This window comes from Columba livia, chromosome 6, assembly GCF_036013475.1.
Source record: "Columba livia isolate bColLiv1 breed racing homer chromosome 6, bColLiv1.pat.W.v2, whole genome shotgun sequence".
In the NCBI taxonomy this organism is placed as follows: Eukaryota; Metazoa; Chordata; class Aves; order Columbiformes; family Columbidae; genus Columba; species Columba livia.
In genome coordinates this window covers 7,359,302-7,430,456 of record NC_088607.1, presented here as the reverse complement: position 1 = coordinate 7,430,456, position 71,155 = coordinate 7,359,302, and the positions used below count along the sequence as shown (strand labels likewise).

General features: G+C 46.7%; 1 protein-coding gene and 1 long non-coding RNA gene across 4 annotated transcripts; one reads left to right on the top strand and one right to left on the bottom strand.

Annotated features, from left to right (window-relative positions):
* Positions 1-29,777: 29,777 nt before the first annotated feature.
* Positions 29,778-39,308, bottom strand: LOC110363104 (uncharacterized). The gene is made up of 2 exons (XR_010473418.1): positions 39,169-39,308; positions 29,778-30,128 (listed from the first exon to the last, which is right to left on the bottom strand). It is a non-coding gene; the product is annotated as an uncharacterized LOC110363104 (long non-coding RNA).
* Positions 37,544-46,383, top strand: EMX2 (empty spiracles homeobox 2). 3 transcript variants are annotated; one of them, XM_021295469.2, is made up of 4 exons: positions 37,544-39,009; positions 39,748-40,228; positions 42,216-42,400; positions 44,959-46,383. In XM_021295469.2, the coding sequence occupies exons 2-4, from the start codon at positions 39,838-39,840 to the stop codon at positions 45,124-45,126; spliced, it is 744 nt and encodes a 247-aa protein (XP_021151144.1). In that variant the 5' UTR covers positions 37,544-39,009; positions 39,748-39,837; the 3' UTR covers positions 45,127-46,383. The 3 variants fall into 3 exon arrangements, with proteins under 3 accessions (XP_021151144.1, XP_005508218.1, XP_064922970.1); XM_005508161.3 differs by lacking the exon at positions 37,544-39,009 and having other exon boundaries at positions 39,306-40,228; XM_065066898.1 differs by lacking the exons at positions 37,544-39,009; positions 44,959-46,383 and adding an exon at positions 42,779-44,942 and having other exon boundaries at positions 39,306-40,228.
* Positions 46,384-71,155: the final 24,772 nt, after the last annotated feature.

Here is a 71,155-nt window from a genome sequence, read left to right as displayed (position 1 = left end):
GAACGAAGTGTTGCTAGCACGTCTGGGTGGCACTGGGTTTTGAAGGGTTGTTGGATGAATAAACAACAATACACTGAGTAGGGCTTTATATCTCCCTCTTTTTTTTTTTTTTTATTTTTTTGAGAATGGACTCCAATGGCTTTTGCAATATTTACACCGAGATTGTTTTTTTGGAACCCACAGAAATACAAGTCATAATAACCAGCAAATTTTATTTTCTGTGCTGTTGTGTAATTCCATTGTAATTCTCTGGAATTCTATTGAAATTCTTCTTGGAGATGCCTCTGTCTTCTCCTGGATCTGCCCAAAGAACTGACTGTAGGCTAGTGAGGAGCCTTAATACGATGGTGGAACATGTCCTTCCGCACTATTGTGATTCCAGGCAGCCAGATTTATTTCTGTGCCCTTCTTAAAGGCTGTGACACTGAATGAACCAGCACTAGAGTGAAGCAGGGCATTAGAAGCCAATGCATTTTCTATTATCTGACTTGCAAAAAAAATTTTCTCATGTTTCCTCCTTCAATTTTTTTTTTAAAGAAAGTAGAGGTCTAGGCAATCAGTGATCCTACTACTATGGATCAGTTAGGGTTTAAACTTACACAATCAGTTCTACAAACTGTCTTCATTTCCCAGGCAGATCCACCTGAAAACTACATAATGTTTTAACACACACTTGGAATCAAAGTTGTCTCCTTCCTGCTTTGCACCTTCTCCAGCACTCTGAGGGTAGCAGGCGGTTAGAAATCTCCACCATCCATGGCCTTCCCTGATTCTCTTCACTTTTGCTTTTGTTCTTTCTCTCCTTCCAGGCTCTCACAGCCTATATTGTCACCTGTAACTTCTTGCTTGACTCCCCCTTCAAGCTTCTTCCAGTGGACATCTTCTCTTTGAGAGTATAATTAATGATCTGTAATAAAGTTTAATCTCCTTCCCTGGACAAGCCTGGATGGCATCGCTGTGCCACTGCTGCTCATTTAACACCTGTGCAACTCCACCTGCCTCCACAATGTCTCCCCTGGTCCCTGGTTGTGAGGAGGAGGTTGAGCCTCACCTGGCAGTGGAGGTGTTCACACTGTTCCAACCACCCCACTTTGATCTAGCTGCTCCAGGCAGGGGATGCTTAGCTTAGAATCTCACTGCTGCTCCTTGAGCAAGGCTGGGAACCCCATCACCAGGACTGGGAATCCTCCCACCACCTCTGTCCTCTCAGTGTGGCTCAGGCAGTCAGTACACTGCTTTAAAAATGTGACTCAGGAACATCTTAACCAATTACCTGAAAAACTGAGGCACAGAAGAGCACTCTTACTAACTCTAACCTGAACTAGTTCTTGCATTTATTCCTGACTGTGAATTGGGTTGCAGATAGAATCACAGAATTACAAGGTGATTGGGGTTGGAAGTGACCTCTGGAGATCATCCAGTCCAACCCACCTGCTAACGCAGGGTCACCAGAGCAGATCGCACAGGATCAAGTCCAGGCAGGTTTGAATGTCTCAGAGAAGGAGACTCCACAACCTCTCTGGGCAGCCTGTTCCAGGGCTGTGGCACCCTCAAAGTGGAGAAGCTTTTCCTCATATTCAGATGGAACCTCCTGTGGTTCAGTCTGTGCCCGCTGCCCCTCATCCTATCGTTGCGCACCACTGAAAAGAGTCTGGTCCATCCTCTTCACACCCACCCTTGAGATATTTACAAACACTGATGAGATTCTGTCTCAGCCAATGATGACATGAGGCCCCTTGGATCACCTCTTGCATGAAGCTCCAGCCCCATGTCCAGCGCTCTCTCCTGCCTGATCCTTGTGGTAAACTTCAGCTCAAGTAGCAGTGCCCCGATTTTTGCTGCCTGGTTCTGCCCTTACCCACTTTGTCTTTTACTAAATCTGCCTGTGAGTCGTTCAAACCCACAACAATCTGCTTCGTTTCTTCACCCAACCCTGTCATGATCAATTGTTTCAGCCACTTGGAAATTTCTGCAGAACGTGTGCCAGTTTTATTTCCAAGAATGCAACATCACCAACATTTTTCAATTATTCAGATAGGTTTTAGCCTGTCATCGTCTCCATCTCACTGGAAGGCATTACACACACTCGTCCTACCTCTGAACTCACTGACACTAATGTGATGACATTGAGTCTGCAGAGGTTACTTCCAATTTCAGCAGGAAGGAGAGAGCAGGATCCGTCCTTAGCATGCTGCTTCTCCTGCCATGTGGAGCAACACTTGAGCTTCTCAGTGCAGCTGGTTTCAAAACAAACCCCCTACAACAGACAAATATGTTAAACCTTTGAAAGCCTCATTTCCAGGTTTCAACAACATTCTCTTCAGAAACGAGCACTTAATGGAGTTCATTTAAGGTTGTCTAAGCCACAACTTGCTGTCAGCACTATTTACCACTTCAGTGGCTCGGCTAGAGCCTCAGCTGTTGTAAGCCAGTTCAGTGCTAATAACGGAGTCCTCCTGATTTACATCAGCTGAAAATCTGACCCAGCTTCTGCCAGGCTGACAGCCTTCCTCTGCTGGGTTCCAGTAGCTGTTTATACACTCACTTGGTGCAGAGAGTAGTAAAAGCGTTTTTTCTTCTGACACTCCTGTCTGTGCCCTATTTGTGATGCAAAAGACCAGACAAATGTGGCAGATGTTCCAGTGTGGTGTCCTCTATCTACTGGGCACTTCAGCCTGGCAGATGCCAGGATTTGCTTTCACAGCTGCAGAACACAGCTGGATCGGTTTATCAGTGGTCCCTTGTACTCCCTCTTTTGGGGATGGCATTCAGGGTATTTTCTCCCCAGTCCTGATTTCTCTTTTGGGAACTGATAGAAGCAAATCTCTTCATCTCACTGCAGTCTTCCACTCCTTCTGCACTCCTTGGCTTTGCTCATCTTTCTTAACTGGGCTGAGAGGAGGGACCTTCCTTTTTCCAACCATTACTTTTTAGTTCTCTCTGCCTTTTTTTTTTCCAGGCAGAACAGCTCAGCTCCTTTACAGCTACTGGGTTTCTTATTTCTTGCTGCTTTATTTTCTACTTTTCCTCCTTTTTTACTCCTCTAAACTCAACTTCCACACACCCAAATTAAAGAAATACAAATCTTCCCAGAGCCACAGCACTGACCCTGTTCCCAGTTACGCAAGTTAAAATTATCAACATTTTTTACTTCAAGCCATTTATCATCTTCCAGGGTTCTGCACCAGTTAGTGCTGTATCTGGAGCCTGTAGGAACCATACTGTCATCTCACACAGCCAAAGCCCTGCAAAATGGCAGCCATCTGCTTCATGGTAAACTGGCAACACAACAGTAACTTTCAGTAAACTGAGAAGTGGATTATTTTAGTGAATAAAACCACTACGCCTTCTGTCTTTTATTTCTATAGTAAATTTAATTTTATTATCTTTCCCTCAATTTGCCACAGAATTTTGGTGAGACACATCATGACTGAATTGCTACATAGGACGTTTTGACCCTCCAAGTTATTAGGTTGATAAAATTACAGTTTTTGCCTCCTGCAGAAGCTCAGCTTTTTATAACAGCAAGAAACAACCACTCGCAGTCAGATCCGGACATTCTATTTTGAAAGCTGCCAAGGGAATGCTAACATCCATAGCCCATCCCTGTTATTTACTAGGTGGAGAATATTGGCATCACCCAACGGGTCACACTGAGGGACTGGGCTGGAGCTCGGGGACACCGTGCCAGTGGCCCTGGGGACATGTGGGGAGCTGTTGTTTGGAAGAGAGAGTTAATACTAATAATTTGCCTGGGGGCTAACCCAGCTCTTGGGGTGGAGAAACCAGGATGCAAAGGGATGCAGGGACTTGTCAATCCACCACATCACCCCAAAACAAAATGTTGAGAGGCAATTTTCAAGATTGCCAGCACTGAAATGCTTTAAAGAGAGAAGAATCAAGTCCCCAAACACATGGGATTAGCTTCATAATAAAAGCACCCTTTCTGGGGCTCTGTCTTAATTTCCCTTCCTAACTTGAAAGCTTAGAGTTATTTTTACCGTATTTTAAAGATACATTTCTCAAAAAAAAAATAAAAAGTTTTAAAACCAAAAATCTGATATTTTTCTCCTTATTGCTTGCTTTCAGGGGCAGAACCATTAAAGGAAAATGTTATATTTGGCATGAAAAAATTGTGAGAGCTGACAATAAGAAATCTTACTTAAGAGAGTGCTGTTCCTATCAGAACATTTGTGATTTCTCAATTTAATACTAATGTACAGATCTCACATTTTTGTGTCTTTATGGGCTAATTTTAAAGGGCATATCAGGATATTGTGCTCCAGCACTGTATGTTAATGGTTTCCTGCCTCCCTCCAGGAAAAATAGAATATTTCTTCTGTGAGCTTTTCACACACTCTTCTGCCAAGTCAAAGTAGAAAGGAAAAACTGTGTACAATATTTTATTAGGCCAAGTGTCAATTTGTTTTTGTGAAATCTTTACCAATCTTTCTGACATTTAATATTCAAACAGAGGAAAGAAAAAAGAGGAAAGCTGAAAAACAATAAGGCTTTCATTTCATGCAGCAGTGCCTGAGACATCCAACAGGCCATGATGCACAGAGCCACATTTCTTTCATACGTGGGAAAGGGGGTGCTTAAACACATTGGAGAAGGTGGATAGCATCTGGGTAAAAAGGAAAGGGATGGAATAACTTTCTGTTTGTGAACCTTTTAAATCAGTTTTCATTAATCTCCGCTGAGCCTGGCTAAAGGCAGCATACCTCCCATTTCGTCAGACCTTGGTGGTGCCCACAAAATATGGGTTTTTTCCACGTGTGAGAAAGATTTCATTTTCCACTCCACTCAGAAAACTTCCTACATTTCCAGCTCAGCTCACTGTTGCTTCGTTAGACAACACTGCATTGATGTAAGCTGGACCTTTTTGCATATCAACATTGTTTGGTACTTAATATATGGAACACATTAGCTCAGACACCCTGGTCAGCCAGGAAGGCCCAGCTGGGTCGGGTATAATGTCTGACGTAAGAGGTTTGCAAACTCTATTTCCATCCTGTGCAGTGGCCAGTGCTTGTTCATCCCACTGAGAGATGCTCCCAAATGCCAAGCTCCGGCAGCAGCCAATGTCCAAACTGTACCCTGCCCATACTCTTGTATTATAACCTATTTTAATCCAGTTTTGTTTTTGATATGGACAGCTCCGTACCCACAATTGCCTGCTGGCAAGATTTTTGTGACTTTAAGATTGGGTGCAGCAAGGCTCAGAGGTATCAAGTGCACATTTAAATGACCTTTATGAGTTGGAAATCGTTTGTATTTCCAGTCTTACCATTTTTAAGCCCAAAATGGAGTCTGTATTTTACTTAAAAGGTCTTTACTCCAATGGCTCAGTGTGCTAGCAACCTCTGGAATCACTTTTGTCCCTTGGGTATTACAAAGGGGTTCCGTTTGAGAGTTTAGCCCATGTCAGGAATGTGTCTGGGAAACAGAATTCATCCTTGAGCATGACACAGGTTTTTTTGCATAAGTGCCATACCCAAAAGAGTGGATTCTCCTCAAAGCCCCATTAGCAATGAACAATTGGCATCAGCTGATCTGAAAATGTGCTCCCGTTACCTACCAAACCTCAGTGCCATCTTCCCGCTGGGCTGTGAATTGCTGCTGCTGTAGCAGAAGTTGTTTCCTCTACCCTGGGAAATGGGGCCTCACTGCTTTGCCTCTTAGTATTGATTTCCCCTGCTGTTGAGAGGACACTGAGATATGTCAGGGGCAGCACAACAGAACAGGACAGCAGACAGCATATCTGTTCATGTGCCCACATGTTATTCCTCCTGGTGCTTAGGAACATTTTCTCCACTGAGCTACAGTTAAATGTCTGCAGGACTCTAGCTCTGACATTCCAAAGAAACCTGCCCTCATGGATCATCTTCTTAATTTTTTTTCCAGGACTGCACAAGCAATAACTCATTAGAGGGAAGTAAGAGGTACTTGAAAGCAAGAGATTCACCCAGGAGTACCGAGTAAGTCAGTAGCAGAGCCTGCATGCTGGCTTGAAAGCTCCTGCAATATATTTATTGTTTTCATAAAGTCATATGTTAACAATTACTTAGGAAGAAGTTGTCAGTGTTAATACTCATCCATTCAGTACAAAATAATAATCATTCCATCAGGTAATGCAGTTGTCTTGATAATGTTAAGGGATTCATAAGATTGACTGTCAGCATCTGTAAATCTATAAAACTCCTAAGTTTACCAAGGCTCACATAACAGGTCTGCTAAGTGGTGTTGTCATGTCACTGTAGCAGTCGTCAATCTGCCATAATATCTATTTCTTCATCATTGCTGCCTCCTCTTCCTCCTGCCCATCTAGAAGTGACAACCAGTGCTAGATCCCTGAAGACCTTGTCTAAAATCAGCCCACCACCTGGAGGGGAGGCAGACACCTCTGTGCAAGGGCTGACCCAAAGGCATTTCCCTCAATAACAGAGAGGACATTTCACTGGCTTGCCAGGAGGATCTACTGGCCCGTAGGACCAAACCTTAATGGAGAAGGAAGTTTCTCAGAGCACTTGAAGGAATTTACATCAAAGACACTGCAAGTAAAAATTCACAACTTTTCCTTTGAAGTATCACAAAAGTTGTGTCCAAAGGGTGAGATGCTCCTCTGCCTGTTGCTCTACCCTTCTGAAAAGATTTCACTTAAAAGTGCAACTTTCAACAAAGAGATTTTTTCCCGTCTCAGATCTTTTCCATCTGGTGTGGTCTGTGCAGGATCCATTAATATCTTAACCTTCTTGGCTATTAGCCTACTGAAGCAATTTGGCTAGGATAAAAGAAACGGTGAGATTACATTTTCTACTTCTAGAATCCTCACACTCTTCTATTTTTTAGTACTAATTGTGTTTACAGCAGAGAGGTTCCTAAGGAGCTTCTGTTAGACATAGTGAAAAAGTTAGCCATAGGGGAAAAATTGCCTTGAAATATATTTCAGCAGAATGTTATTTTTAATTGAACTCAAAAGCTTCCCCCAAATAGCTGCTTTCTTCTACTTTGTTGGTGGTGGAAAAGGGGGAGGCAGAGTTCACTTTGAGGAAAAAATTATCTGGATTTGGCTAAAAGAAAAATATGTTTTCAACAGAATCTCAAAGAGCTCTCCTGTACATGGATAAGTAGTAAAAGGATGGCACATGGCCCGAACAGTGTGCAATGTAAGTGATCTTTAGCCATTTTTAAAGCCTTAGCTACCACAGAAGTCAGTGTTGATCCAAGCTCCCTTTTATCTTTTCTTTTTTTCCATGCCTTTAGCTCCCAGCTAAAGGATTATCATGGATGATTCAGGATAGGGGAAGGAAAGGTACAGCTCACTGCATTTTGGCAGTGGCCTCCATCATTGCAGGAGATGAAGAACAATGAGGCAAGAGGTGGGGCTGAGCCTCTGCCTTCTCCTTGAGTCTTCACGACTGACATGAAGGCTTGTGGTCTTCATTCTGCCTTCTGGGTCTGAGTTCAGCATGCAGACCTCTCCAAGACGTGGAAACATGAGGATCTTGTATTGCGGTTGAGTCTCCCCAGTGGTTCTATACGGATATCAATTTTATGTGGATAAAACCTACTGTCATTGCCTTTGGTAAATTGTGGTCAATGTATATTTTATAAACCACAGGGGACCATGCAGCTGTCCAGTACCTTTCACCAGAGGCTCCCAAAGTGCTTCACAAATAAATAGCCAAGTTTTACAATAACTTCACATTCCAGTTTTTCTGGAGAGTAGGAAAACTGACATCCGAGTGGCTTTCCTGCAGTCACACAACAAAACTGCACCAATTTATGAACAGAACTTAAAAGCCTTGATTCCAGCTCTTGTTGCATCTCTCAAACAAGGTTAGTTATATCTGCACTTCTTATTCATTGAAGGTTCCCATCAAAGCAGATGTAATTTGGAGTGAGTGAAGCAAAGCTGAGCCCTTTCACAACAAAGTGATTTTGTTGCTGTTGTTCGGTTGGGGTTCTGAATTCCTGCCCTGCCATGGCAGAACGAGGTCCAAGGACAAATACTCATTAATAATACTTATTAATTAATAATAACAACAGCACTAGTGAAAAGTCTCAGGTCCCACACTCACCATTCGCTGCCAAGATAGTCACTTCCCAAACTTACTTCTAAAATTAGAATCAAACAGGCCCCTTCTAAAGGCAATAAACAGCATTTTAATTGGACTAAAACCTATAAATCTGTCAGCAACTAGTTGCTCTGGCTCCCTTGTGTGATCAGCAGCTCTGAATGCCCTTCTGGGTCTTTCCCAGAGGGTAATGATGCGATCTGATGTCATCACAACAAAGGTGTGATAGAACAAGGCAGCATGGTGTAACAGCTCATGCTGGTTTGCTGGGACCAATGTGCCCAACTGGGCATACTGGAGAGTGGTCCTCCAACCTGAAGTGGTCATCATTGACAGGGCAGGAGGGAGAGACTTGTGCTGCAGGCCTGATTGTGTGCGGTCCATGAATACATGAGCAAGAACTAACACCATGGGTACGTCTCAAAACAGGGCCACATGAGATGCATATTGCAATGCATTTCCCTTTGCTAAACCAGCATATTTTCATCTCCATTTTACTTCAAAGTGAATTCCATGTGGCTCAAAAAGATGCCAAGTATTAGCATCTTGATGCAGGAGATCCCATCCAGAGAGCAAGTACTGATGCCCCGGTAGCAGCACCCCTGGAAAAAACATGTTTATAGGAAAAAAGAGTAAATAGAGTAGCTGGTCTTTCAGAGACCCAAATCATTTTGGAGGGGAGAGGGAGGTGACAGCCTTGTGGCAAAGGAAAGGGCCTGGACCTTCAGGATTTTCTCCACTTCAAGAGGAATTCATGCCCCGATCCCTAACGGGGAGTGTGTGATGGATAGAGCTGTGTCCCAGGAGAGACAGGGCTGCCTCTCAGACCAGGTCCCTTCTGGGACGGTGGGTGTGTATAGATGAATTGTTCAGCTTTTAAAACACAAACCTGAAGGGAGGAGGAAAAATCATCGCACAATGTCCAGAACAACAGAAATAATCAGCAGTAGCTACAAACCCATGCTACTGTTTACACTTCACTCACTTTTTATTGCTTTAATTTTCACTCTTGAAAGAAAAAAAAATCACTACATGAAACTGAGTATTTCACTCTATCTTGCTTTGAGGCTTTTGCACAGGGCAGGATGATACAGCACTTTTTGTGCTTCCCCACAGGTATGCAGCATCACCTGCCATGACCCAGGATGGGCTGGGGGGGGTGACCAGGTAACCCCCACCAAGCTGTGGCAGTTCACACCACTGCAAAGCTGATCCCTAACTGCAGATGTGCTCAATGCCTGGCTTGAAAGAAAAATAATAATAAACTTTAGCAGTGTGCCTGTGGAAACAGCTGATTCTCTGGACTGTTAAAATACCCTGTATTTATAAACAAAAGAGGGGTTTAGTTTTTTTTGTCCTAGAAAAACACACTGGAACATTTCACCACCGTTTTCTTTCACTTTAATTAGCAAGGAAAGGGAGAATGTCAAAGAGCAATTATACAAAATATATACTGTGCTGATTAGGGATTCCTTTTCTGTAGCATGGAGAAGGCAGCTTGAAGTTCACATTAAATCTCTCTCCGCCTCTAATGAGATATGCCTTATCCAACCCAGAAAGATACAATTAACTTAGAAAAGAATGCAGCTGCTTTCTCAAGGGAAAACAAGAAAAAAGAGGAGGAAGAAGAATTCGTGTTAAAAGGTGAACTATCAAGGGCTGATCCTGTAGACTCTGAGTATGAACCTGACTGGAAAGAAACATCCTGGTCAGCTCCAGAGATTCAAAACAAGCCAAGAGCCTAGCAAAGCCCAGTTTTGGCCCCGAACACAGATCTCTTTCCCCCCTTGGAAGGGCTGAGCCCATTTGCCTCCCCTCGTCCAGGTGATGGTCAATGGTTGTTTTGGGACTGGGAAATCAAAGAATAAGGAGGCTGGGAGTCAGGCCAGGGGGTCTTAAAAGCACCCCTGAAGACCATCACCACTGCGGGCTGTGCCCTGTGAGGACTGCAGATCCAGATTCAGTCCTGGCTGACCAGCCAGCCCTGGATGAACTTTGAGCACCCCATGGGGATGTGTGTGCTCAGGGTCCACCTGCCTTGCACCACAGCCTGGCCTTACTACTCCTTTATACTACAGTGGGGTGTTTGCGGGCTTTCACGGGCTTTTTTTTCCTTTTACATTTGTTATTATTTTCGTTTGAAGAGGCAGGGCATGCCCCTCCTTCCCCTCGCTGCCCTCCTCTTTGCGCAGCCCAGGGGTGGGCAGAGGGTCGTGCAGACAGGAGGAAGCGTTCCTCCAAATCCCTCCTCAACGTATATCGGGGTCAAAAGAAAAAAAAAAAAAAAAAAAAAAAAGACCTAACCCAGGAACATAAATTGGACACAGAAGGGCAGATGCAGACTGAACAGGAAGCGCTGGCCCGGGGCGAAATGAAACAGCTGTTGCTATTGTTCTGCCTTTGCGAGCTCCGCACGGCTCGGGCTCCGGCAGCAGATGTTTGCAATTACCGCACATGAAAAGAAGGGCACAGGATTAGGCAAGTGACGAAAAAGCAAGGGGACCGCGAGATTTATCACTGGCGGAGTGAAGCAGCCCCTCTTCGGAGGGCGTCGGCAGCCACAGCCGGGCTGTCCCTGTCCAGGCTCCGGGCTGGGGCCGCAGCGCCAGGACCCGCCGGCAAAGCGCTGCCCGGCCCCGCACCGGCAGCTCTGCCACCCCCTGGCCCCCCTGGGCAGCGCCGGGGCAGCCTGGGGATGCTTTTGCCAGGAAGTGTTTGGCAAAGCTGGCGGAGGGGAGCGGATTCGGTGTCAGGGATCTGCCCGCGGGATCCCGCCCGGCCGGGCTCTGCGCGGAGCTTCGCCGCTTCGTGGCGGGGGCGGCTCGGTCCTCTCCCCAGGGATCTCACCGGGAGGGCGGGCGAGCCGGGCTAAGCCTGCGGACAAATTTCATCTCCTCCTCTCGTTGTACGAGCAAGAAAAAAAAAATAAGCAGACGTGAGGCGAGTTTTACATTCCTTGTGAAATTTCTTTGGCTCTTCCGTATAATCAGAGTTGTAAAATTAAAAAAAAAAATCCCTCATAGCTTTTTTTTTTGCAAGGAGTGATGAGTATAAGAAAGGTTAGTCAGAAGGTAAAGCATGTGTTTGCCATCTTAACTCCTGATATGGAAACCATATGCTTAAATACATCACCAAACATACTCAATATAACACTCTTTTTTATTAAAGGTGCTTTTATAAAAGCTATCCACCTTCCATCCACTGGTGACTCCCAAAGAGGTCACATATTCCTCATTGCAACTATCAATACATATTTGGGGTAAATTAAACTCCAGATAGACTGTTTCTGATTACTGTTGCAAAGGGAGCAAGAGGCCATCTTAGTTTCCCTCACTGATAAATTAAAAGAACTGTAATGGGTGATTTCTGCAACCTGTAAAAGGGCAAAACCATCTGTGACTCATTTAGTGTCGCTTTAAAGAAAATTTATTTTATTAATTTGGGCAGAGTATAGAAAGAATATAGATTTATTTTTTTCAACTCTACTACTCAAGAGAAGGAAGCAGCAGCAGGAGAAAACCCTGACCCAGAATAAGCATTTGGGGAATGAAAAATACCTCTAGTATTATTAGAAGTGCAAAGCCTTGCTCTAAAGATAGCTGATTTTTGCCTTGCCAACTAGAAGACCTCAACATGAGATGGCCCTAACATGACCCATGTCACAGAAGGAGGACTAGGTCAGAAGCAAAACATGAAAAGCAGAATTGAAGGTTAGGCTGCTCCATCGCTCCTCTCTTTTGGAGTGAAAAGGAGCCAACCAGTCATCCCACTGGAGTCACACTTGCATAGATGTAGATAAGATTATCCCCTTTGGGCTACGCAGCCAGGAGCAGCACACTTTTGTCAAACTGGCTGTTAGATAATGTGGCACCTGAAAACACAATGAAGAAGAGCAGGGAGAAAGAAGAGAGAGAAAGGATGACAATTTCTCATCCTTCAAACCTGGGGTAATAGCGGCAACCACAATGTTACCACCTTTGCCTGGCCAGACAAGCAGGAAGTGGAGATAAGATCAAAAGCAAGTGGAAATTGAAAGGATTAAGATATTGAAATTCTTCTGTTTTGCCACAGGCTGTCACCCTAGCTCCACGTATCGCTCAGGCAGACAGGAATACTTTGTGCAAAGCAGAGAGAAATAGCTCTGGAAGTCCAGAAGTTTGCTTTTCCTGAAATTTAGTTGGCCTGTAGGTTACCCAGAACCTCAACTCCCCTGCTTGTAATTCAGAGAATATTATTATGTAGTAGCAATAATGAATACTAATAGATTAATCTTTATAAGTAATGCCAAATTCTATGGGGCCTGGGCTTGGCACGAATGGTCTGTCTCATATGTAGAGTATCTAATGACATCTTTATTGTCGCAGGATTTGCACGTGGCAGACCAAGTTGTCATTTGCACTTTGACACAGACTGAGTCACTTACAACTGTTGTTATAGGCAGGGGCTCACTTTGGGCAAGCCTGGGCCCTGGCCAACCCTTTTTTAAATCAAAGGATGAATTCACTTTAGCATCTCTGGACTGCTTTTCTCTCACCCTGTCTCTCACCCTGAGAAGAGGCAGGAGACAGGCAGCGTTCCAGCCTGCTCAGCTGAAGAGTAAAGCACCAGGGCTCATCTACTGAAATCATGAAGGATCTTTTAATTGACTTCAGTGAGCTGTACAGCAGGACTTTGGCAAGCCTGGTGCTGTTTGTTCTTGATGGCCCCATACCATTCCTTGTTTCTCTCTTCTGGGCTACCCAGAAGTCACCCATTTTGTTTTATAGAGGTTGGAGTCCGACATCTCTTCTCATTTCCCAAATCCACAGAGAAGGGTGTTAAAGTGTTTAACCCCTTTGCAATCAATGGGCGTTATATACCTGTACAGCTCCAAGGATTTGGGCCCGATAGAATTAGGTACCTTCTAGCAGGTGGATCTTCCTTACAAGTTGTGACTCGTCCAGTTGCATTTACTCACTGCTAACAGCAACCCTGGGACAATCCCCTGGGCAGTTCTCCATCACCCACACCTGGTATCCACCACCTCTCCTTCTGCTGAACTCTTCATGACTCAGTCAGACTGGATCTCTAAAGATATTCAAGTGGTTCACTGCCTTTTGAAGATCTTGGACAAAACCACCCTTTCCAGATGGAAAGAGGATATGGCAAGTGCCAGTTTCATAACTTACTGTGGAAAACATAGACGGATGTTCACACCGTAATTGAGAGGAAAATGTGTGAATTTCTTTTCAGGGCATTTTGGGAACAAAGCAGTAAGGATTTCTAAAATGCAATGGTGCAATGTTTGCTCTTCTGAGAAAACAGCAGAAACCTGAGAATACTCATCAGGATATTGTATTGTTGAAGAGCTATTTTGTTAAAATTCTGCTTGTCAAATATGTTGGGGTTTTTTTCTGGTTATTACTAGCTTAATTTATGCCTAGTTTACTAACAACTATAGCCATTAACTTATGCAAATATCCTTATTTGACTTAACAGTCAAATCTTCACAAATCTCTGTCCTTGCTGTAATTTATGCAATGAAAGATACGATGATCCCATCATGCCCTTCAGTTCCTTTTGCCACAGAGGAACTTCCATGTCAGGTCTGAAACTGCTCAAACCATTCACCTGTGTTTTGCATACACAGACTGTACGATTTTGTTTTCTTTTGTTTTTTCTTACTGGCTTTTTATTCTGAACTGATCTGGTTTTGTCAAGTGGAAGCTGGGGGTTTAGGGAGCTGGGATTATTACTGGATGTGTTTCTCTAAACCTGATACTAAAATAGAGGGTCCATTGGTGCAAGAGAAAACAATACTTTTCATAGTGCTCAGCTAATTAGGCTTTTCCAAAGTATCCCTGGAGCTACAAAAATAACCCCCAAAACAACAGCAACAACAACATTAAATTTGACGTTATGGTAACTTACTTTCATTTGGGAACTACCTATTGCTAAGTATGTACATGGTACCAGCACAGGCTCCTGACCTGTAAGACAACTATGATGTGTATTTCTTTGTGCTGTTGCATCACACCACTCAGCGGGAAACCTCCTGTCTAATTTTTGCCCAGCGCAACTGCCTTTCCCACGGAAGACTGTTAATGTCTGAATTTGCGGGTGACGTAGTGGCTTGGGGAATTAAGTCTTAGCTTTTCCTTCCTCTTCACCTCTCTATCCCTTCTTCTATTTGCTTTATTTCGTTTTCTGCTATGTGAGCCTTTAGTCAAATATCCCACATACACACTCATCACTTGGGCAGCTTTAAGCACAATACATGGGCATGTCTGGGCACTGCATTAATATATCCTGTTGTTGTCTCTCTGTAGATTATCCTCTGTTACTGTAATTCATAACTCCAGCCCTTTGTGTACATGCTTCCATTCTGAAAATGTAATATCATTTCTAATTAAACAGTGTTTTAAGAAGTCGGCTGATAGCTCCTTGCAGCATCTAGGAATTAAGCTCACCTGGGAGCAAGCTGCTGGTTGAGGCTAAAGTGGAGCTTAGATAAAGGCGGGGAGAGGAAAAGACATCAAAGCACTAGTCACCACCAAAACCTCATCCTCCACAAATTCTAGGTGTGGAAATGTTTTTCAGCCATAGGGATCCTCCCTGTGATGGATTTCCAAATAACTATAATCATCAGAATTCCCTCTTTCACCTCCCCCTGGCCTGATTATCTCATCTTTCTCATTTGAACTTGCTTGTTATGAGCAATACATTCACATCTTCCACACTTTACTACCTTGATCCCCAAAAAAGGCTTAATTTGGTTCAGATTATACTAACTTAGCAATGCAGGGCTTAGGGACAGCATTGTCCTGGTGGTCTGCTTTCACCTGGGAACAAAGTTTTGTTCCTAATCTAAAAGGTCTCCTTGGGATTTGCTTCATGTGTCCTTTCCTCGAGCTCCCTCAGAGGCCACAGATCAATGCTGAGAACAGAATTGTCTTGGTACCTGACCAGTGCTTGAAATTCATGTGAGTTTGGGGAATCTAATGTTCCGCAGCCTCCGATTTCCCCCACACACACAATTAAATACACCTCTTAGATGAAGGCATGGAATAAACAAAGAAATCCCAACCCAAATTAGGTGCTCTCTGAGGAGCCTCATGTCAAAATCCAGATACCAAAATCACTAATCATTCTGGATATAACTTTCAGGATCTTGACGGAGCATATATTTTATGATAAAGAGTACAGTGTGGATACACAGCTGAGATAAGGAGATGATTTATCTCTGAAACAGATAAGAAGGGTAAATTTCAAGGACTACACAGGAAATTCATCCAGCTCTGAGGGTGGAACAATATCACTTCTGAGTATTATTAATGCACCTCGATTCTTTCTTCTCTCTCCTTTACCCACCCCCCCTTTTTTTTTTTGTCCACAAATCTTAATAATGTTTGGAAAGTTATTAAACTTACAAATCAAGACTTAGGGTTAAAGGCAACCCTGGCTAAATATCTTGTTATTTATAAAAAGATTATCATTAAACATCTTGCAGAGAAATTCCAAACCAGTGCAGAATCTGAAAAAAAGTGCAGAAAAAAATAGCTAATGTGTCTACTTTTTAATTAAATGTAAATATAATTTGCAAGGCTTATGGGTTTTAAACAGAGAAAATTTACTCTGCATAATTTCCTTTCTGGTTGGCCTTCTACACAGAAGTGTAGTAGGGTTATTCAAAAGAATTTTGCAGCTATTAAGCCAGTTACCGCTTCTGGATCCATTGCCACAGATGACTTCGAGGCATCCCAAGTTTCACCTGGAGTTCCTAATTTACAATGACAACATAGGGATTTTAAGCATTAAAACAAACTTTGTTAAACGACATAGTTTACAGCTTGTTTAGGATGTCAGCAGATTTTTCATCTTTATTACTGCAGACAGATAGCAAGGCTTTTATCTGTACATACCTCATCAGAATGGCTCAGACATACAAAAGTGAATTCTTGGTTATTTTAATGTGACAAGTAAATATAAACCAGTTACAAATACAAAGGCAGGATAAAGATGCCTAACAATACAGCAATGCCTAAATTACTGCCAGCTTAGCATTAAAAGTTCTGTCGTGGTTTCTGGTTCAAAGACTCCCATAAAAATCAGAGTTAATTTAAAACTTAGGCATCCATGGGAATATTTCTCATTCACACAATACAGGCTTCTCTTGTACAGGTCTGTTCATATGTTTTAGCTATGAAGAAATTTTCAGTTTTAGTTCAAGAAAGTACACATATTCAGTCCAGAAAAGTAATTCAGCACGTGCTTAGCTATGTGCTTTAGTTAGACATGCAACCATGACTTGTCATCATTTCACCTGTCACAGATTTTTGAGCCAATTACTTCATTATTTGCATTTTTTTAAAGGCAACTAATTCCTAACAAGATTTTGATACCAGGTTAGGGTAGATCAAATGTTGTAAAACACTGTTGATTTTCGTACCAGACTGTGGCCCAGACAGTATGAAGAGTCCACTAAGCATCACTGCCCAGAGAGAATTGACAGCCCTGATCCATCTGTGGAAATCCATGGAAATCCTTCCTTAATTTCATCAGGAGAGTGGCTGGTCATTGACAGGCAAGAGGAAGGAAGATACGCTACCAGCAGGCTGATGGTCCCCAGCCATACTGAAGCACTGTAGGAGATCAAATGCAAAGGGTTACCAAGCTGATGTACAGGGCTGCAGGCTGGCTGGCTGGTGAGTATGTCCCAAGGACCACTGGCACCCCAGGGACAACACTCTAAAGCAACAGCAGGTTTCTCTGAACATTTTGCAGTTCAAGTAATGGAAGAGATTATTTGATCAACGTTGTCAGAAATAAAAAATGTTTTCACCGAATGGAATGAGCAAAAGAGCCGTTCCCAACCCACATTCAGTCATACAGTTACTGTCAAAAGAGATCTCTGGAGGTCTCCAGTCTAAGCTCCTGCTCAAAGTAGGATCAACATTGAATTCAGATGAGGTCGCTCAGGGCTTTGTTCATCTGAGTCTTGAGTACCTCCAAGGATGGGGATCTCACAGTCTTTCTGGGGCCATCCTCCACTGCCCAGTTAGATCATCAACTTCATGCCATGGGACCACTATTCTCCTCTAGGAGCAGCAGGGCCTGTTGCAACAGAATAGAGGGTAATGGTTTTAAACTAAAGGAGGGGAGATTCAGACTAGACATGAAGGAGAATTTTTTTACAATGAGTGTGATAAAACACTGGAATGGGTTTGCCACAGATAGATGTGATAGATGCCCCATCCCTGGAGACATCCCAGGGCAGGCTGGACGGGGCTCTGAGCAACCTGAGCTGGGTGAAGATGTCCCTGCTCATGGCAGAGGGGTTGGACTAGATGACCTTTGAAGTCCCTTCCAACCTAAACTATTCTATGATTCGATTAAAGATCTTGTCCCAGCTTTCAGGCTGTTTGGTCCCAGTTTTCAGTTGCCTGTTATTCTACAGCTGCCTGCTGTTCCCATCAACTTCCCCAGCTTTTCCCAAAACCCTGCTGCTGCTGCTTACACATAGCTCGTAGCTCACCCTCCAGAGCCCTGCAAAAGCCAAATAGTTCCTAAGTAGGAACTTCTGGCCCTTCTCTTTCCCACACCAGAGAGACCTTTCCTGGCGCGCCGTCATACGGTTAACACATGCTGTGTCTACCCTGCCAGGAAGCTGTGATCCAGAACTCTGCTCCCAGCTTGATCCTGGTGGTGGGGAAGTGGCTGGAGTACATCTCAGGTCCCTGCAGCCCACCTGCCAGGTTTCCTTCCCAGCCGTGGTGGGGTGGGAAGGGGTGGAAGGTGTAGACCTGTGCCTGGTCCCAGCTCAGAGCAGGGTTCGACTGAGGTGCACACCCAGACCAAAGACCAGGAAAGCTTTCCTATGTTGCACACTTTGCTGTAGCCTCTATGCCCAGAAACAGGACAGAGTTGGCATCAGATTAGCTGGAGAAGGAGGAAGGGGGGTCTGGCAGAGGTGAATGCTTCTGGTCTTCTCTCTTCTTACCAAATCTCGTGCTGCTTCTTACCTTAACCTAACGAGCTGGGGCTCCAGGCAATGATTTTGTATGCCTTTCCCTGAAACCAGTGTCTTTCACAACAGAATGTTTCCTCCTCAGCTCACACCCCATTATGTGTTGAGTCCTCTGGGCCTGGTACATCCTCGCCCAACTGGAACTTAACTGATGGGGAGAAACCAGGACTCACCAGCGTGGTTGAGCTCTCCAAGGGCTGTTCTCCGGCCCTCCCTGTGGCAAGAGGTACCCCACAGTGGGTACCTTTTTTCTGGGCCTCCTTCCACCAGGGGAAGCAAAGAAAATCTCCATCCCTAGTTGTACCAAAGTCTTGAAAAAGTCCTTTTCCATCTCCTCCCCTCTGAAGGAGGCAAGCAGAAGCCTGCTGTGAGGAGTCACTGATAGCCTCTGTCAGGTTTGTGGAGGCTCTGCTGCAAAATAAAACACCTTTTCTCTGCAGGAAGTGAGGAGCCAGGACACAGAAAGGCATGTTCCCAGCTGCTCGCCTAGAGAGGCTGGCAGGGCTGCTAGGAGGAGGAGGAGGAGGGTGTGGGAGAGACAGAGGCTAGCCTGTGATCTGGGTGTGAAAGAATCTGCAGTTGAGCAGGATCAATAAAACAGTGCCAAGGCTTGCGACGGAGGGAGCAGAGAATAGGATGGCGGAGACTAAAAGAGAAGGAGCCCCCCTACAGCTCCTGAGAAGAGAGGGGTAGGTAAAAAGGGAACTCTGATACCACCAGGCCCACAGGAGACTCAATGGGTTGTCTCATTATTATGGTGAACAGAGAGAGCTCATGAGCTGGGAAAGATAGGAAGCTTTTATTTATTATTTTTTTTTAAGAGCGCAGCCTCTAGGAGGGTTTTTGCAGCTCAAATGCTTTTATTTTGTGCCAATTACTTATACAGGGTCTGCATTATTCCCGTAATCAGTCTAAATGAAAGTCAAACATGAAAGATTCCTAACAATGAGCTAATTGGAATGCCATTACCATTTAGATTTAATAAGGTATTTGTAATAATAAACTTGCCTCAGTCTATAGAGTTGTCTTATTCCTGCTCAGATCTTGCAAGAGTGTAAGAGCTGACATTTGTCATTCGTTCCACAGGACATTGGATATAACCTTCAAAATGTTTTAGTCTTGCAGCACTTAGTAAATGTCAGGGATGGAAACAAAATCTGTAGCTTGCTATTGTTCTGGCTGTGTCGAGCTCAGAGTTAACAGGAATTGTGTTAAAACTCAACAGCAGATTGTATCCCACATATCTTTCTTTTTTTGCAGTCCAAACATCTTGTGGTTTAGAATGAGTCACTCAATGTCCTCTTATGTAGCTGCATTCATTATTTGCATTGAGGTTTTGCTGAGGAACTTCAGTCTGGTTCCAGCACTGCAAGGTACTACACAAGCACACAGAGGGTCTTTGCCTTGCATAGCTTAAGATCTAAGCAATTAAGTCAACACAAGCCCTATCTTGAAGCCAAGATGTCCCATCCACAGAGGTAAAAGCTAATTAGAGCTCCATGTGTACTTTCTTTTGAGAACAGTTCACCAAAAAAAACTAAAAAAAATCTTGCTTTACCTTCATGGGCGAGCTGTTTTCACATAAAGCATATGTGGGCTCAAAGACCTGGTCTCACTGTGCAGCCAGGGAAGTTTTATTCAACTGTAGTTCATACCACAAATGCAAGATGTAATCTTAGTGGGTATTTCTTCTATTATGAAGGAAAAGAGCTTGGTATGAGCACTTTGTGCAGTCTGAGGGAATTCCCCCAGGAACAGACTGAAAAGGCATCAGTCGAGCAGGTGTATATGTAGGAAGCAGAAAGGTTAAGCCAAATCACCCAAAAAAGATTCAAGGCAGCAGGGATGATACAGAAAACAGAGGACATTCATTAAAATAAATATATTGCTTCTCCCTCCCTCTTCTCACCCCAGAAAGATGCTACAGTAATTTCCCCTCCTAAAGAGTAGCCAAAGGGGCAGCAGAATGCTTAGTTCATCTTTTAATAGGCAAAAAATCCCAACTTTCCTAGTGGATGAAGAAGCATTACCTATCTGATAAACCGTGCTGCCGTTAGCCACAGATGAATTATGTTCTGCTGATGCTCTGTGGTCCCAGCAGCTAGTCTTGAATGATGTGACTCAACAGAAAACTTTGCACAATAGCTCAAATAAACGTCAAATCATTGGAAACTGGCAGAGATCATGGAAATTCGGAATGTTCCTTTTTGAGGACAGTCTTTTAATACAATCTGACACTGGGGATTCAGCTGAATGTTCACGATGTCCAGGAAATTCTATGCACAGTTGGTGAAATGACCAGTGTGCTTATAAACCTATTTTTTTGCTCAAAACCGGATGTGCTTCACACCAAAAGGTTTCTCAGAAGCACAGGCCAACAATCAATGGCCTTAAGTTAACCATATGCCTGAGCACTGTGCTGGATTGCTGCAGAAGGGCAAAGAAGCATGAAAATCAATAGCTTCCCTAGATGTTTTCATAGAAGACAACCTGTCTAAGAGTTAAAATGTGAGCCTAAAATTCAGAAATTATTTATCTTGATGGTCTGGTTGAAGTACCTCATCTTTTTCAGATTCACTTTGCACATGCAAATAAAACGATGCTTGTGTTACTTAGATCACAGCAATGTTGTGAAGCTTAATTTTTTGAGAGGTGTTTCAGGATCCTTGTATGAAAAGTGCTATAAATATATACATTCTTAGTAGTATTTAATTTACTTCCTTTACAATGCCTTTGAGCCAACACATGTTGCCAAAAATGCAATATTCTCTAAGATGTCTTTTATTCTTATATCTGTCTGGAGTCCAGGACATATCCCAGCCTTATAAAGCATCCGATATTGATGTATCTGCATGCAGTGTATATATATATAGCTAATACAATCAGACGCTTCTCCCCCGCCCCGCAGGAACCCAGGCTTGCTCAATGTACAAGATGGACGTGCTTAGCAAATGAGGCAGCTGTTCAGTTTTTATTTTTATGCTCATTGTTTGCTGCGTGGCCACATGTCTCATAGAGCGCATACCATCCAACCTTTGTAGTGAATCAGACAAGGCTCCACCATAACTCACTCAGTTGGAGCATCCAACTCCGCCTCGCTCCCTGTTCAACATACATATGCGATCACGTAATCAGGGACTGGATCATAAGAAAGCTTTAACTTCGCCATTTCCAAACTTCATTTTCCAGCCCCAGATTTCCTTTCCGTGGAAGTTTTTGTTGAGAATACCTTTTGAGAACAGCTTTTTAATAACAAAGTAATCCCCTGAAGAGTTGCATCATGTTGTGCAATTAAGCAGCACCGCTGTCCTGCAGAAACGTCTGTACCTGAGCGCCAGCCAGTCCCTTTTCTTGCATTACTGGAAGAACCAACATACCTCCAGGGCTGCTCCTGTTTTTCTCTTCTGCGTTGTGTCATGGAACACATGCCAAATATACTTTCATTAATTCTTCTAATGAAGTTTGCAGCAGATCTGCCTGTGCAATAGGAGATTGACTTTTCCGTGTTTGATTATAGCAAGATAAGCCTATTGTCACCTGTGCTTCCCTTTCTTTGGGGAGCTGAGCAAAGGTGTATAATAGAAAGCATCACCATTTTTTATGTTCCCCAGTTTTTGAAGTAATGGATTTTCACCCATTTTATCAAAGGATTCTGTTCCTTGTTTCTATCACTTGGGCTAGTATAGAAACCTTTTAAATTTGTTTAGTTAGAGTGGCTCACAACTCATTAGTTGAATCTGCCCTGTAGTCTCTAGATAGAATAATTCCACTAGCTTTTACTGGTTAACTCAGCAACTTGGGAGCAGACTAGAAGAACAGATAGATAAATTTTAGTTTAGGAGCAGTCTGGAGAAGAACAGATATTACAGTACTGGATGCAGAGCTCCCTACCTTTTGCATCTTCAGATGCAAACACATAGGAAGAGGTGGCAAGAAAGCAGCAACTTACGTATAGGCAGAACAAAGGCCAAGCACTTAATCTTGCAAAGGCTTATACACAATTATCTTTACACTTATGATTAGGCCCAGTAATTTTAGTAATACCTTGGCTTTGGGAGGCTTCTGAGCATGCAATATTAGACTATTGCATTAGCATGCGCTGTGTTAAACTGCTGCAGAGAGCAAGCACCAGGAGTGAGCAAAGCATGCTGCAGAGGGTCGCAGGCTCAGCCGTTACTGCAGGCAGTGCCTAGGCAGACAAGATAGACTGTTGTCCCCTGTTTGGCAGAAATTATGGTAAAATATGATGTAATGAACATTTACACAAGCACTGGTGGTATTTTCACATCTGAGTCCCAAGTTTAAATCATGTAGATGATGGGGAGGCAGTGCTGGAGAAGAGAGGGGAGAAGGGGGTAAGTTCCTCACAAGTCAAGGCAGGAGAACACCTGAAGAAGTACATCTATGTGAGCTGACTGGGCAAGAAGAGCCTGATGAGTTGGGATCTGCTGAAGTTTGGCAGTGCTTGTCACAGTTCCCCATCTTGCCCAAGCGTGAGGTTGTCACAGAGCAAAGGACCAGGAGATGCATAGAAGCAGATGATATTTTTGCAGATATTGCAGCTGCAGGTCCCTTCTCTATAGTTCTGTCACTTGGTGTTTCCCCTGTCATTGTCCCATTGCCATCCCCCGGGGTATCATCTGCCTTTTGATACTCCATTCCTGACAGGACTGCACATCTCCTTTCACACCCCATGTGGTGCCTCACCACACTGTACATATTGCATTAAACAAATGCAGTGCTCAGATCTAAAGGATCTGGGTCCTTGACCGCAGTCCCTGTGTCATTAGGGTGCCCCTAATCATCTGTCCTTACCATAGGAAGCACAATGGGGCCCACTAGTCTGACTGCGGCCTCTAGCATCTCTTCTAATATAAATAGTAATGACTATAATTATTAATCATTACTGTGATTATGTGGTTATAATTAATAATCATAATAATGAATCATTATAATTACTCTACTAAATGACAAGTCCTGCTTCCTCCAACAAGTTTTGGAAGCACAAAGAATGATCTGTTGTGTATATTTAGTGAATCTCAAACACTTCTTTACTTAGAAGTCCAAACGTCTCTGTTTTAAGCACTTCCATATTGTATTTCATTCAGAAACCTGCAGCTGCCTAGAATGGAGTGCTGCTACCATATGCAAGGTCCTTCACTTAAAATCCGGCAGAATCATGAGCAAACAGAGATTGGCAAGGGGAAGGAATGTGCATATGGATATTACTTGGGGGATGGAGAGCCAGATATGCCTAATACTGCATTTTTCCATCTTAGATTTACAACTGAAAGTAATTCAGTTCATTGAAGTGCATTTTCAGAAAGCCCAAATAAAACAGCAAATGTAGAGGCTGCAGACACTTGAAAGAGAGACGGTTCATCATGCCCCTCCACTTGGCTCTTGGAGTCCTTGGGCATGACTGCTTTGGTGCTGTCAGACCACAACAAGGGAGAGGAGTGTTTAAAAAACATTAATCCAATTTTTATATTGCACTGAAGGTGTAGGGCTTTTCTCCCTTAGTTATGTGCGTGCCCTGAGCCCAGGAGGCTAAGACATGCTAACTGTGAGGCTCAGTATTTTATATTAAATATCTGAAATCTGGTGAGCAGCACATGGCTGCTGTGAGACTCGTGGCAGAGGGTGTGGAACAAGTGCCCTTGGGGAACCTGCTGGAGTCACTGTATGTATTGCATAGTTAGCTCTAGTTACTGGGCTGCTGTGAGCCACCAAACTTCTTCCCAGGCATAAAGAAACTGATCTTGCAGAATGTAAAATCCACCCAGGAGATGTCATTGTTTACGATTAACATTTCATTCTGGCAAGCTCAGAAGGGGGACCACACAGGCATAATGATGAAGCAGACAAATTCTGTCAGGTTTTTAAGACAAAATATTTTCTGAGAGTTAGATGATACAATTAGATTCATCAGTGGTGACTTTAAAATCTTATTACCTATTGGTATAGCGGGTTGTGTGTATTTGAGATGGTGTATTTCTGAGTTATTGTAGGAATTACTGTAACAAGAAGGGTGCAGTTAGCAAAAGAACTGCTGTTCCACTTTACTGAGTACAATGATAGTATGGGAAAAGTTTTGCATTGCCTTCTAAGTTGTTGACCTCTTCAGATTTTTGATATGTCTTGGAAGGAAAGAAGTAGGAAAAGGGCCTATATCTGTTTCTGTATCAGGAATGAACCTGCACACAGGTCTCCAAATTTAGTTACGCTAGCAGAAGGTGAGAACGTCCATGCAGCAGCTCCTCTGTAAGTGAAGAAAGAAAATGAAGCTCATAGTTAAGAGCATTAAAGCATGATCATTTGGGCCACTCATAATTATCTAAGTCTACTTTATGTGTGTGCTGGTTTAAGATCAATGTGTGGGTCTAGAATTAGGCAAGAAGAAAGATGAAGGATTGATTTTATTTATATTATCTTTGCTATGTAAATATTGACAGGTTAGACTTTCCCGTGAGCATATGCGCAGGATATCACTGTGATCCAGAGCAGTCTGGTGCTGTCTGTAATCTCCTTCCAGTGATAACCTGCCCAGGGGCAGGGGGATGCTTGAGAGGCAGTTTGTACAGTGGTACCAGCCACTACACCTTGTGAAGCAGGGCCATTCCTGCTGTTATTTATGCCTCTTTTCAGAGAAAAAGAAACTAAGAAGATAAGCAACTAATATGGCTTAATTATAACAACTGCTCTCAGGTCTGAACTTAGAGCAGAATCTAGCCATTACTTGCCATATTCCTATTTCAATGGTTGATAGACACTAGGTATTGTATGTGAGGAATAAAAAGATAAAGGCATAAACCCTGAAGGATTTTTAATATCTAATTCCATCAACTGCTGGCTAGAGCCAAGCACCAAAATAACTGCCTGGGTCTGGGCTCAGGAGTCTCCATTGGAAAAGCAGTGTTCCTTCAGGGAGAGGTCCTGAGAAATCCCAGATGAACAGCCAATAGCGGGACCGACACCCAAAGTGTTCAGACAGGCTGTCTTTTTTATACCATATTCTCTGAGGCAGTAGGAGTACAGAGGAGATGGGGCCTAGGGCAGTCAGAGCTTCTTCAACCAAATATGTGGATGTATAGATGATTTAATTACCAGACTGTTTAGGAGAATTTCTAATCTCTCTTCAACCACTCATGCTGACATCTCTGATGTGTGATACCACTTAGATTGAAAAGAGAAGCCATTTAAAGCCTAAATACTCTAATTACTTTTTTGGATGCCTGGAAGCAGCTCGGAGTTCAAGCACACGATGCTCTTAAAACCCTGCTAAATTAGAGGCCATGGGGCAGGGGGAAGCAAAAGAATGTTGAAGTACATTATGTTTTAAAGGATGTGTTTTTCAAACTGATATGAATGGCTTTTAAACTAGAAGTGTAACCTAATATGGGTCAAGGTTTCCAAACTGAAATGCATATTGTGCCAGATATATGCAAAGAAAAAAAAAAAAAGGGGGGGGGGGGGGTGCAGTTCAGCTCCTACCTTGACTGTGTGACAACCTCCTGTGAACATCTGGCAGTTCCTTGCAGGAACCAGGCGCTCCTAAATGCTGCTCCCAGCCTCCCTTCAAAAATCAGGCTCATCAAGCACTGTGTGGGCTGCAATTCCAGGCAAAGTGACTGCGCCTGCAATTGCAGCTTGAATAGGTTTGGGGGGTGGGGGAAGACTTTCAAACTCATTCTTCCAAATCACTTAAGGCTGCCAGTTAGGTTTTGTGATTCACAAATTTGCTCTCTTGTTATAAATAAACATTACTTTTCATGATAATGTCACAAGGACTGGGCTTGAGAGCCTTGCTTTTTTTTTTCTTTATTCTTGGCATATCAGTACAGTTGAAAGACACACACTCTTGCCTCCTTATACTTTCTGCCAAGCCACAACCACAAACCATCCTTACAACCCCAAAGCGCTTTTGGCAGTTGTGACACAGAACGTATGGCTCGTGGTAAAATGTGCTGGCAAGTTCCTTATAGGCCCCATCCAGCCATCGCTTACGTGAAGAATCTGATGCCAGATAGCAGCTGCTGTGTTGAGGCCGCTCAGTATCACACTAATCAGTCCTGTCTCATCCTTTCTTTTCCCTTCCCTGTCTCCACCTGCTGTTTTCTTTTCCTTTTTATTTTTTTTTTCCCTCTCTTTTTTTTGCATCTTGGATTAAGAACGGAAATGCTCTGGGGCAGGGACCATCCTTTTGTTCCGTGTTTCTGTCTCTTGCCGTGGAGTCTGCTTGCCTGGCACAAAAGTAATGCAAACAGTAAAGCCAAATAATACAGCCGGCGCCCGACGATCTCTGACAGGTTGTATGGTGAGTGACCTGAAAACTGACTGCTATGGGTAAAAAACACAGCTCCAGGGAACCTTTTAATGAACTTTTTGAAGGTAATGTAGTGCTGCTTTACCTAACTGAAAGTATTTGCATAGCAGAGGCCTGACCAGTTATTTATTCTATTTTGGCTGCCTGCGTGTGTTGTATGTTTTTGTTTGGTAGCTGCTAATGTTTCTGATCTAAATTGCAGAACATGTTGATGGCTCAGGAAAGTTGCCTGACAGACAGCCTTAGGGGAATAATTTGCTCAGGAAAAATGACATTTTGCATCTTCTCCAGAACATGTCTGACGGCAAGAAACTTGTTTGGAGCTGAAGGTGGAGTTCATCATTGGTTGAGGTTCAGTCTCCAGTCTGACACAGCTGAAGAGGAAAACCAGGTTTCAATGGATATGTATCTGCAAACACTTTACCTTTCCCATTTATTTCAGTGAGCTTCCCTGTCTGCTGGCAGGTTTTGAGATAAGGTGAAGTAGGAAGCCATGGCTGGAGCTATAGTTCCTTACCCATTGTCTGAGAGTCTCCAATCTAAAGATAACAGTTAAGGAATCAGTGTCTATTGAAAAAGTTGGAAAAATACAAAGCTAAATGAATCGGATGTGATTTATTCCCTCTGAGGCCTCAGTTTTCTTCGTTTTGACCACAGACATGGGTTATATAGCATCACAGTCAGAAAGGAAATTTGGTGGTAAGCTCCCTCCTCCAAGCTCACATGGCTGGTTTTTTATGACTTGCTACTTAGTTGTTCTAAATAAGAAAGGAGGTTCTCTGTAGGAAGTATTAATGAAGCATTGTTCATAATGACACACTAGGTCAGAGTAAGTGTTGCAATGTAATTCCTAAATCATGTATGCAAGACACCTTCACTGTGACTGCACATCCTAGTCCTACGGTGTGTCCTGTGATTTGCTTTTTGACATTCTGTCAAGAATGGTGCTGTCTCTATACCAAATAATGTATAGTTTGCATGACAACGGACTTGTTTAAGATGGTAGGGGAAAAAAAGAAGAAAATAAATACTATTTGAGAACTAAATGTGACCGCTAAATCATCCTGTGATAAGTTTAATATTGCACTCTGAGTATCATGAGACATTTTAACACTGAGTTCAGCCAGAGAAAAAAACAGTTCATAATCAGTACACTGGAGTTAGGAGTGTCCTTTTGTCCTCAGCTTTACCATTTCTCACCTATGGCTTCATGTAGTTTTGACACTCTCTTCTTGCTTTGTTCAAAGCACAGATACTTTGCCCTTTTACTTAGATCCCTGTGCCAGGGATTGTCATCTGGTGCTATATACGTAGAGGAGCCTGGTATTAATATAATTGAGACCTAATGCTTGACAGGGTCTGCTAAACGTTATTGCAAGGCAAACAATCCATAAACAAATGCTCCTTCAGGAAGGCTTTTAGACGCCAGAGTATCAGAGCTCCATTGACCTGTACATGACTTCATTGAACAATGCAGTAATGGTGTTCATGAGATCCGGGGTTCCTCAGGGGTCCTGGGTGTTCACACAGAGTGGATATACAGGCACTTGTAATTCCCTTCTTCCTCCCTCCCTGTTCATTTTGGGGTGTCCAAAGCAAGTAAGAATCAGCCCTGGACTGAATTAAGTTTTCTGGCTGCCCCCCCTCCAAGGACTTTTCGCATCTTCTGCTTCAAACAAGGTCAACCACAAGTGGGCACTGTCCAACTGCAGCATCCCGTCAGACCTCGGGATGAGCATGGGCAGGAGCAGGACGGGGAGCTCAGGGGTTGCTCCCAGTGCCAGGAGCAGAGCTCTCCACGAGAACCAAACCAAGGCTCTGTGGGCAATTCACGGGTGGCCAGCTCCGCTCACGCTTTACGAAGCATATTTTCACACTAAATGTTCTGCCCATGGCAGCAGCGACAGTGAAAAGGTATTTAAACATAAATGATGCTCATTTCTTTGTCAGCATCAATTTGAAAAGCAGTTGTTTCTGGACGTGCTTCCTTCAAGCACACACCCTATGTGTTACACTGGACGGCTCTGCATTTATCCTGACTTCCTTCCAAGTGCTTGTTCCTCTGCGCTTCCAAATGCGCCACTTGAAGCTAATGCTTCTGTTGGTTCCTGTCCATATAGGCTATACCATTTATCATTCGTGGGAAGTCTCCTGTTTACCAAAACTGTAACATTTTAACCATCGCTAACATTTCTAGCAATTAAAGCTGCCACATAGTTTAGTCAAAGACATGATTGTGCTGTTTGCTGCTGTCTCCCATTAGGAATTTAGTTGCCTAAAACTTTCCGTGCTGTCCAGCAGAGCGGAATGGGTTGTTGACGGCTATGTGCTATTTTTTCAACTGCACTGGGATAGAAATGGGTTTGGTAGAATATTTTCACACTGAATTGCAAATGATCCCATGCAGCCATTCTTTTCTTCTCGGCAAATATTTTCCATCTCTGGTCTCCAAATAGTTAAATGAAAGACAGCCAGCAGAATGGAGATCTCTTTAATCCTAGGATAGGCAATTGCAAACAGAATAGAGGACACTAACCTCTTTTTATTTCCCATTTAGGACCTGGAGGTGAAAAGCCAATATTCATCTGTGAGATGCATCTAGCTAAACAAATGCTGAACCGCATGTGTTCATTGCAGTCCACTCTGCCAGTTTATGGAGAGCAGAAATATTTACATGTCAAAATAAGCCTCCCACCCCCTCCAAATCCACAAACTTGACTTCCAAACCAGGCAGCTCCAGCGCAAAGTGCCTGTAGCACTGTTTTTAGAGAGTGTTTACCTGTCCAGCCAGAGGTCCCTGAGTCGGTGGAGCAGAGTGTGATCTGCGGCCCAAGGGCCCAAGCCCACGGCTGCAAGGGACCCTGGCTCCTGCTGTGTGGTTCTGAGGTCCTGCATGGGGCCCCGGGGGGATGCTGAGGCCAGAGGGGATGTAAATGGCGCTGCCGGGGAAAAGATTCGCGGAGAGCCGGGGAGGTGCGGAGCAATTTTGCAAAATGGCCTCCTCGGCTTGGGGTGACTGCTGGAGGTGGGGAGGGGGCAAAGCCCGAAAATAAAGTGGCGGTGGTGTTTCTATATAAGGACCAGAGCTGAGCGTGCTGGGGAGCCGAGAGGGACTGCGCTGCGGAGGGGCAGGATCAGGCCCTCGCTCGGGGTGCCCCGGGAATCGAGCCGAGGGGAACCCCCTCCGTGGGTGCAGTAAATCAGTAAATCACGGCTGGGCACGTACCCTCCGAGCCTGGCCGCCACGGCGCCCACGAAGCCTGCAGCGACCGTGCCACCAGAGCCCTGTCGTGGGGGGACGGGAGATGCGGTCGGCCTGGGGGACCCTGTGGGACAGCTCGTAAATCACCGTGGGGTTCTCATCTACATTTAATAGCGAAGGTTTTATTCATTATTACACGTTCTTGTTCTTTAGTTTCTGGCTTCGCTTGTCTGCGCCAGAGAGCGTCTCCTGCTCCCTCTCGTACTTCGCAGCGAAGTTTTGTCACCGCGAAGTTTTGTCGCAGCGATCACCCTCGCGCAGCTCCACCGCGGAGCGACGCGGTTAAGAGCCGAGGTCCCCGCCAGTGCCGGCTCCGCGCCCGCGGAACGTGTGAAGCCCTGGGCCCGGCGCTGCCCGGCGGCCTCGGTGAGGGGCACGGGGAACAATGGTGAACGTTTCTAGAGCTGTCTGCTGAAGCCGAGCGCTCGCACAATGGGCTATTTTCCATCAGTCCTGTAAAGAACGGTTTGAAAATTCAATTGAATACCTGCCCGAACCTAAGTATAAATATTATTTTTAAAAGAACAATATGTAATTAAAAACTAATATTTAACAACTTAAACGCCTATCCTGTAGGAAATAATAGCCTTTCTTCGCAAAACCTCCGAGATTGACTTCGCTTCCTCCTGTAAAACGAGGCCAGATTTAACTCTCCAAAGATCAGTGAGATCAAGTATTTCAGCGCTCAGTTTACAGCTCCAGGGTATGTGGGACACTTTCCCAGCTATCTGGGTAGGTTAGGAAACAACTCCGGGAAGGAGGAGGGGGGAAAGGAAGAAGGCTTAATTCCCAAACACCGCAGTAACACCTGTAGTATTTCCTTAACTCCACGTCACTGCGGCGATCTCCAGGAGCGGACTTCTCTGCAGCGGCGCGCAGTTAAATTGCAAGCAGGAAAACGGCACTATTCTTACAAATAAACAAATAAACACATCAGGTTTGCTCGTTTATAAGGAACAGTCCTGCTCTGGGAAGATCGTTTCGTGAAGCAATACGGTCCCATTGTGATACAGCGGAGAACTCAGCAAGGTACCATCTGCCACCTCCGTAAACATCCTCGCCTGTTGATGAGTAGATTTGGTCGCTGGGCTACAAGGAGCGAACTACAGATAAATCTGTTAGTTTCACTGATGTTTTTTAAGAAAATAACAAAATACATTATACCGACAGTGATGGTCTCCGCTGCCCGCGGGGGAGTCGCGTACTGCGCCCCGCTCCCCTGCCCCCCGCAGCGGCTCCTCTCTGCAGTGTCTGTCACACCGTGGCATGACTGCGACCTTCCCCAAATCGTCCATAAGCTTCTCCCATTCTTCCCCCGCTCCTTTCTCCTGAAGTAACAGCGAAAGGGGAGACGAGCCCTCCCGTGCTGACCTCCCATGGAGGTGGGAAGCGGAGACCGAGCAGCCCTTCTCTCTGCCGCCGGGCCCTCCTCGGCGGCAAGGGGAGCGCTGCCTCCTCGCCGCCCTGCCTGCCACGGTTCCTCTGTTCGCATTTTTGCTCTACCTACGCGGGGAACTGCGGGCAGCGTCACCCGGGGCTCGGCTACACTGTGCTGGGGAACGGGGAAGCTGCAGAGCAGATTTTTCAGCAGCAAGACTCTGCTGCGGCACTGCGGGTGGAGCAGACCCCTCGCAGCCTCACGCACGCCTTCCTGCTAAGAGGTCCAGGCTCCCGCTCTGCCTTCGCCATCCCTTGCCTTTGGCTGTGGGGAGTTGTCTCTCCCGCTCCGGGACCCCGCGGGCCCTGACCGGAGCCCTCGCCGGGGCGCGGAGAGCGGCGCAGCTCTCCTGCTCCGACCGGAGCTCCGTCTGCTTTCTCCGACCTGCCATCAAAAAACACTTTCTTTGTCAAATGATCTTTCCTCTTCTTCACCAAATGATATTCTTTCTTCTCCTTCTATTTTTCCTTCTCCTGTAACTGTGGAGAGTGAAAAACAGTTGAAGGTAGGCGATTTCTGGAGCGAACCGCCGAGTGCGCGCTCGCTCGCCCATATGGAGAAAATTATCCCCCGAGTTCAGACTTTCCTGGGACTGCAGCATCAAACAGCCCAGACCTAGCAGGAGTCGGGAGAGGAGGTCACTTTCGATTCCCGTCTGCTACTCCTGTCGCCTGAATGGCCGGAGAGGGAAGAGGAGAGGCCGGCTTCCCGGAGCCGCTGCAGCCTCCGGGGTGCCCTGCCTGACGCCGGCAGCCCCGGGCCGTGCCCGGCAGAGCGCACCGACTCGGGGCAAAGCCCTGCTCGCTGCTCGTACCCCTGCTCCCCGGCACAGGCTATTCCCGCACGGCCCGGACACCGGATCGGGGTGTCTGGGTGCTTACAGAGAGGTCTGACGGCTGCGAAGGGATGGACCGAGCACCACGGTCAATGTCCCCTCGCAGCCCGGTGCGCGGAGGCGGGTGCCGCATTTCTGCGGTGACTCCCCGCACAGGCCTGACCTTCCTCGTTGTCCCTGCGGCGAAAAAAGCCGAACGAGCGGTGAGCGAGCTGCGTCCACCCGAGGGGAATAGCCAGAGAAGAGATCCGGGGAAAGGCAGGCACCTCTGCCCGGGGTATTCCCTCATTCGTGCACTGCATCGCGGTGAAGTTTTCTACAACTCCGAAGCAAGCTTTTTCCTTACTTTTTTGGGGGTTTTTTCCCACTCCAGGAAAGAAAAAAAAAAAAATAGACAGTAAAAGCGCCTTTAATTCGGAACTACTCTGGGGCTGAAGGCAGTTGTTGGATGCTCCCATCCAACACAACCTAATGGAGCGATAACTAGATGCAATCACACACACAGTTTAAGCAAAAGTCCTTGCATATATGTTTGACACACATTATGCACGTAGAAAAAGCCACCTCGGGTCTGAAACATCCACGGACTCCGCTGATTTTGCTTTAAAAGCTCTGTCTTATTACACTCTGTATGGCTTCCACAGCGTGCACATCTCTGCGAGCTTGAATATTTGGGAACACGCAACAGCTAGAGAGGGAATTCAGCGGGATTATGCGTGTCAAAGCGGGATACTTTAAGTTTCTGTTCCAAGATGCCACTGCAAGCAATTACGTACTTCGAGTCCTCGGAAAAATACATTTTTTAGAATGAAATACTAATTAATTAGTATCCTAAATGACACTTCATTGTGTTAATATCGAATCGCTATACTTTGGAAGTTTTGAGAATTATTTGAGAGCTTTTCCATCTCTTTCATTGCAAACTGCTTCCGCCTCATGCGTGTCAGCGGGAGACAGATATCTCGGGTGGATGGAGGCGCTGGTGGGGGGATGCAGGATGAATCCTCCCCAAAAAGCTCTCTGATCTTTGCAAGTTCGAATTTCTCCGAATGATAAGCAAGAATGGACACATACAGAAAAAAATATCGATCCGACCCCTGAGCAGAGGGAGGAGAGGGGGTTGACTCCCAGCAGAACTAGCTTTCCTCCGGGTTCGACCCAAGCGGCCGGGTCCGCAGCTGCCAGGTGAGGCGGCACCGGCCGCCCGGGGGTGTTTGCCGTTTCCCGAGGATTCCCTCCGGCAGGGCCAGGCAGGGGCTTCCCGCTGCGGTGCTCCGCACGGGAATTCAGCACATGACGTCGTCTGTTACATGAAAAGTCCTCGATCCTACAGAAAATAGCGATGACCCTCCCTGTTGCCCAAGAAAAGGCTTCGTGAAATGAAAAGCGAACGTGCTCTGGCTGGACGGCAGGATCGGGCCCTCTAGAAGCACGTTAGGAAGGAATAATTAACAAAACCGAAAGTCTGAATGAGAAGCTAAAAGTCCTCCAGTAGTAACAAAAGGTGCCGAATAGAGCTAGTGGTAAATCGTAGTGTAGTTTTCTATTTTCCCATAGAAACATAGCTTTTGAATAATTATTTTGGTTTGGTTGGGGTTCTTTTCTGTTTAACTGGTTATTTGGGGCTTATTGTCGGTTTTTTTGGTGTTGATTTTGTTTTTCTTTTTCTTTTCTCTCTCCCGTACCGACCGTGGCGCGCTCAGCCCAGAGGAAAGTTAAGGAAAGTTTGTCACTATAGCCCCCTCGTTGGGTGTGATTCCCCCCCGTCGGGAGGTTCCTCTGCCACCTCTGGCCGCCCCGGCCGCTGCCGGGAGGACTCCGGTGTGGGACCTGCCGGTACCCGGGCAGGGCGGCAGCTCCGCGCCTTCTTGTGTGATGCGGGGGGGTGGGGGGGGAAATTAAAACAGTTTTTAAAAGCCCGGCCGCGCTGCACAGGAGCGGCAGTGATGGGGAACAATAATTGGAGGATCGGGAAAGGGAGACAAGAACGAGGAAAGCAGAGCTAGTGGGATAAGGCAACTCCGCGCCGCATCGCGCAGGGAGGCGGATGCTGCGCACCCCGCCGGGGTCCACCCGTGTCTCCTCCGCTCCATTCAGAACAGTTAACGTCCCGCCCAGATGGAGAGCAGGGGTTTGTGTCGCGGAGGGTGAGTTTCTGGTTTGGGATGCCTTGTCTTCCATCGAGGAAAAGAAAAAAAAAACACCAGGTGCAAGAGGTTCCCCCGCACGATCTTCCCACGCACACGCAACCTCAGCCCCGCCGGTGGAGGCTCGGAAACTTTCCGCTCGCCTGCGAGAGGATGAGCGGTTTCCCATGAGATGTCCGGAACCCGGACACCTGCAGCGGCTGGCTGGCCTGCAGCTCTGCATATATTTGTTTATTTTGGGGAGTTGGGTGAGTTTTCATCCAGGGAGAGCCCTCGTGGCAGAAATGAACTTTTCCAGAGGAGATACATCGCCAAAAACCCGCAGTTTCAGGGGCTGCTCGGATAGCTGTTTATCTGCGAGTTCAGCACCCGGCTGCTGGAAACCGGCAGTAACTCCCCGGTGAGAGGTATCGCCCATATCCCGAGCTTTTCCGAGGCCACGGAAGCCCCGACGGGACGGTTCCGTTCGGGATGGAGCCTGCAGGTCAACCCGGCAAGCGAGCAGGCAGGGCAGAAACATTTGAAAACGCCTCTCGCTCACATCACACTATGCACGACTGCGAGAAGTTGCCATACATGGCGCGTAGCAAGCCACGATTATGAACGGGGAGTGAAAATAAGAGCAGGGGTTGACTCCGTAGTTTGGGAGCTGCTAGTCCGGCTCCCCGGCAGTTACAGCGTTTAGACGTTCAACCGGTCTGATGAGGGTATTTAAAACGCTGGGCTTAAAATAAGCGCCGTGGCAACGGGTATCGCGCTGGGGAGGGTTTAAAGTGCGCGGACGTGTGTGCGTACACACGTGTGGGTGCGTGAAGGTGTGTGAGTGCAGATCCTGTGCCCTTCAGAAAAAAAAGGGAAAAAGAAAATAAGAAAAAAAGCCCTTATGAGCTTAATATATATTAAGTGGCCTTAAGGCTCCTTGTATCTTGTTCCCGAGCGCAGGTCTCCCCGGGGCTGCAGCCGTGCCCTGCCCAAAGCCGCTGCCGGCGGAGGGGCCGCGGGGCGGGCGGGGGCTGCTCGACGGCCGGCAGGGGGCGCTGCCGCCCCGCGGATGCACTCTGGGGCCCGCGCAGCGGGAGGGGACCTGGAGGGGACCTGGAGGGGACCGGGAAGGGACCGGGCAGGGACTGGAAAGGGACTGGACAGGGCCAGCAGGAGACCTGTGCGAGGATGCCCGTCGGGGCCGAAAGGTCCGTCCCGGCGAGGTGCGCCGTGGTTACCGCGCTACTCACCGCGCCCGCACGCGGCTCCGCTATTTTCTCTCGCTTCCTCCGCACATGTTCACATTTTAAAATGACCCCGGGTCTGGCATGGAAAGGTGCAGATTACGGCTTGGTGTGTCAGCCCTGGGATTCTCTCTTTTCCTTCGTGTCCCGCGCTACTAAGGTCATTTCGGAACCACAAGTCCGAACTTCCCCGACAAAAATAGATGTGCGAAAGAAAGCCGGGGCTGCTCCGGAGGGTGAGCGCCGGGACGGGTTTGTGCAGTGCCGAGCACCGGCAGCCGTGCGGCAACCGGCCAGGGTTGCGCGGCCGGGTAGGGGCTTTCGGGAGTGAGAGGGGAGGATGCTCTGAAATAGCATCGAAAAGAAAAAAACTAAAGCGAGGCTCCCGGATTGCTGTTTCCCGGGTCCGGAGGGAAGGAACCGGGGCAACGAGGTCGTTTCCCGGCCCCTGTGGACGCCGCAGCCCCTGCCCGCCGGTGGCCCCAGCGCTGACCCGGCTTTGTACGGCCGAAATAAGGGTGTGAGGTTTTTCAGGCTGGTCTCCTCGATGGGGAGGCCTGTGGAAAGCACCCCGTGTGTCTGTCCCACTCGGGGGCCCTGGTTGCGTGGAGAGCGAGGCCCTGTTCACGTGGGGCTCTGGGTGCTCGGGGGAGACAGAGCCGGCAACGACACCTCCTCGGGCGAAATCCACCTGCTGGGGAGAGGCCCCCGGCCGTTCCCGGAGCACCACAGCCCATTCCTGTTCGGCTTCACGTCCCGGGCTCCTTTGTCTCCCTCCACGTATTGCACTTTTGCAATACTTTTGTTCGCAGCGCGCTTAGGCATACTGACTGGGATTTAGGACGTTCAGAAACAAATTAAATTAGGCATTTTACCCACTTCTTTAACTTGCACAGCCCCCCTCCAGACACGACCTGCCTGGGCCACCTCCCCTTCCCGCTCTGAGCACGGATCCCTGGGACCGGAGAGAGAAGGGAGAGACGGATCCCGCATGGAGAAAAAAAAAGTTAATGGGAGGCTGAAAGTTCTCTCAACGCCATCCCCCTACCCGCGAAAGTTCGGCCTGGATCAGCCTGTAAACAACCGTCTTACCCCGAGGTCTCCTGCATGTGAGGCCTTCCTCGCATTTTCTTCTTGGCTCGTCTTTTAAAAGATGAGTATTAATTTGGAAATCCGAAGCTAGTGCCTTTGAGGCCAGCCATGTAATTTGACTGCGAATGTAGTGCACCCCTCCCTCCGAGAGAGGCTGCCTCTAAGTGTGCTTGGAGCAGATCGGGGATTGCTGGGAAGGGAGCCCCTGCCAGATTTTCTCCTTGTAGACGCCAAGAAGACAGCGAGAGAAGCCTGTCAAGACGCTGGGTAGGAAAAGTTCAAGAAAAGGAGCTTCGGGAGATGCTCCCGGGGCATCCCGGGCTGGAGGGCAACAGCCCCGGCTGAGGTGCAACGGGCACAGGGTCTGCACGGGTCGTGGGCTGCGCGGAAGGTGACCACAAGAAACAACCACGGCGACGAGTGGGGAGAGTGACACAGAAATTTAGGGGAAAGCGGAAAATCCTGGGAAATCCCTTCACGACCCCTTTTGTTTTTTTTTGTTCCGACTGTCCCCGGCCTATTTTCTCTATGACAAAACCCAGAAAGAGCTGGTGCTCTCCGGTCTCTGCGGTTTCTCTGCCTGTATGTATCTACTCACACACACACGTATATATACAGAGGAATAGATAAGTATAAGTATGCATGTAGCACAGAGAGCGAGAAGGGCTCGATGCGGCGCCGGGAGCTCCAGGTCGCTGCGGCCGAAATCACCCGCTTTCCCGGGCGAGATCAGGCTTGGCAGCCGAGAGTTTCCCGGCTGCAGCTGCAGCCTCCTCCGCTGAGCTCCAGAGCAACGGGACCCTCCTTCGGGAAGGGATTTTAGGCTAGAGGATATTTCCTCGGTGGTTAAGAGGGTCGAGGGAAATTTATCGAGCGTTTTGGAGAGTTATCCTCGCTCTGTGTGTATGACGGTTTTTTTTTTTTTCACACGGATATAATTCCTCCCTCCTCAACTGCTAAATTACTTGATGCAGTTTTCAAAGGAGCTCTGTGATTATGTCAGGATGTCTGGAAAAAAAGAAGGAAAAAAAAAAAAAGGAAAAAAAAAAGGAGTTGAAGTTTTTCCAGTTCAGATTCCTTCTGCAGTCCTTGAGAAGTCTAAATACGCAGATGCAGAACACTCTTCCTAGGAGAAGTTTCTCTTTTTTTTTTTTTTTTCCTTTTCCGTGCTCATGAACCAAGACCCCAAGTCGAAATCAGCACCTCAAACACCCGTCGTATTTAGAGCACTTTCTCAGCCTCGTTCATATCAATAACCCCACATTTCTGCAAGAAGAGCGTTACTGCCGGTTGAGGGGGGGAAAGTTGCACGGAAAAGGGAGTGAGAGGACTTAAAAAGTTAAAATACGAGCGGTTCGCGAGGGATGCGAGTGGGGCTGGAGGGAAATCCATCTCTCGCCCAAGCTAGGTGCAGCGGGGTCGGAGCCCAGCGCCCGCGTCTGCCCGGATGTCTGCGGGCAGAAGAGGTTTTCCCAACGTGTGCAACCTGGGAGAATGGCACTGGGCTGCAAAATCTGTCAGGAGACTTGAATTACGCCGTACAAACATCTCTCTCACTTTGTCTTTGCAATCGCATGCACGTGTGGATATGGATGTCTGTACATACAGCCGCCCAACGCCTGGAGAACAGATTTACATTTCATACGGAAAGTGAACTTCTCCCTCACAAAGTGCACCCCGCGCGGGGTGCACAAAGGAAAACCCGTCCCCAAACAAAGACGCACGAACAGCGGCATCCCTGCGTGCCCAGCACTTGTTTTGTCACTTCTATTTAGTCCGTCGATGCGGTATTGTGTTAAAAATATCGGCATGTTACAAACAGAGGCTTTTAGGAGACAGCGGGGAAGGCGAAGAGAGTTTAGCTCGCCCTTTGCTGGAAACTGGCGAGGACGGTTTAGATAGCGATTTTTTAGCATAGTTTTATGCAGTGGAGTAACGGATTCTTTGTGTATAAAGTAGAAAGTAAATAGAAAACAAAGTCCGGGAGGGAGGAAAGAAACGCTAGACTGGTTTTAAGACTCCCCCCATCCCTTGGTTCAGCAGAAACAATTTACATTAGCAATTCCGCATCTTTAAGATAAATTACACAGCGGCGTAATAGATTTAAAGTACGCCAGATTTTTTATCATTAATTGTAAATGTGCAAAATACCTGCTGGTACTTCACTTTAGAAGAATGTAATTGGCAAAAATGGGAGGCTGATGAATAGATAATAGATCCTTAACTACCAATAAACAGTAAGCACCAGCCAAGAGTATTAGGATGTGATCATAATTATTCTGCAGCACCAGCCAATGGGAGGAGGAGAACTCAGCCCTAAAATCATCCCCGGACTCAAAGGTAATCTCGAAAATACGGACAAGGCTGGAACCGGAGACTTTCTCCCCTGTCCCGTCTGCGGGAGCCCGGCGTGTCCCAGCTTTGCGTAATACAATTGCCCTCCGCTTTGTTTTCCGCACCGCGCGGTGCGGGGCATGCGAAGGAGCGAAGGGTGAATAAATAAATTCGGAGGAGGAGGAGGGCGACCCGCTCTCTCACCGGGACGAAACCTTTCCCAAGCGGGGCATCTCTCCCGGACGCCCCGGGGCTGATCCAGGTAACCTCGCCGGGCTGAGAGCACCCGAGAGGTGGCAGGGAGAGGGGTGTCACTGCTGGAGAAGCCCTAACTCTCGCCCCCCACACTCCGAGAGGACATGCGGCGCCCCCCGCCCCCTGTTCCCCCCGCTGAGTCTCCCCTAGTCCCCTGTCCCCCTACCTCGGTCGCCGGGCGCCGACAGGGGAGGGAGGGCAACGCGGCGGAGCGGAGCGGGGCCGGGCGCGGCGCTGCGCGGGGGCGGTGGCGGCGCGGACGAGGCTGCGCGGGGCCCCGCGCTCCCCCCGTGCTGGCGGGCGCGCTCCCGCCGCACTCCGATCCGCGGCTCCATCCCTCCCTATGGCGCTGCCCGGCGCTCGCCTCCCCTCTGACGCACTTTAAAGAGTCTCCCCCTTCAACCTCAAGGCGAGTAATAGCGACCAATCATCAAGCCATTTACCAGGCTTCAGAGGAAGCTGTTTATGTGATCCCAGCACTAATTAGGCTCATGAACTAACAAATCGTTTGCACAACTTGTGAAGGGGCCGATCACATCCATGGATTGTCTTTGGACTTAGGGAGGGGGGGTGGGGGGGCCGACCGCCTTTTCCTTGCAGGAGGGAAACTTCTCCCAGCAACTTTTTTGTGTGTGTGTGTGCGCGTGGTGCGTGTGTGTGTCTCCCTTTTGGGTACCGCTGGCTGCCGCTGCCTCCTTTTCCTCCAGCCCCTGTCTATTTATGTGTGTATCTATCCCTCCTCAAGTCACTCCCTGCTGCAAACTTCCCCGGATCGCCTCCCGCGCACCAGAGAGAGCCAGGCAGAGATTTGGTCGGGGACTCTCGCCGCGGCAGCATGTTTCAGCCCACACCCAAGCGGTGTTTCACCATCGAGTCGCTGGTGGCCAAAGACAGCCCCCTGCCCGCGTCTCGCTCCGAGGATCCTATCCGGCCGGCGGCGCTCAGCTATGCCAATTCCAGCCCGATGAACCCATTTCTCAACGGCTTCCACTCCACTGGCAGGGGGGTATACTCCAACCCGGACTTGGTCTTTGCAGAGGCCGTCTCCCACCCGCCTAACCCGGCCGTGCCGGTCCATCCCGTGCCCCCTCCCCACGCCCTGGCCGCCCACCCGCTGCCTGCTTCGCACTCCACGCACCCGCTCTTCGCCTCGCAGCAAAGGGATCCTTCCACCTTCTACCCCTGGCTAATACACCGCTACCGGTATCTGGGCCACAGATTTCAAGGTACGTGCAACTTGTCTTCTCCCTCCGATCCACCCCTCCATCCTTCGGCGGCCCCGGGCCGGTCGCCGTGGTGCGGATGCGGGGGAACCGCGGGCGGGCGCTGCCCGGAGCCGCGGGCTCGGCTGGGCCGGTCCGAGGGTCTTTTGTGCGTGACTCCCCCCCTCCGCCAAACTTGAGAGCTGTCAGAGCCGAGGGGCTTCGTCTTGGTTTTGCTTTATTTCTTTTCCCGGTTTGTTTTGGTTTCCCTGGGAGGAGGGAGGAAGGCAAGGCCAGCCGGGACTTCTGCGGCTTTCTCGCCACGGTTAAAAGCAGGGAGAAAAGGTGGATAATTTTTGCTGCCGTGGATTAAAAGCTACGGAAGAGACCTCGAAGCAAGCCGCCCGCAAAGAGGAGAATGCAAGTGTGGCGAGGTTTGGGTTCCCTGAAGTGTCTGCCGGGCTGCCGGGGCCGGGCTGCCGGGGCTGTGGGGACCCAACGCCTCCTGCCCAAATCCGGCTGCTCTCCTTGTTAGAGGGGACAGGAGAAAAATGAAACGAACCCAGAGAAAGGAGAAGGCTGGGGGGAAAATGCTCCCAGCGCCGGAGCAGCACGGGGAGATGGGGCTGCAAAAGGAGAGCCGGGGCTGGGGACAGAGGGCACGATTCCGTCCATACGGGCAGGGAAGGGCTGCCAGCTGCCAAGCGACTAACAAGCGGCTGAAGGAAAATAACCAAATCCAATGGCGCACAATCAATAAAATCCCCCTTGTTTAACCCTTTGCAACCGGCAGCGTCTTCTCCGGAGGGTGAGTCGATTTCTCCCGTAATGGCTCCAGGCAGGCTCTTTAGTTATTTAAAAAAAAAAAAAAAAAAAAAAAAAAAAAATCGGCCTTCACTCGGAGGCTTTTTTTAATGCTTTTTTTTTTTCCCCTCGGAATTTTAATTCATTAATTCCGAACGCAAACAAATCACCTGCAATGTCCATTTCCCTGGCCTTCTGCAGTCCAGCCGTTGCACCCGGTTGGAAAAGGAGTCGCTGTCTCCGAAGCCAGGCGGACAGAGATACAAAATGGATTATTACCCTCTCAGAATAAAATTACAGGTTTCGCTCACCAGATTATTTGTCGCAGTCATCAGGCGATTGCTAAAGAGCGGGAGATGAAAGGCGGAAATGTCCTGGTGTTGAGCCACAGCCTGATTTCAAACATACCCTCCTCCTGCAACGATTTTTAATGCACTTACGGAAAGAGACTCACGGTGGCTTTACCACCTTGGAAAGAACGGCCCGGAGAAGCAGCACAGGGCCAACTCGGAGACAGAACCCACTAAAAAGCCCCAGCCGACTCCCACACCCCCCACTCCACCGCAGGCCGGCTGGGATGGCCTCGCCGTGGCCTCTCCGAAGTTTGTTTCTTTATTTCTCCGCCGATTCTCGGCGCCGGCGGGGCAGCGGGCAGGAGCACGGCGGCGGCAGGAACCCGCGCTCCGGGGAGCGCACTGGCAAAATGAAGGGGAACGGGGAGAGAAAGGCCCCGGACAGAGCTTTGGGCATGGGAAGCTGGGAGAGAACGGGGGAGCGGGCTGCCGGCACCCGAGGCGGGGAGGGGGCTCTCGGTCGGGGCCGCACCGAGCGCCGCTACCTCGCTGACCGCGCCGGGAGGGTGTAAAAATCAGCTAAACAAGGAAAGCTGTGAGGCTGTCGATGGATGAAGGGAAAGGGGGAAGCTGCAGGGTGAAGCCGCAAACACCGCAGCCCCGCTCTGACCAATATTTTTGACTTTTTTTTTTTTTTCATAGTGCACTCCTGGTTGTATTTTAGTATTTGAATTTCTCCTGCTCATTCCCTCCGTCTATTTATCGAAGGAATTTGTTTTTTTTTTTAAGGCGCTGAAATAAAAAAGAAACTACAGATTTCTCCTGCAACTAATGTTGGGAGTCAAAAATTCTTGCTCTAAAAAGTGCGTTCAGGGAAAGTGTTTTGCTAATCTCTGTTTTACTCTGTTGTCCAGGGAATGAAACCAGTCCGGAGAGCTTCTTATTGCACAATGCACTGGCCAGGAAACCCAAAAGGATCCGTACAGCTTTCTCTCCATCCCAATTACTGAGACTGGAACATGCCTTTGAGAAGAACCATTATGTAGTAGGAGCAGAGAGAAAACAGCTGGCACATAGCCTCAGCCTCACGGAAACTCAGGTAAGGGAGAAGCAGGGAGTGGGCAAACTGGGAAAGTGAAAGTACTGGTTTCTCCTTGGGAAAATCCGCCCGGCCGGCCCGGAGATGTGGGAAAAAATACGGGCAAATTCCGGGGCTATTTAGGCCCGCAGCCCCGAGCCGGTGGAGTGGAGTGAGAGGTACCCCCTCGACTGGGTGCTATAAAATCCTCCCGCGTTCGTGAGAGCCATTGCCTGTGCTGGTTCGCGGGGCCGTGGCCGGGCGTTGGGGTGACGTGGGGGTCGGGACACGGTTTGGGTCTCCCCAGAGAGACCGGCCGGAGCCCCGGCCCGAGCGGGAAGAGGAGAAGCGGGATCTGCGATCGGCAAATGAAGGGCGGTCCTGGTCATTTTTCTGCAGGACTGATGTGACCCTCAAGAAGTAGTTGAATGTTAGGGAAAAAGCCCCCGAAGCAAAAGGCGGAGGAAAGAACCCCGCTTTGGGCCCTACCGCAGAAATGGAGCTTCTTGGATGATTTTTTCACTCGTTTCTAGTCCCGCGTCCGGCAGCGGGCAGGAGCCGGTTCAGGAGGGCATAAAGGTGAAAAATAAGAGCAGAGAAATTATTCACTGCAAGGAGTCCTCTCCTTCCCCCCCCGCTGGCTGGCTGCGGGCCAGAACTGCACCGGAGACTATTTCTGTCGTCTGTCTGGGGGGACGTTTCTACTCCAGTTGTCCCGGGGTGACGGTCTTGGCGGGTACCGAGGCCGGACACGCGTGGGGCGGCGCGGAGCCGGCGGGGAGCGGCGGCGGTGAACGGGTCTGGGCGGGGGCTGCCCCCCGACGGCGGGACCCACGGTCAGCGAGGCCGCTGCGAGGGCGTTTTTCACGCGGTTTTCTCCTCGCCGGAAGAAAGGCCGGGGGTTGGGAGATTGTTTTGTTGTTGTTGTTATTGTTGTTGTGTCGGGCTTTTGTTTTGTGCCCCTCCAGGAGACTGGTGGAGAGAGGGCTCCAGACGGGGATTGTCTCTGCTACAGTATGTGGCACTGTACTTAAAAAAGAAAAAAAAGAATGCCAAAATACCCAGCCGCAGCCTAGTTCAAAGTTCCCAGTAAACACAGCGTTCTCTGGGCGGATTAAGTTGTAACACTTTTTTTTTTTTTTTTTTTTTTTTTTAAAAAAACCCCTCCTTTTCGTGGGGGAAGCAATAAAGAGGTTGGATCTTTTGTTTTAAAATGTCTCCTTAACAAAACAATAAAAAGGGATCGCCACTTTTATGAGGTTCTCCGAACAAGGGACCGGTCACAGGCTTATTTCCACTGGAAAGCTGTATTTAAGGTGGTCTTTGTGCTGCTTGATTCCGAAGCTGGTTGGGGTCTTTTGTCCCGATGTCAAACCCCCAGTCCCCTACAAATGAGCTCCCTTTTTGGAGATCAGCGTGCAGAAATGAACCGTCCTCCCCTTCAATTAGCAAACTAAAAGCAAATTAAACTCACCCCTTGTTCCCCGCTCAGCTTTTTAATGGTGGACTTTTGGAGAATATGAAAATGCAGCAGAGATGTGTGTCCAGCCAGGCAGGTCTCTGTTCTGAAGAGGCAGCGAAGCGGGTTAAACCAGCTTATTAAAATGCTCCAGTCCCCTTTTCCCCCCTCGCTGGGGCCTTTATCAGGCACTTTCAGACAGAAACAGAGTTTAAACTGGTTTTTGAAAAAAAATGTTTACCTTTGGCCACTACAAGGAGTGTGGCCAGCCCTGGAGATAGCTCCCAGATCAATACTATCTGTAATTAAAGCACTGAAGTCAGCTGCCGGATAGTTAAATCAGATTTATTCGGCGCTGCAGATATTTACGACGACACTTGCAGGTTTCGCCTCACGACGATCGCTCCTGGACGCGCGTCCCGGGGAGACTCTGCGGGGAGGGCCGGACGCTTATCTTTTTCGAGGCTTTTTCTTTCATTTTATTCTCTTTTCCAAAAAAAGAAGATCTCGTCCCGCCGTCCCGTTAGGAGAGACTAGGCCCTCGCTCTGCTTTGCCCCGCCGGTCGGGCCGGGCCGGGCTTATGGGTGCCGGTCGGGAGGCGTCTCGCAGCCCACCCAGCTCCCCCCGCCCCAGGTCGGGATCGCTGTCCCGATGTCCGTGGCCGCGGGTAACAAGAGCCGCCCCAGAGGCCGCCCCGACGGTGGGGCCGACGGTGCTGACAGCCCACCGCCGCGCAGCCAAGCTTGGTTTTCCACGCGTGGGGTGCCTGGCGCCACGCGCGGGCATTGCGCGGGGCTACTTGTGTGCGGAAGGTCCGCAGCCTTGCGCCAGGTGCGCACACGGTGCCTCCCTCTCGTGGCGCTGCCCGTCCCGCGCCCGGCTGCGAGGCTGCGGCGGGAGGAACCGCGCACACGCAGCGGTGCGGCTGCCCGCTCCTACACGCGTGGGTCCTCCGGAGGGGACTGGTGGGCCTGTGGCAGCGCGCAGGCAGGGCATGGCGCAGGCAGGGCCCAGTGCAGGCAGGACACGGTGCAGACAGGGCGCGGAGCATCTCGGCACATCCCGACACCGATGTCCTGGCAGGCGTCGGACTAAAGCCCGGTGCCTTTCCTCCCGCAGGTAAAAGTATGGTTTCAGAACAGACGGACAAAGTTCAAGCGGCAAAAGTTGGAAGAGGAAGGTTCAGACTCACAACAGAAGAAAAAAGGGACTCATCACATTAACCGGTGGAGAATCGCCACCAAACAAGCCAGTCCAGAGGAAATCGACGTCACATCGGACGATTAAAAACTGGTACTTCGGGACTTTTTCAAAGCCAGGCACCTCCACCAACAGAAAGTGTTAAAGGCTCACATCCCACCGCCAGCGTGGCGGTGTGGGGAAGGGACACGGAGATCTTCATCAAAACTGCGGTTCCCGTCTGGAAGCGGCTGGGAGCGAGCGAGGGGACACCGCGACAGGTCTGGACTGTGGCACTGCCGGCACCGCTCTGGCAAGGGGGGATCTGTCAATCAAAGCCAAAACACCGGGACGAGGTGATTGACAGGTATTCCGTTTCTCGCAGTCCACTTTTAAAAGCGTAACGTCAAAAAAATCTTAAAAAAAAATTAAAAAAAAACAACCCCACACTTACCCTCCCCCCGAAACAAGCAGCCCACGTCCCCCAGCCAAACCAGAAAAATGACCACCTTACAGGACATTTTGCACTTCACAGTTTCTTCCGTCTTTAAAAGAGAAATTTCCATAAGCAGCCAAACCCCACACCTGTTTCAGAAACTTGAATTGCATGTGAAAAGCCGTCTGGGCAAAAAAAAGAAAAAAAAGAAAAAAAAAAGAACGGAAAAAAATTACCCCGGTTGCTAAAGACAGAAGTGAATTGTAATTTTTTTCCCTTTAAGACTGGTTTTGTGTGCTTTTTAATTTTATTTTATGAGAAATGTGCAGTCTGTAAACATTTTATGATAACTTCTGGCGTCAAAGTGTTTGTGAAAGATAAATGAAGTAGCAGTAACAAAGCATAGTGTTCCTTCCGGATGGACAAACACGGTGGGGCAGGGGAGGGATGGGAGGGAAAGTGGGGGGGGAGGTTCGGGCTGGTCATAACTTTTGCTGCCAAAAAAAATATCAAATCAAATTATCCCCCCCCCCCCCCCCCGCCCCGTTGTATCCTCATTGCAAAACCAGATGATGATTACTTTTTAAGATTAACAAAGCGCAAATCCAGCGACCAGGTTTGGCCATGGGGACACCTCCCAGAATGGGGGGATCCAGAGAAAAGGGACTGAAAATAGATTATTGATTTTTTTTTTTCTAATGGCCATTTTCATTGGGGCAATTTTCAAGCACTGACCTTATAATATTCCGAGATCATAGAGCTACTAAAAAAAAAAAAGTGACAAATGTTTCCTTCATGTCTTCTTTACCAGAATGTAAATATTTTTGTGTTTTGTGTTTAATTTGTTAGAATTCTAACACACTATATACTTCCAAGAAGTATGTCATTGTCAATATTTTGTCAATAAAGATTTATCAATATGCCCTATATTTTTAAGCAATATATTTTGCCCTCCCCCACCCCAATTTATCAGAAAACGGGAGTTGCCCCCTCCAGTTTTTAGCTGCTCAGCCCCTGCGGTGGGAGCCTGCGCTCCCCCGGCCGCGCATTCCTGCGGCCATAGCCACCTTTTCTTAATGAATTCACCGCCTGCTAAATAGACCTCTAAAAACAAGCCGCAGAGACCCACTTGCTGTAAATAAATACCTTTTAAAAAAATCCTACCAAAAACCAACAACAACAAACCCAACCCCTTCACTGTTTGGAAACTGAAGTGCGAACCGGCTCGTAATGGGAGGGGGAAACTGGTCCGCAGAAGCCACTGCGGCATAAGGGCTTTCCTTAGCAAAAAATATGTATTTTATTTTTCAGGAGAGGATTTTTTTCGCCCTCTCCCGTCTTTTAAATTCCCTCGCCAGGTCTGGGCGGTGAGGAGTAGGTTTTGGGACGCAGGGACTGCACCCCAGTTCCAGCTCTCCCCGTCGCCCTTAAGGGAGCGATCCTGGGCACAGGGTGCAACTCTGACATTAAAGATGTGGAAGAAAAAAAGTTGTTCTGGGTCCTTGAGGAAAGTAGCCGGTTTTCTGGGGGTACACAGTTGTTTTTTCATGCTTCATTTGCTCCTTAGCCTGATAGACTGCATTAATCAGTTTTATTTCCATTGATAGAGAAACCTCGTCTGCTCTGTTCGAGCTACAAAGAATCCTGCAAGCTTTTGTGAAAGTGCAAATCAGTTTAGGCAATTATCATACCAGGAATATGAAGGGGAAAGAGGAGGCATTGCCCAGTGGTCTCCTTTAATCTCTTAATCCGTGGATCCAGGGGGGCTAGTTGGACATAATTTAGGACAATCTGACTACCCTTTACACTGTGATAAGGCGAAGTTACAATGCATTGCGAAAATACAAGCTTTGTTGAACATCCTGCCTTGAAAAGTTAAGATTAGACATTCTGTGCACGTGTTGGCTCTATCGGGTACTATGTAAATTTATTTTTTTTTTTTCTAAAAAAACCCATTTTTTTTTAAACGTTGCTCCTTATACAATCTCGGTGACTTTCCTTTCACTAGCGCTACAAATATGAGAGAGGCCCAGGCAGGGTTAGGACTCATGTCGCAATGCAGTCCCTTCCGTTTATACCTAAGCTAATTATTTAGTAGAGTTATTCCCAAGGTAAACTTCTCGTTGCTTTTCCCCTCTCCTCGAACAGCTGATGGTGCAGATCTGGAAACCAAGCAGGGAACACATTTCACCTTTACCTCGCCGAAGTTGGCTTGCGCTCCACTTCAAACCCATGCAAATGGGCACACATAAAACGGACCGCGGCTGAACAGCAGACTTGGGCCTTTCTAGAAATTGTTTCCCATCTTGATAAAAGGCTTATTTCTGTAGGAACCATATACTTATATACTTCCCCCCCCCCTTCCTTTTTTTTTTTTTTTTTTTTTAACTGTGAGGGAAGAGAGGGAGAGAGGGAAAAAAATTAAGCGTCCTATGTAGCGTAACAGCAATAAAATCTTCAGAGAATGCCATTAGCTTTGAAAAAAAACCCTAAAAGCTTTATTACAAACCAAGCTTTGAAAATAGGGGGGATTAGGAGTCTGAAAGGGTCCCACAATGGTTAGAAGAAAAGGTTTCATGCTAATGAGGTTAATGCCCTTTGTATCTCAGGACTCCACAACTTCATTACTCCCTATCTCCGGCTGCACCAAGCGGCTCAGAACAGTGCAATCCACTCCAGCTCTCCCCTGCCTTGCCTAGAGAAGGATTTGATAGCAGCTCTGTTCAAACTAGATAATTATATCTTTTCAAGTCGGAATTAAGATAAAGAAAGTGAAGCAAAGGCGGCTAGCCTTGATCCACTGCAAACAAATTTGGCGCACTTTCTAGTCTCTCTCCCCCTGCCTCAATAGGCAGGACAGTCAGCTTATTAGACCCTCATTTGCTTTATTAATTCATCTATTTAAAGTGGCAGGATTAGAGAGAGGGAGAGAGAGGCAGAGTCTAATGTGGGACAGTGGATGCCAGGCAACGTGGAAATATAAATATTGGCGAGATGCTATCCGAGCGGGTGTTTAAAAATACATTTTATATTAAATAACTGAGAGGGGTGGGGGAGAGAGGGTGTATTTCGGGTGGTGAATTGCAGACTCGGGCGGATTTTCACTGCTTTTTCGAAGGAAATCTCGGTGCCGACTGCCGGAGGCCTGCTGCCCCCCCGGAGGATAGACGGCCCAGCGGAAAGCCCGCTGCTCTCCGCGCCTCGCCGGGGATTTGGCCCGGTGGACCCCCGGGCTGGGCAGGGGTCCGGAGGCCGCGGGGAGATCCCCCCTACTCCGTCCCCAGCCGGCAGCGCTGCGCGGGGGCGGCCCGCGGGCGCGGAGCGGGTGCGCACTTCTCCGCGCACGGGCAAGCGACCGCAAATCGGACCAGCAGGTTTTGTGCCACCTCCAACCCTTTACTCCGTCTATCGACCGAAGGCGGCGCAACCCGACCCCCGCCCCGGCTCGCCTGCCCCCGGCCCTTCTCAGTCCTGTCACCACCAAGCAGCGGGCCCGAGGACCAGGGGCTTCCGCCTATGGCTCCCCCGGCCCGTCCTGACCCCAACGGGCAGAGGGGGCCCGATCCCGACCTCTCCGCGCAGCGCTTTCCCGGCTCTGCTCCGCGGCACGGATCTGGCCCCTCTCGCCTTGCGTTTTTAACGCTTTCCCTTTGAACAAAGCCGGCGGCTTCCGGCCTCTCCGTGGACACTTGTGTGATTTGTTCCCCCCACGTCGGCGCAAACACGCACCCACGCACCCCCGTCTTTGCCACTCGACCAGGGTGAGGTCAGAGGCCTTTGGAGTCTTCACTTTGTTCTGTTTAGAAACGCTGTTTATTTACCTCCCCGCTTTGATGGATCGTGCTGTTACTTACGAAGGCTTGGCGGAAATTAGCGGTACCCCCTAATTAACACAGAGCCTATCTGCCTGCCCCGTAGGAAACAGGCAAAGCAGCTCCGGCCAGACCGGATTCCCTGATAAACAGGATTCTTCCAGCCACTGCTCCCGTGTCCATCAGTGGTTCGTAACTGCTCGGAGCTAATACAGCAATTGATTTACTTCTCCAAAGGGTCCCGCTGCGAGGGGGACGCGGGAGTTTAGAGAACCTCCTGACCCCGAGCCGTCACCTCTCTCCTCTTCAGCCCTTCTCCTGGTGGGACACTCGCAGCCGGAGAAACCCGGGCCCTGGTCCACGCTTGAAAGCGAAAGGACCATTAATCACCTTTCCTCTCTTTGCTTTTAATTGGCCTTTTGCCATTAGCGCCTGTTGCAGGGAAGGCGACCCGTCGTCTGGGAGCGAACCCGGCTGGTAGCCCCCTCGGTCCCCTCTTGCCCGTGGGGGCCGTGTCCTCCCCACCTCGGTGGCTCCCCCCGTGGGCACCGCTCCCCCGCCGGGGCTCAGCCCGCCTCGCAGGTGGTTTCCCCGGCCCGGGAGCAGGCAAAGCGGGATCTGCCTTCTCCTCCTTCTCCTCCTCCCCGCCGAGGGGCCGCTCGGCCCCTCTGCCTCGGGAGCCCCCGCTCCCCTGCACGGCTCGGCTGGAGCCCTGGATGCTGAGGGGGCTCCGGGCGAGCATTTATAGACCCGCTCTCCATCGCCCACGGCTGGACCTGACGTCAGGAAGAACTTGATCTCGCCCGCTTTGCTCCTGCTTCTGAAACTGATCCTTGAAATGAGAGAACAGACTCTACACAATTCCCATGGCCTTGACATAAGGTACAGCGATAAATATACACCACTAATGAGCAATTACCATATAATCACCTTCCAATTAGCTCGCATAATGATGAATTAAACATTCTAGCCTGCTGGATTAGGTTTCTTACTTTGTATATTATTTACGAAGGCTAGCTTCTGCTGAGCACCAAATATCAAATTAGATAGGGAATTTTCAGTTGGGGGTAATTATGCATTCAGTGCGTGTTCGGGGTTTTTGTCATTAGCTAACTAAAGTGTATTGGAAGGTAATGTCCATCCTCTTCTGCCTTTCTTTTTTTGATGTCTTAAAACAAAGTCCACACTTTTCCAGCACTGCTCTGCACTCCGCCTCCCCTGTATTAATCCTTCTTCCTTCCCTAAGGCTGGACAGACGGAAAAACTGACCGAATTTTCCCTGGGACAGTTAAATAATGAGGAGCAGGCAGAGGTAGGAGCTGGGGAAAGCAATGGAGCTCTTAGGGCACACTGTCCTCTCGCCACGTGGTCGCACCATCCCTGGGAGGTGGGAAGAAACTTGCCCCGTCAATCCAGACAGGTAGAAATGTTCTGGTCCTCTTCTTGGGGTGGTGGGGACCGGCCGAGCAGAGGAGGTGACATCACCCCACATCCCCCTCCGCGATGCTCTCCACTCAGATCCCGTGACACCCGTGTGTGGCGGTTTTCTTTCCCATTCTGGGAAGGATGCTCCAAAGCACATCGAATGCCGGCTGGATTTGTTCCGGGGGTGGGGGTGTGGAGTGTGTGGAGGGAAAGAGGGGGAAAGGCTTTAGACACTGAGTGCCGATTTCCCCTGTAAGGGAAGGAGAGGAGAACAGGAGTCCCTGCAGAGGAGGGATGAGAAGGGCTCGCAAGCGGAGGGCAGGGACTCGGGTGGTCCCAGCTCCGGGCGGGGATGGGGTCTCGCAGTCCCCGTGTGCCAGTAGGAACCTAGCTAGGAGCTGCCTGGCTTTTGTTGGTTTAAGCTGGACCCTTAATGTTTTCTTAATTAACCGTTTGAGTGTGAGTAAACCTCTGCGAGGCGTTTACGACCTGGCCATAAAGTGAGAGCGGAGGGTCTCCCTGCCTCCTTCACTGCCTGAAGCATTCGTTGCCGACTTCAAGGGGGGACAGAAAGCCACCCCACAGCCCCACCAAGAAACCACAGTCTTAGCCAGTCTCTTGCTTGGGATTACCTTTATAAAGGCGGATGTGTTTTCCTGGAAAGGAGAGGACAAAGTGATGCCCCTCTCTTTCCCCGCTCCACTCTCCCTCATCTGACATACGGAGCTCTGGAAAGTGTCAGCGATTCCCAGGCAGGAAAGGAACAGCCCAAGAGAGCAGCGATAACAGCGATGCTTGGTTTCACCGGCTTTTTTTTCCTTTCCTATACAGTTGCGTGTGGTTTTTTTTATTAAAAAAAAAAAAAAAAAAAAGCGGGAGGAATTCAAAACAATTTCAGTCCCCGAGTGAAAGTGTTGGCTGAATGAGTGTTGGCGACCTGGCCCCAAATAAACTCAGATAAGATGTGGAAACTCATCTGTCAGGTTCCGAATGTCTGGAAGCAGCAGCTGATGCAAACCTCTGAGTAGTATGAAGTTGCTGAATTCCCATGTTTTTGTGGGTTTCACGCATAGCTTTATCAGTATTTGAACAACCTTTTTGTGGTTTTGCCGGGTTCACAGAAAGAGCAAAGTCCCGAGTTTCTCCATAAGGCCGGAGAATACAACCATGGCTGTTATTTTATCTTTAGATCAGCAAGTTGGTATCAGAGGCAGGGAAGAAAGTGCATTTTTGTGGGTTGCGAGAGTGAGATATTCCCAGATAAACTCTTCTGTGATCTCATTTATAATCCAGATGATCGCGGCTATTTTATTTGGCATATATATGTCTAGAGGAGACGTTTGCTGTGAGGAGATGTTTAGGATTCAAATATTATTATATAGCTTTTTTTTTTTTTTTTTTCCCGAGAGTTATCTCCCGTGTCACCCTCCCCGTCCCGGCAAACACGTTGCCTTTTTGGAGAGGTCTGTAAGCGCCAAACGTACCTGTTTTCTCGTAAAATAAGAAATGCCACTGCTGAGAGTCACGAAAAAAGGGACGAAAGAGAAAGGATTTGAAAGAGTAACTGCAGTTCAAATAAAACGTGAAAAGGTCTTTTCATAAGAATAACGCTATTTTATTTTAATTCCCTGGGAATGCAAAATAATAGGAAGCCATATCCTCCCTAAAACAGTGAGTAAAATCTGTGAGGAGGAAACAGAGAGAAAAAATAAAGAGAAAAAGAAATAGAAAAGGAATGAGAAAGAGAGAGGTAGGAAAGAAAACAGAGAAAGAGAGAGAAAGAGAGAGAAAGAGAGAGATAAAGAAGGAAAGAAAGAAAGAAAGAAAGAAAGAAAGAAAGAAAGAAAGAAAGAAAGAAAGAAAGAAAGAAAGAAAGAAAGAAAGAAAGAAAGAAAGAAAGAAAGAAAGAAAGAAAGAAAGAAAGAAAGAAAGAAAGAAAGAAAGAAAGAAAGAAAGAAAGAAATACAAAGAAAGAAAGAAATACAAAGAAAGAAAGAAATACAAAGAAAGAGAGAAGGAAAGAAAGAAAGGAAGGAAAGAAGGAAGGAAGGAGGGAGGAAAATGTCATGTGTGGAAGGAGAAGCTAAGGTCGCAGTGTGGGACTGAATGAAAGTGTCGCAGGGACATTGTCAGAGGGAGCGTGAGGATGAGTCGTGAATTCAGCGTCGGACCGGCTGGGAAATTCACGCCAGTTTTCCTTTGGGAGAGTCAAGGGCTTTCGGAAATGCGCTTTCTTTCCACTAAAGTCCTGAGCGGTTTGGGTCGGCCTGTTCCGTCGTTTTTCCCTGGCAAAGATGACCCTCAAAGAACCTCGCTCCACAAAGCGGTTCCGCCTGTGCGGCGCCGAACACCGGAGCCCGTCGGAGGGCAGGGTGGGCAGGGCGGCCCCGCTTTTGGGCAGAGCCGCGGTGCCCCGCGGCAGCTTCTTTCCTCTCCCCGGTGGGTGTTTCTCTTGACCAGGGGCCCGATCGTGGACGCGGAGAGGAGCTGCCCGGGGTGGGCAGCCTTGTCCTCCGTGACGGGGACCACCCTCCCTCTGTCACCCCGCGCATTGCCATGGAAACCGCTGCAGCTGCAGATCAAAGTTTCGCGGCGGCTCAGCCCCGGGTGCCCCGCCGGGGACCCGCCAGGCGCCCCCGACAGCCCGCAGCTGCCGGGAGAGGGGAGCAGCCTCCCGAAACCACCCGCCTCGGGTCCCGTCTGTGAGCAGAAGCGCAGCTTGGGGGTAGCTCTGCTTAGAAGAGCCTTTTGGGTGGCTTTTCTGCCCTGGGCACGGGAGTAAAAGACGGGTGGGGGTGCTCTCTGAGCTGAGCAAACGGGGGAGGGACTCTGACCACTTACTGTTTCTTGCCCACCCCCTTGCTAGGGGGACCGCGGGGAAAGGATGGAGATGCGCGGCGGCAGATGCCGGTCCCTCTTCTCCGCCGCTGCCTTTCCGGGAGCTTCACCCGTCCCGGCCATCGGCTCCCTCATATCCCCGGGGCTCACTGTCCCTGCCCCGGCTCTGCGGATGCGTCCAGTGCTGCAGGACCTGCAGCCCCGACCGGGTTCCCCCCTCCCGCGGGATGGGGACGCTTCTTCTTTTTCGGGTATAAGGGTAAAACTCGGGCAATCTCCCCGCTTGTCCCTGTGACTTAAATGAAAAAGGAGTAAAAGGCAACGTTTACACCAGTTTAATTAAGGAGGGCTCTTGTACCTTCGGGGGCATCGCATAATTTCACATGAAATATTCATACAGGAGGTTTCCCGACCTGCTCCGTTTAATCATTCCTGCTGCCAACGAAGGACTCTGTCTTTATACATGTATGTAGTTTGATTTTAATGCCCCCGCTTTTCCATCTGCACATGTCCGGAAGGTAGGTCCCCGTGAGCAAGCCAGGGCTAGGAAACACTGTCCAGCCCCGCCGCAGCCCAGACGGGACCCGGGCGCCCCCCCACCTTCTCCCCGACTGGGGATGAGCCAGTGCAGGGGGAGCCGGGACTTGGCCGCCCCCCGGACCTCCTGCAGCCCCCCTTCACCCGGCTGGGCCGGAGGTGCACAGCGACCGCTCCGCCGCCCCGTCCCGGTGGAGTCCGGCGCACTCCGCACCTGCGGAGCCCTCCGCAGCGCCCCCGCGGAAGGTGGGGAGCGAGGCGGCGGGGAGCGCTCGGGTGTGCACCTCCCGCGCTCAGCCCCTCCGGCCGTGTCTTCGGCTTCTCTCCCCCCGTTCCCCCACTGACCCGGTTCGCATTCAGCTGGGTGAATCAATGCAATTATATATTCCTATTTAAAATAAAATAAAATAAAAAGGTAGAAAACAAAACACACAGGAGGAAAAGAATGTGGCGTCGACTAATTTAAACCAGTTCAAGTGGAAGGGCTGTCAATTCTTTAAGTAAATGATGCTGTGTTGATTCAGATGTTTCTCGCCGTAATTGCTGTCTGAGGGGGAACAGCAGAGATTCAAACTCACCGACTGGCAGCCGGTGCGGGAGGGAGGACCCGGGCCGGGGCAGCTTTCCCCGGGCGAGCTCGGACCCGCTTCTCCCCTCTCCTCCCGTTGAGCCGGCTGAGCAGGCTGGATGGCCGGGGGCTTCACCCCCGGCGCAGCAAGCAGCCTTTGCAGGCTCCCGGGCACCCTATCTGGATGGGGAAGAAGCGAAAAGAAAGGGGAAAGGACATTCACCTCGGAAATGATGAGCCCCGCGCCACCCCTGGATGTACCCAGGCAGACTTATCAATCAATCAATCACGCTTTTTATTGGGTGTCGCCGGCCGGGCTGTTGGGAGAGAAATGCATGTTAAATGATGCCATTAGACTGTAGCGCAACAAGCAGAGAAGAAGTAATTGGCGGCAATTCTCAGACCCAGTCCGGTGACCTGTTAATCTGTTGCCACCAGTGCTCAGCAGGGGGGAAAAAAAAAAAGCTGCAGAACGGAGAAAAAGTCTTTCACTTATCTCAGACCTGGTCAGCTTGTTAATGTTCGACTAGTCAAAAAATAAGGATTTCTGGGGGAACCCCATCTCATTCAATCAGATAGGTACTCTGCTGAGTGTAATATATCGTCTGCGGTTTAATTTGTTCTCCCAGGTTTTTTTTTGATCTTTTTCCCCCTTCCTTCATTTGGGTCACTTAAGGTTTGACACCAGACTGTTGGAAAGATGAACCAAAGGGTCTCTGCAGAGCAGGGAACACTGTTCAGCAGCTCTGCCTTGGCACTCCCCAGCAGTGTGGTGGGAAAGTTTGGGAAGTACATGCAGGCCTTCACCCCTCCAGAAACTTGGCTCACATAAATCTCTCTCCTTCATTCATAATAAAGCATGGAGGGAGTTACTGTCCTGCTTGAGCAGGCGGGACTGTTTGGGTGGAAGATTTTGTGCAGCCGCTCAGATCCCGGACCAAACATCCACAGTGGCTGGAGGTGTGAAAAAGAAACTTAAACAGGCTGAAACCAACTGTTTATAAACAATTCCTTCACAAGGATACTTTGTGTCTGAAAGAAGAGATAGGCCCTTGGACAGCTTGAAGGAAAACAGATTTTTAACAGGTGACTTGGAATCAATGGTGTTTTGAAGAGCTCAGGCTAAAAACCACAACTTCTCTCTAAATTATTATTATTTTTTTTTACAGAAAGTGGCAATCAGTTGGGACCCACAGAACTGCCACCACCTTGATGTATTTTTTCAGCATGAAGCAGGGGAATAAAGTGCATTCGAGTTTGCTGTATTTTATTGAAGCTTTCCAGCCTTCCTTGATTTCTTTTTTTTTTTAAACTGAAAGGATTGTCAGGAGACCTCCCTAAAAATGACCTTACCACAAATATAGGGATCAGACCAGTGGCCCTTACTCGATAGAAACCGTCACCATTTCCAGAATGTCTTCTGGATCACACACAGGGACATTCAAGGTATTTTCTATTATTCATAAATATTTCAAGCAGGTAAGTTTAAGAATTCTTCGTTGCCGATGAGCTACTCTGTCTCTCTCATACGCTTGCACACAGACAAGAGCTACTTAGAACACACTTGGATTTGAGTCCAAATCAATGAATAAATTACACAGATGGGTTTCATTGCTTCTATATTTGCTACATATAACAAATAATCAAAAATGTTCAGCTCACTAGTAAGGACAATACAATGTTGGAGGGGTCAAATGCAAGAATGAAGAAGTGTTCATTTTTTCCTGTAATGTGACTGACGGCTGGCTGAACAACTGTGGTTTATGCCAGACCTTTCCCTGAATATAACATACTTCTGTGAATCTTGTGAGAAAGCCCCAAATGCCAGTACATGACAGAATCAAAAATAACTTCCTTAAAAAGGCGGAATTACATGTTTTGGAAAGTTTCAGCTATGTGCATTTCATGACACTATTTTAATACTGATGAAAGGTTTTGTTTTGTTTTGTTTTGTTTTTTAAGAAATAACTGCAATCCAGTAGCAGTTAAACCTTTCCAGTGGGTATATGTAGCATATTTGTGCTATACACTAAGGAACAGTAAATCTACATGCTCTAAAATAAAGCTTTACATTTTATCTTAGAAATGCAGATCAGCAAATTGTGAAAGAGCTGTGCACGTATTTAAAGCCCTTGTTGCACACAGGTACATTTTCTTAGTTTTTTTAGGGTAACATAAAATAATGCTCTACCTTTTCCTGCCTATCCATTGTCACCACAGAGTAATTACTTCAAGGTAAGATTGCTCTTCCAAATGTAGTCATCAGATCAAATGTCGGAAACCTTTCCACTTCTGGCCAAGGGATGAGGAGTGACTGAAAGGCAACAAGTGAGCTTTGCTTGGAAAAGGATGTGTGAATTTGTGCAAAGCTTTTTGCTGTCACACTGAGACCAGTGGAAGAACTCACCTTTTTTTGACTTTTTCTATAAACAGGACTTATACATTGTGATAAATGAGTCTACCTTCTGTCATGGCTGGCATCAGAAGCCTTACATTCACTGTTGGGGTGCTGTGCAGGTGACCTAGTAGTGAGCACCCTTCCAGCTACCAGCACAGCAGACATGCCACTGGTGAATTCAACGTGCTGAGGGTATAAGTATGTTCTCCTGAGTCTACATTCCTATGGCTGTTTGAGTCTAGGTCACTTCATTTTTATGCTGCTGACTGATACAGACTCTGTGATCCATACATGACCCAGGAAATTTTCTGTATACCACAAAGACCATTGCCAATTTTGCATCTCTTGGACCATTTTCCATTTAAGGAGAACCTCTTCTAGAGATACTGATCCACTGCTGATTTGTACAGCCACTGATTTACCCATGTGAAGGCTGGCATGGCTCCTTTGTTCCTCTGTATGTGACCATTCTGAAGAATTGTCCCTATCTTAGGTACTCGTGCGCTGCTTTTGCAGAACACCAAAACTCATATTAAACTGTTTTCCTCAGCACATGTAAAATGACTCTCAGAACCTAAAATTTCTGATTTGTTCCTTACTTAAACTCTATTTAGCATCTGAGATGTAGGTAGTAAGTTGACAGGCTGAAACTAAAATGACTTTTCTTCCAAAGAGGGACAGCTGTGTATAATAGGAATGGCAAGGGTCTTCCACAGGAGCCTAAGTCACAGCCCACTCAAGAAAGCATCAAAATATTTTACTAGGTTCTGCATCAATCCAGAGTATCGCAAGAAGAACATGAGCACTGTTCCCCATATCTGCTCACAGGTATTTTCAAGCTAGTTTGGGAAATCAGAAAGACAAATCCTTTTGCTGTGTAGTTGTACAGCATCTAGCACAGCGAAGTCCTGGTCCATTGCTGGAGCTGCCAGGGACTTCTACAGTACAAATAACAAGTACATAATGCAACTGCTAGAGAGCTCACAAACGTTTCATGTTATTTATATACTAATCTGAACAGTGTGGGCTAGATTTTGATCTTGGTTATTCTGGAGTAAATGAGATACGGATTTGGCCTTACATCCATAAGATCTATAGTCAATCAGTGTTTCTAATGTGCTCATCATGGAAATATCTTGGCATTGTGTGGCTGGCCCACTTCAGTGTGACTAGAATAGCAAAGCATTATATTAAGCAAACAGAACAGTTTGATTTATAGATTTGTGGTAAGAATAGTTCAGTTTTCCAGGGTGTTCAATTTAATTAACATTCCCCAGGGAAAAAACTGCTATTGTTTCCCTAACCACATGCCTTCCAATACAAAATAAACTCTTGCTGGTGTGTATGTGCTGCTTAATTATCCTAAATGGTTCCTTTTGAAAGATGTCTATTGACCTGCTTCTACACTTCACAAGTGGAGCATATCCTATTCACTCAGGAGTGTGTATCTACCTGCACTTAGCAAGAAAGAGATACCAGATGAATTTTAACACAGCTAAAACAAGAATACAACCTGCCTCATTCAGCATTCCCAAGTGGTATTTGTGAACAAGGCTGCAAGGAGAATTTATAAAACCAAGTAAATTGCAACAACACCTGTAAGTCCTAATTCCAGGCCCTGTTAGACGTTTGCAGATGTCTGAGGATAATGCTACCACAAGGGGCTGTGTCTGGATGCTACTGGGGTGTGAAGCAGGAGCGTAGGGGACAGTCTATTTTTTTGGCCTGTTAAAGACCAAATCCTGCTGCCAACATCCACTCCAAGATGCTCCATGGGCTTGATATACTGTTTTTTAGAGGAGTGAGCTGCGGCAAAAGCAGGACCCCTTGAGTCACCCCCTGCTCATGGGGCTGTGTAAATCACACTGCCTTTTGCACCAACACAGTGTCTGACCCGCCAGCTCCATCTTCCAGACGCTCCAGTTGCTCTTCCAGAGCACCAGGATTCAGAAGAAGGAGATGGTGGAGTTGTCTTGACTCCATTTATTTCAGCACTTAAGTGGAAACAGAACTGGGCCCAGTGAGCATTGCAGTGTGGGATGACAGGAGGGCGAGTTTTCGTGGAGTTGAGTCAGTAGTGAGAGCTGGCTGTAGCCGGCTCTGACTGAGCACAATAAACAATTCCACTTGCAACATACTGTACTATTTAAGGGCTCGGAGATGCCAGTGGGAGTTTTGCCTGAATAGCAGGCAAATAACAGGTCCTTATTCTCTATCATGTCTCATGAAATATCCCAGCCCCACATGTGTTGCAGAGGCAGATAGTGAAGTGGTGATGATACGAGAGAGCTGGGGAGAGGCGAGCAGTGCGGGGGACAGTGCCACCACCTCCTTGCTGCTGGAGGGGACGGTCCCCTCTGCTTGGCGTGTTTCCTTTGAGCTGGAGCGCTCTGGAAGATGCTCTACAGACGGCATTGCGTGGGCCAGGGAAACTACGCAATTCGGTCCTAGAAGCTATGGATTAACGATACAAAGTAAATTACATGATTACAACAATTCCCTTTAGATTTAACATCTACTCCTCTCTGCCACTGTCTCCCCATTACTTTTGCTTCCTGAAGACACCATCCCATTTTTTTCTCCTTTTGTGTAAAAGAAGGAATCAAAGTTTTAGGGAAAGATTAGAAATATATTTCTCTGCTATGCAATCTGCAAGCAATTTATTGAATGGTCTCAGAAGACAAGCTGTGTCACTCTCCTCCTGCAGTACCGTTGATTCAAACATAAAGCAACAGGTTAAAATATATTCATATGCTCATTCATACGATATCGAAAAATAAAACTTGTCAAAACAAGTGACAGTTTTCTTCCTAATATTATTGCATATAGTTTTCATAAATGTGAAGGCAGCTTTTCTGAGAAGCATATTTTAAACACATCTAAATTATACTAAGAGTCAAGGCCCAATTTGGTAACAAGCTGTGAGACATCAAGGCTTCTTTTAATGAAGAGTTCACGCTGGAAAAATGTATGTCACAAGACATATGAATAGATGCCTCCATGATTACTAACCCTTCGCTCCCCATACATTGGTATACGGTTAAATGCACATCCACATTCAGATGAGGTCCTTGACTCCAAATAGCCATTTGGGTCTCTTCGCTAGTATGCAGTGCTCCGAAACAAAGCGGCATCAGCAAAGATGCCTGAGGTTTGATTTGAATTTTGCTCTAGTTGACTGATACTATTTATACCCCAGGCTAATCAGAACCAGGGCTGTTTCATCATACTAAATGTCAGGAAAAATATATCATGTGCATCAAGGGAGAAATCTTGGCCCCACTGAAGTCAATGGCAAAACTCCCATTGATTTCATTGGGGCCAGGATTTCGCCATGAGTAAAATCTCATGTTTTATACACAATTTAAATGGCAATTGGTTTATCTGTGAGTGTTTTTAAGAATTGTTTTGCACAAAAATATATTACTGAAATGCAGTTACATATTTATTTAACCTTTACAGAGCAATTGACGTTTCCATGATCAGTGCGAAGCTATTTGATTACCTCAAGGCTGAAGTTGCACGATATGCAATTGGGCAACTATTGGAAGACATAACTGAATACGATTCAATGTCTTCAAACACAGTTTCACTAATAAGCCCCTGGGTTTGCATCTGGATAGTCCAAATGTGAATATTTTTCCTTCTGGATGACGTAGTAGCTCACCAGGACTCCATTGCAACGGATGTAACATATTTGATTTGATGAGCCTGTTGGACATCAGGAGCTTGCAGTTGTCTCTGTTTTGCTCCCACACTAATTAAACACAGCCCTGTCGTCCACCAAGGCTCGTTGGGCTTGAGCAGCCATGGAGAAGACCTGCTGCCTTTGGTACTGTCCCCAGAACAGGAGGCAGACAGAGTGTCCCTGTGGGCTTTGAGAATTGTCAGAAAGGTTTAGGGAAGCCCTCAGCTCCAGCCTTGTTTTAAATCAAAGGTTTCTCATCTTTCCTTGTTAGCATAGTAAATGAGCAAAGTGTTAGGATTTGTAAGCTTCCATATTTGTAGAAGTTGTATTCTGCTGAAACAATTCACAAGCAGAAAAATAGGCTTGTTTTCAGTGGCTAATTAGTTCATGGTGCGTGTTTCTTCAGCTGTGTATTTAATACTTTGAAAAGTATAATAGGATCAAGAAACTAGCTTTGCATTTCAGTCAAAAGAAGAGCCAGTGGAAAAAGAACCCTCCGTGAACAACATTCAGTGATTGGAAAGCATCACGTCCCCACTTAAAAACGCTTTGAAAAGATATGTTGTAGTCAACAAATCTCACTTCTAACCAAACCCATAAATCTTGTGTACAAAACTTTCCCTCATTTTGACTGGATCTATTCAAACTGATTAATTTTTCACGATTTTGTCTGAAAACCACACTGTGGCACTGCTTCAGCCCTAGCTGCCCAGCTTGCACAGACACCATCGGTTCCTGAAATACTAAGGTTTCCTGTGAGTTTAGAATGGGTCCCTTCCAAGTATTCACTTAGTCTGATCTTGTTTAAATTATGTGAATGGACAAAATTATGGCCTTTGATGTTATGTTGCGAAAACATTTAATCTATTTTGTTTTTAGCTTTCCTTTGACTAGTACAAGAAACAAAGCATGGGAAAATAGGCAAATCATGACTTATGGGTGAGTGGCTAGTCACATTTGGAGCTAATTTGTTTTCCAAACATTTATACTTCCTAAGAAACAGTTTCTCCAAAAGAATAGCTCCTGGAAGTGGGTACAGTACTGGTTAGAGAAGAGGAAAACATGACTTTTGATGTAGTCACCTCGATTAAGGTCCTGTCCAATTAGGTTTAACAAGACAGTATTAGAGAACCATCCTAAAATATACCGAGGACAGGAAAATATTAAAGAACAAAGAAGCCTCTGGTCTCAAAGGACCAGGGAAAAGAATTTCAAACCATCTTGACGAATCAGTACAACCACAGCTTGATGGAGAGACAAAAATGGGATAACTCTGGCTCTGAGGGTTGGTGTTGAGATTAAAAAAGCAACCAAAAAAAGATCCTTTCACTTCTAGACCACTAACCTGACTCCATAAACCAGTTAGTCCTGATCATCTGATAGTTATTGAACACATAGTCTCTGGAACACACTGGTGGTCTCAATCCCAGCTTTAGGACACATATGACAGTATTCCGAAGAAATAATTTTCTGCTTGGCATTCATGTTAGCTATCTCCATAGGAGGGCCAATGGACTGGTGAAACAAGCACATAATAACAGTAAACCCCCCCAATGATAGTTAATGTTTGTATTATTATTATTATTATTAATTCACAAGAGGAAATTATACAATTGTGTGCAGATGACAGCAATTATACAGTCAAATGGCGTTCCTGTAAAGCTGGGCTGAGATGTGGGATGCAAGCTGTGGTTGGATTAGAAAAGCATTTGTGGCTGCTTCTAACTTGGCTAACAGAGCAGAGATTGAACCAGGGTTGTCAGTCCTTTAAAACTAAAAGTGCCAGCTACTCTCACATGAACCAAAAGAGTCCTACCTTTGTAGACAGGGGCTGCAGCAGCTCCCACTCTGCCTGGAGATGCACTGTAGCAGAATGGAACACTGTCACATGCTCACCCATGGGTTATGTCCTTCCTTCTGACTTGCCCTTGGCACTTCAAATCCCTTTTGCTTGATGACTCCTCCAGAGGATGACACACCATCAAGGAAACTGGAGAGTGTCCAGAGGAGGGCTATGAACCTGGTGAAGGGTTTGGAGGGGAAGCTGTATGAGGAGCAGCTGAAGTCACTGGGTTTGTTCAGCCTGGAGAAGAGGAGACTGAGAGGAGACCTCATCGTGGTTACAGCTTCCTCACAAGGGGAGGAGGAGGGGCAGGTGCCGATCTCTTATCTCTGGTGAACAATGACAGGACCCAAGACAATGGCAGGAAGATGTGCCAGGGGAGGTTTAGGTTGGACATTAGGAAAAGGTTCTTCACCCAGAGGGTGTTGGAGCACTGGAACAGGCTCTCCAGGGAGGTGTCACAGCTTCAGGCCTGACAGTGTTCAAGAAGAGACTGGACATCCTCAGACACATGGTGTGAACTGTGGGGTTTTCATGTGCAGGGACAGGAGCTGGACTTGGTGATCCTTGTAGGTCCCTTCCAGCCCAGGACATTCTGTGATTCTATGATTTCCCACGCAAAAATGTGAGTTGGCTGAGACTGAGCAAACCTCGTGTAGCGAGTAGTGGTCACAGGTCCTCTCCTCTGCCCTGGCAGGGACTGATAACACACCCTCACCAGTGAGCTACTTTTGCCTCTGCTTTCCTGCCTTCTCTGGATGAGCAGAATGAAAACATCATGAAGTCCATCACTCCTAACTCCCTTGTGGTCACTTCAGCAATGTTTAAAAAGAAGATTGTCACCAAATCTGTGGTAAGAGTTGGAACGTAACACTTCATCATTCCTATGTTTGGCCTAAGGTGGTAATTTAAATGAGCTTTGTATTCTGTGCTGATTTATGGTGGCTAAATTAATGCAATAAAACTTCTCAGGCCCTTTTCATGTGTACTATTGATAAAAACACTCAGTAAAAGAAATGTGAAAATCCATCTTTGTGAGCTTTAATGCTTGGTGGTGGCATCTGTTTTTCATTTAACAAGATGACTGAAATGAATGTAACTACAAAAAACTCAAACCGCCAAGTGTGTACGTATCATTACGCAAAAACAGTGATGTCATCACTCACTGATAATCAGCCCTGATTTATTTGAACAGATTTCGAGGGTCTGACTTCACATCTCACCCAGGGCTTGAGTTCAGCAGGAGTTTTCCTTAGGCAGGGTCTTCAAGGTCTGACCCAGACATATCCATTTGCAACAACATCCACTGGAAAGGGCTTTGTACATTGTAATAGCAGAGTGAATCAGAAGATTTTAAGTTTCCATTCAGTCTTCTGTGCTTTGACATACCTTTAGGACATTTACTAAGTAAGCATGAGTATCTTTTGCACTATCTTGTGACAAAATGGCCTATTTATGGAATTATACCATTTATGATTATGGAGAAACTACCTTTTATCATACATCATGTGTAAAGTTTGTATAAAAGGTTAAAGAATGAAGATATCTGAAAACCAGACTTCATGCAGTGCATTATTCAGAATCGCAGAAATACAATGTACAGCAAAAGAGGAGAGTTTCTGGAGATGGCTTCATTGTTGGCATCGCTAAGAACAATTGAGATGTAATGCTGAAGCAGCTGGACTGGTGTTTGTGGTCAGGAAGGACTTTCAAGAGATGCTGCACTTAATATGTACTGCACACAGCTTTACATGTGAATTCATCACTGATACACAAATAGGACAGCACAAGTATAAGGTAAATAATCTCCGTGCATGGTGGTGGAATACTTACAGTTCAATAAGGAGCAAATCGAGCTGGTTAGCTCCCCAGATACAGAAATTCCCATAAAAAGAGCTCCTGCAGCTTTGTTGTCCCAGGTAGGGATCAGATTTAAAGCATGTGCAGGTAAAGGCAAAGCGAAACTGCTACCTTTTTTTCCATGGCACATCACTGCAGGTATGCTATAGCTCAAACTGAGACTTTCTATTGCATTGATTTCTTTTTGCTCTCCTGCACAGTCATTGAAATTTCCTGTAGACTGATGGGAGACATCAGCAGTTTTCCAGCATAAACCCACTTAAATGCCCAACAATGTGGGCTGAATGCTCCCTTGGAACAATTTATTAATGTAGCTTGCACAGAATTGTGCCAACTTTGTACTCATGAATAACATGACAACCATAATGGTGCAAGCAGGGCAAACTCAATGCCAAATTCATCAGTCAGGCAATGGCGGTAACATCATCGCGGGGTGCTGCAGCGAGCTGTTCACCATCTCAAAACAGGGCTAGGAAGCCTATGCCAATGCGTAAGACATTAAGTCAGGATGTGCCCTTCAGTGATTCCCCAGCTGTTCCAGCAGTTTTGCTAATGATGTTTCTTTCCAGTTCTGCTTAACAAGCAAAATCACAGCTGTATGGCTGTGGAATGTAATAGAGCCAGATCCTTAGGAATTTTGGACCTGCAGCCTTCAATGAGCCTTGGGGGAGTTTTCCGGACTCAGAAGACATCCATGAGGTCCTTACCCCAAACAAATCCTCCAGCATCTGCTTCATTCTACACTTTCTGAAGCCAGTGGGAGTCCTACCAGATACTTCAATAGAAATTGGCCCAGGACTCACCTAAAAATGCACCTGTTCCTTACCGCATAAAGTGATAAGCTGCAAAGGTTTGTTTTTTAATTGGACACTTAATACCAGCTTTGGCAGGTGATTAAACAGTGATTTACTTCCAAGGGAGATAAGAAGTAAATTTCTAAGGAATTCTGGATAGGTGGTTTAACAGCACAGTAATTATACAGAGACATTTTTGGAAGAACTGGGCAAGTTAAGGGAGAATCAAACATAAATAAGGGAGTTATTTTTCTTCCTACACTTAGAAGACTACAGGAGATTAGACAAAGACAAAAAAATTAGAGGAGTGTTTAAGTAGTTAGAAAATAAGAGATTCTGAGTGGACATAAATATCGCTTAACAAATATTTAATAAGGAGCCGACAAGGAATGTATTTCCACTCCAGCTGAAATTGAAGTGGCCAGTGCTATCAGAACATCAATGTATACAAACCAAACAACACAGCTTAACTATCCCCCATGGGTAAAATAAAGAGGCATGAAGTAGGGACTTGTCAGTCATTGAGACCTTTATTAATAACAACGGCAATTTAAAGAGCATGGGTTCTAGTGCATGCAAACTGGAAGGTGCAGCACTCCAATAAGAAAGCAAACATGTCATTGCATGTAAAGTAAGATTATAATTCTGAGGGGAACAAAAGATAAATTTTTGGAAAACCAAATTAAGCTAGATGCCTGCGATGCGATTGTGATTCTGTGATTCTGTGAATGAGATCTGGGACACTAATAAAATGAGATCTGGGACACCAATAAAACATCTTTGCATTTTGTGTAATAAAAATATATTGTTCTTAAGTATTGTATTAGAATTGTCTAACTGTCATTGTGGCAAATAGGGAAAGAGAGCAACAGACTGGACAAAGAAGAGGTTTCGTCTGCCAAGCTTGCCTGGTTTCACAGCAAATTTTTGATTTCTCAAAGGACAATTTTTTTCAGGCTTCCCTGTGATGATGTCAACCATAGTCCACTGTGCAGAAGGCACTTTACATACTTGGATTTGGATAACTATGATAGGAAGCAGAATCATTTATCCTGAGCATCCAGATATGGACCCTCTGTACCACTTTGGACATACTTAAAAGTGGCTGAATGTGGCTACTCTTTTGGGCTAGTCTATCCCCACTGAACCTTCATTTTCCTCTGTTTTGTTTGTGTTTCCACAAATCCAACAGGAAAGATCTCCTCTGGTGGATAGCTGTGCTTCTGCCCCTTCAGCACCGTGTACCAGCTGAGTATGGAAGACTGTGGTCTTGTTGAGTCCATTTTCTCAACCCACCTCTGTTGAGTGTGTGTTACACCGGAGCTCACAGGCAGTATAAAGTGTCTCATCAGTCTGTGTCACCCCAGTACCAGTTCAAGCAATCCCTTTATCACCCTGTAGTCTGGTGGGTTTACTGATAATTGGATCATTTCTACATTTTTTTCACAATCCATTGGTGTCTTGGGTGTTCACTTGAGCTACAAATTCTCAGATACAACTCACAGGGGTTTTGTACCTGACTCCTTGTAGTTCTAAGTTAACCATTTTTCATCTGAAAAATAAATATTTCTTCTTTGTCCTTTCCTTGGGAATACTGAAAAGAGCAGCATCCTGTATGTTTTGTGTAACTGGGTCAAAAGCTGTAGTAATTATATAATAATGGCTTGGAAAAGCAGTATTTCAGGACAAGGTGTTTCAAGGCAACAACTTCAGTCGTAAGAATGACAATGGTATTTATTGCAGGAAATCCCTTGCAAGAAAAATATCTGCCTATTACAGACAGCAATAAAGTAAAAATTTTGCCTTAAGCATATTTCTTTCCCAGTAAATATCTGAGCTGCAGAAACAGTAAAATACCTGTAACTAGGAAGAATTTACAGTTCTACAAAAACGTTGTCAGCAATGTGTATAGGTGCTTTAGAGATAAGTAGGTATTTACCAAAGATTTATGGATTATGGTATTTTGTGGCATCATAAAATGTGGAGAATCTGAGTGCACAACTATTTGACTGGTCAGTAAAAGACTCTTCTTAGACTATTAGGCTGTGCCATACATCATTCATAAGGTTATTTCCTTGAAGGGTCTTGGAAGAGGTGTTGTATATCACAAATAGCCTATGACCTCAGAAGTCAGACTGGGAGCACCTTTTACTCCATTAGCAGTTGAAGTTAATGCCATTTGTTTTTTTCAAAACAAAGTAATTATCCTGAGGTTTGAAATACTTTTTCCAGATTGAAGCCATGACCTCTACATTATTATAATGTTGGTGTTGGTAATCAACCTTATATCTGAAATTGATGATTTATCATGCACTCATTATATGTGATTTTCTTGTGCTTTTGTACAACACATTAAAAGCAAATGCACTCATTTAAAATGATTCAAAGGGAAAATTAGTCACACTCATCTGCTGCTTTCATGTAATGTGCTTCTACTGTTCACCGACCTTGCTAAAGTCAGGATTTTGCCTCTAAATTTCATAGCTATGTAACATACAGTGACACTGAATGAGACGCATGAGGGACACTGGTGTGGAGCTCATGTTAGCTGCTTTATATACTGCATTGCCATTAGACTCAATGGTCCAAGATCAGAAAGGCCATAAATAGCAGTGGAAATCGGGACATGGCTCTCCCGGTCGAACCACAACCAGGACAGATTGGCCGGGAGCCTTGCCCTAGGTGGGATAAAGGACAGAGAAGATCAAAGGGGAATGGAAGAGGAAGTTATTGGAGAGACCAATTTGCGTGGAGATTTCAGTGCGGTTTCTCTCATATTTTCGTGGAACAGGGCGTCAGGAGAAAAAGAAATGCCTTGGAAAACATCTGAAAAATGAAGCAGCAGATAAACCAATCGGCACAGAGGAATTGCAGCAGCCAACGAGAATGGAGGGATTTGCATATCCAGAGTGAAGCTGCTGGGAAAGAGCTGCAAAGGGATTATGCAAATCCCTGATTGGGCGAGCGGTGGCTGATTGCCAGAGCAGGGGGTTGCACACACTGCTCTGGACCTGGGCAATGATTATGCAAATTACACACCCACAGCCAGAGTGCAGGGCAATTGGCTAAATGAGAAAAACCGTGGTTATGCATCAGTAAACGTGCCTTGTTCAGCACTCAGACGGTCACACCTCGCTCCGGTACGGAATAAACATGAGCGTACGTCTCTGCCATCTCTTGCACAGCTCCGCGGGATCTATCTAATGTTTGGCTGCTGGGCTGGCAACCAAAAGTCCCTATCAAGTGGAAGGGAATGTTTGGATGGGCATTTTCATTTACTGTGAGTCTGACATCAAAGGGATAAGAAAATGGAAGCTCAGATGAAAACTCCTCCTTGTTGCCTGTAGTTTTCTGATCCCAGGGTAATTTGACTGGTTGTCAAAGAAAGGGTGCACCTGCACAGTGGATGGGCTCAGCTCTTAACTTTGACTATGCATAGGAAAGATCTGGCGGGATGTGAGATGTAATTAAAATGTCTGATTTTTAATAGTTATTTTATGCTTTTTTGGGGGGTTTGATGACATCTAGATGTGTAAGAAGATAAAGGCGTTGCTCTGTCACACTTATAATCAAAGTTTAATATTCAGAAGTTTTTAAAAATTATTTTTTATTTCACTGTGTACATTTACATGCCTATATGTGTGCAATCCAGTATCAGTTTTCAAATCCAACATGAAAATATCTCACTAACTATAATTTAATTTTGCTCTAAACAGTCTATAATGCTTTCAGGAGCTTCTCCAAAGGAAATCTCATTCCTTAGACACCTAATCCTGAAACACCTCTATAACTCCCATTGCAGAATGTTGGAAAGACATGACTCAGAAAACTTGGAAAGTGCACTGATTCTATTGTACAACTAATTGCATGGTGGCATTACCACTCTGCAGTTTCCATAGCTAACTGACAGATGGGTGATTCAGATTCCAAGGTGATGTGGCCAGTTTAAAAACAGAATATAACTGAGAAATAGCTGGACATATCGCAGAAAAAGGAGAAAATTGTCCATCTCATGCAGTGGCACAACATAAGATCTCACTGAACTCATTGGCAATGAATTCAAATATGTGGTGATGGCAGTTCAATCACACAAATCAGTTCATAGGTCTGTTAGGACTACAAGACAATTCCCTAGTAAAGCTCATGACAGTGAGGAAAAGAGTAAAAAAAAACAACTCCCTGAAGTTTTCCCAACTGAATTTTCCCCTAATTATTCCCCTGGGTGGGCAGAATCCTCTTCTATATGTAATGGGCTATTTGCAATATCGACAAATGTTGTGAGTCCTGGAGGACCAATTAATTTTAACAGAAGCTCCACTGAAAATCAAGGAAGGAGGCCAAATATTATTACAGTGAAGATCAGTGAGTGATTACATCTGGAAAAAGAAGGGGGAAATATATAAACATATGAGGCAGAAAGGGAAACTTAAGCGTGGTCTGTAGGCAAGACAGGGTGCCCAAGCCTGGCTAGGGGAAGCCCAAGGTTTCTTACTCCACCCACTCATAAACCAACTAGTTTGTTTTGCCATAATTACTCTCAAAATTATCTACCACCTACCAAAAAATGGATTTTTGAAACCCAAGGGTTAGACGTGGTCTGTCATACCCAGTTGCCACAGGGTACAGCTAGTGATACAACATGGACATTGTACATTTTTGATTAAAAAGTTAATTACCTCTTTTTTTTTTTTCTTTGCTGAGTTTGTTTTCAAGTATTGTTTTGGTGACAGAGTGAAAAAAAACAAAGCTATGGGAACACTGAAAAAAAGGAAAAGGAAGAAAAAAAGAAAAGGAAGAAAAAGAATCCTACTTCCAATCACAAAAAATATATATATTTTTCATGGAAAAAAGGAATATTTTCCTAGAAAGAAAATTAAATGGTGAGAACCTTGTAAAAAACCTTCAGATTCAGACAATTCAAGAATATAGACTATTGAATACATGACTTCTCTACGCAATGCTAGATTTGCATAATGACTTACACCTTCTCGTCAAGGGATCCCAAAGCACCTTCTTAATCTGTATAGATATGAAACCATTTTCTCCACTGCTGAGATCCACCTGGGTTTGGTCTGAAATGAACTCTGCAAATCTAACTTCCTATGACACTGCCATGCGATGTCTAAGGACAGAAAGTTGAGGGTAGCTATAAAAGTAGGAGAAATTTTTCTACGATCGATTCATTTTCTGAGGTCAGAATGAGACTATGACATTGGAACTGGCATAAGTCTTTTGTAAGAAATATAGAAGGATTTTTATGGCCTTTGATAACAGGTTAAAATAAATACTGGACAGGAAGGAGAGTTGTGAGATCTTCTAGACAGTTTTTTAGAACTGTTTATACCAGCCCTTTGTGCCAGTAAACTGACTTTTCTCTTGGAATTATTGCACATACCAAAGGGAAACACCATCCCTTATACCCCACAGAAATGCTTTATCTTGCTGACAACATCATCTCTGGGTTGGACCCACATTCTGAGGATCCTGTAGGATGCACACATCAGCTCTGATTTTCTCCCCTTCACTCTGGTACTGCTGGTTTCATTCATGTTATCAAAGGTAGGATTTGGTCTCCCAGTTTTTCATTGAACCACTGTGATTCCACCACGCCATTCTCATGGCTATTATGCAAGCAAGTGGAGACCCAGGTGAGGAGAGGAACCTATGCTCTGAAGACAGACTTCAGCTCTGCCTGATCCAATTCTGCCCTGGGATTTGGTGTGTTCAGCTAGAGAGACACATAGATGACATTACTGATATTGAGACTTTTTGTCTTACAGACACAGCTACCCATTTCACACCTGTCACAAATGTGTCCCAAGGGGGAAAGTATTATAACCAAGCATTACATGTAAAAATCCAGTTTAAAATACATCACGATTCATTTTTTAATATGACCTATAGTTGTAGTGCTTTTGGACTCATTCTGCCAATACAG

Bases quoted from the DNA above. Each gene is read 5' to 3' on its own strand.
- EMX2 (XM_021295469.2), top strand. From the start codon at position 39,838: ATGTTTCAGCCCACACCCAAGCGGTGTTTCACCATCGAGTCGCTGGTG. The intron at 40,229-42,215 runs GTACGTGCAACT...TCTGTTGTCCAG, and splicing joins TCTGGGCCACAGATTTCAAG to GGAATGAAACCAGTCCGGAG. The intron at 42,401-44,958 runs GTAAGGGAGAAG...TTCCTCCCGCAG, and splicing joins TCAGCCTCACGGAAACTCAG to GTAAAAGTATGGTTTCAGAA.